The sequence below is a fragment of the Leptosomus discolor genome, chromosome 3 (assembly GCF_034619465.1).
Source record: "Leptosomus discolor isolate bLepDis1 chromosome 3, bLepDis1.hap2, whole genome shotgun sequence".
Classification (NCBI taxonomy): domain Eukaryota; kingdom Metazoa; phylum Chordata; class Aves; order Leptosomiformes; family Leptosomidae; genus Leptosomus; species Leptosomus discolor.
The window spans coordinates 10,325,602-10,385,041 of NC_141393.1; the positions used below are offsets into that span (position 1 = coordinate 10,325,602).

Genomic DNA, 59,440 nt, shown 5'->3' on the forward strand with positions numbered 1-59,440 from the left:
AACAGTACATTTAGTTGTAGATTGCGGGAAAGGGGAAGTGGATGTCTGGATCTATAAACGCCCACAGACAGGTATTTAAAATCTCTAGTTGCTGAGAGTTCACATCTATGAACAGTCTATCAAGAGATAAATCCAACACCTTCCTCCCATCAGAAATGATTGCTGAGTTCCCCTCCTGAAGAGCAGACAAAAATCATCTAACAAAAATCTTTTTTTCAATAAGATTGCTTATATCTGCAGTATAGAGTTAAATATTAAGGCTGCATAAGTAATCCCAAGGTCCTGCTGCTTGCTTACAGCAGCCATTTTCAGCCTACAACTGCTCCATAGATTGTTTTAACCTAGTCCACAGAGGGATTACCTGCTTCACCACAGTGCTCTCTGTCCAGTGTCTTGCAGTTGGTGATTATTGTAACCCCTGACACAGAAGTGCTTGCTTCCAGCAAAAAATCCTACCTGAGCTTCAGATGACTACACTTGGTGACCAAAACAAAGCATATGCCACGCCTTGGTTCAGCAGAAGGCTGCTTAGAGGTCTTTCTTGTTTCTTGAGAGTGTTTTCCACAGCTGCAGCAGTCAGGGAGTGTTCAAAAGAGTGTAAAACTCAAACAGAAATCTAGAAGATACAAGAAACTTGCCACTTTCATCTTTCAGAAATCACATGGAATTTTTTTTCCTGACTAGGCATTAAAGCTGATTTGCATGGTGTTTCTCTCTGCATTCAAATCCCATCAGTGGTTTCCTTCTGATCAAGCTAGGATGGAGGCGGATATTTTAAGATGGAGTTGTGCTCAGGCTGCATTCCCAGTACGATCCTGTAGCTTTAAAGCATCTTCTTTTCTCTACAGAGTTTTGAAACTATATAGTTTCAAAATTATATATTTATGCATTATATTATATTCAAATTTGAAACTATATAGTTTCCAATCCCATTATCTATCTTCTCTGTGTTAGTAAAAATGGTTGGTCTGCTGGGTAATTAAGTGGAGCCATTGCTGCTTTTCCTTTGTATTCTGTGACTCACTTATAGCAGTGACTTCTTCCACTAATTTGTTTATTACTAATGGAAAAAAAAAACAACAACCAACCAACCAACCAACCAACCAAAAATAAACCAGTTCACTGACTTGCTGGGCTAATGGGTCATAATCTATTTTTATCCACAAAGATACCACAATCCTTTTTCCTGCTTTCAAGAACAGCAGAGCAAGTAATCCATGGCAATTTCTTATTTCTATTAAAGTAAACAGACACAAAAGCTAGTGGCTGGAAAGTTTAATGGTTCATAAACTCTAGAGGCAGGTAATGTAGGTTCTGCATGAGAAAGAGATGTCCAGGTTCAGAAGAGCAGTGATATAGCTGGTGATGAGTACTGTAGGTGGCATATCTGTCATATCTGGGAATTGATGTCTTACGATACTAGATTTCAGTGGTCAGACTGACATCATGTTAGCACTCTTGTGTCAAATAGTTACAGTTCCACGTACCACTAAGGAAAGTACACAAAACCCCTCAGGAGAAACTCAGGTCCTGCTTCATTGAAGGTTGATTTATGCTTTAAAACATGCAGGTTGTTACACTTTCCAAATATTTGGGGCAGGAAGGAAGGTGTGAAGGGGTGGTTTGTTTTTATCTTAACCATTATAAGCATGGTGCGCTTTTAAAATTATTCTTAACATCCACAAAAACCCCTCAAACTTTTCAGTTCTTACAATAATCCTTGGCATAGAAGGATGATCAGAAAATTATTAGAAAATTAGAAATATGTGAAACATTGTGCTTTGCTGATCTAATTGTATTCAGGTTATGGATTTCACTGTGTCTTTCTTCTGTTCTGTCCCTCTGTATCTCAGGTGAATTAATCCAAAGGCTTTCAACCAGTGGTCTATTCAACTATTGTCCTTTTTTGACTTCTCCCTTTCTTCCCCGTAACTGTATCTGCAGTTTTCTTTTTTACCTTTTGCCGTGCTTTAACCCCAGTCAGCAACAAAGCACCATGCAGGCGCTGGCTTACTCCTTCCCCCATCCCAGTGGGATGGGGAGGAGAATTGGGGAAAAAAAAAGTAAAACTCATGGGTTGAGATAAGAACAGCTTCACAATTAAAATAAAATAAAACATAATAACAACAATAATAATAGAATATGATAATAGTAATAAATAATAATGGTAATGGTAATAGTAACGGTAGTAGTAATAGTAATAGTAACAGTAATAGTAACAGTAATAGTAGTGAAAAGGAATATAAGAAAAAGTGAGAGAAATAAAACCCAAGAAAAGACACGTGATGCACAATGTAGTTGCTCACCACCCACTGACCGATGCCCGAGCAGCAATCTGTCCCTCCTGGCCAACCTCTCAGTTTACACACTGAGTATGACGTTCTATGATATGAAATATCCCTTTGGCTAGTTCAGGTCAGCTGTCCTGGACATGCTCCCTCCCAGCTTGTTGTGCACCTCCTTGCTGGCAGAACATGGGAAACTGAAAAATCCTTGACTTAGAAAAAGCACTACTTAGCAACAACTGAAACATCAGTGTGTGATCAACATTATTTTCACACTAAATCCAAAACACAGCACTGTACCAGCTACTAGGAAGAAAATTAACTCTATCCTAGCTGAAACCAGAACACTTTCCTTAATAGGGATTATTTTTATCACTCCAACTTCTCTGTTGGAAATTGAAAGGGTTTTACATGAGTAGCTCATAGACAAATAAAGCAAAAAAAGAAAAGCAAAATAAAGACTTTTGCTTTCCCCCTTGTTTTCACTTCCCTCTTCACACCTCAGTGCTAGCAAAAACACTTGAGTCTCTTGAGGGAAGATCAGATATTAGTGCAACTGGCCTGAATGAGCAGCAGGAGCCACTAGTTAGGTCTCTGCACCTCCCAGGACCCTTTTCTGCTTTATTCAGGGACCAGACTCTAATGAAGTTCTTCACATTCACTCCAAAGCGATACAAGCTCTAAGCCGACAGGCTCACAAGAGTCCACACACTTTTCAGAGCTGAGCAGTGGCATTTTCAAGGCAAAGGAAGTGAAGAGAGTGATGCGGATAGTGCTGCTCTCCACCTCCATGTGACCCAAACAGCCAGATGCATTGCTTATCCAAAGCACTCTGCTCAGGACCTGCAGCACCCACAGAGCAGATGCCTGGTTGGGTAACTCGGTTGCAAAGACCCCTAAATAGTCAGCAGAGATGGGCAGTGCCTCTGGAGAGTGATGGAGGGTGCAGCTCACACTACAGCCAAGCTGCTTGTAGTAGAACCCTTCCTCCGCCTGCCTCTGGCTGCTCCACTCCTGGCCATGTGCCAGGCCTGGTGCTGCTTTGGCTCTGGTGACACACTTCAGAAAGGTCAACTGCTGGACAGCTGACCCGGGTAGAAAAAGAAAACAAGTCTTCTGTTAGCTTACCACTCTGTGCGGGTTCACTGCAGGGTTAGGTGGCGTATCAGTCAGGGACAAGGCAGAGAGAAGAAAAGGTGACAGCCAAGCTGTTATTCTGGTGTGGCTGTGACGTGAAACCACATCCTCACAGCTTCCCAGGTTTGTAGTTTCATCTCCCATGAGCTGGGTAGGGCATCCCTGTAGGATAGGTCAATATTCCCTGATGCTGGGTAGGGGAAAGGACAGATGACCATCTCAGAATCGCGGAATGTTAGGGGTTGGAAGGGACCTCGAAAGATCATCTAGTCCAACCCCCCTGCCAGAGCAGGACCACCTAGAGTAGATCACACAAGAACACGTCCAGGAGGAGTGGATCACACAGGCTCTCCTGCAAAACAAAGCAGTGCTTTGGCCCCTGTCCACAAGATGGAAGATCTGATTTCTAGACCAGACACCAGTTTGGTATTTGGAATCTGCCACTTTCTAGGAAAGCCTGAGAAAGAGCACCTCTCCATACCTGCTGGTAAATCCAGGTCTCCTGCCATGAGAAATGCAAGGTGCGCTGGATCAAAGAGACGGTGAGGAAAGGGCAGTCAATCTTGATCTGGTTTCATATCCCTGCTTGGTGGGTCTGCAGCAAGACACTTCTGCTGCTTTCTCACCACACCCCAAAAAACAGGGTTTCACATCCATTGTGCCTCATCCACAACCCTTTTTACTTGGGCATCTCCAGGTGCCCTGCCATTTTCCAGGGTTTTCTCTCCATAAGGTCTCAATACATGAGAGCATGTAGGCACTCCATTTTAGGTGTAAGAAATGTAATTATTTATTTATCTAACAGTGTGAACATAACACAACAACATTAGAAATGCTAGACCTTCCTACCCCAATATTGTGGCTATAATGCAAGTCAAGAGCAGATGTCCAGGGAAGAGTGTAAATATAGAGCAGGCACACAGCAAATCTTCCTTCGTGGACTACCCCATCTTCCAGTGATTTGTGCTCAGGCTTTTCCTGAGCCAGAGCTTGTGTCTTTGTCCTGGAAGACGATCTGTTTTGCGTGTCTTGAAGGTGAGAAATATACACATGCTGACTGCGGTTTGTCGTGCAAGTGGTGAGTCTCACGGAACAAGAAGCCTCAGAGTGCTGCCAAATACACATTGAGCTGTTGAAGCAAAACACAACCAGGACCTTATGTAACACCATTATGTTGGTGAGCCCTAGCGGAACAGGACAGGTCACAGAAAGGTGAGAACAGCTACTTTGGACAGGCTTAGCTCAACTGAAAGCTACAGGGCAGCTAAGAAACCTAATGTGAAACCTAATGCACTGAAACAGCTTGTCTCTCACAAACGCGTTCTTGGACGACGCTCGTCCTTGGCATCACGGCTACGTTTGACCTTTTGTAAATGCTTGGACATTGCTGGATGTGATAAATCTCTTAAGTTCTGCTGTTCCAACCAGTGTTTCTATCAGTAAAATTGCTCATCACAAATATTAGCAGAAAATGAACCCCGGTGTACATTTTTTTCAGCTGTGTAATTATTATTATTTTTTATTTGAACGGATATCTAAGATGCAGCTTAGACTGCTCCAGTCCTGCAGCTGTTTGGGACAACAACAAAGTGCTCACAGGTAACCAGCTGTCTCTTTAGATAAAGCAGGACAGTTCTGAATGCTATATTTCAGAGATGTGGGGATACATCCATCACAGCCCAGCCACCACAGAAGAGGACAGAACTGGGAATCTTCAGGGCTGAGCCAAGTATCAAAACAGCAAACTCTAAAGGCCTGAGAAGAAGACAAAAATGTGCATTCAGTTACAGAGAGGCAATGTCTCAGGGAGAAATTTCATAAATTGCCTGCTGAGTGCTGCTTTCTGATCTTCAGTTTGAGGAAGAAACCTCTCTGCAGAGCTGAGCATAGACAAGTGAAGCTCAGAACTGGGGCTGGATGCAGCGGCCAGGGCCAGAAGACTCTTCCCTGGACAGGGCAGAGACCCAGGAGAAGGTGAGGGAGGGGAGCAAACAGGTGCCCTCCTTTCCTCCTTCTTGATATAGGGCTGGAACATAGACCATTACCACTAGGAAGGATCCAGGCAACTGAGCTGACAGGCCAGACCTTCAGGAGAGGCATTCAGCATCTGCTTTTTCTTTACAAGTGTGAATTCATGCTTGTAGATGCACTTTGTCAGCTGAGGCTTTGCACCTGGCAGCTGATAGTCATTTAAGGGTGAAGGTCTCTTCAGCTCAGCCTCAGCCCCGTGGCTCAGGCCTTACACCAAAAGCAAAGAAAACAAAGCATGCACCATGCAAGCGACTTAAAAACTCACAAGCATCTCTTTCCTGAGGCTAACTCACGGGTGCTAAGCACGGGAAGCAGACCTGGAGCAGAGTGGGAAGGGAGGAGGCAAAGGAAGGAGGCAAGAGAAAGAAACATTTGGAACTATGTGTCTACAGAATAACTCTTCTACCACTTCCTTCCTGCCGAGCACCATCACTGGCTGCTTGATGAGACAGGTACCTTTGGGGGAAACATGCCTTCTCACAACGACCAGCAAGCAGCAGGCGTAGGCAGCGCAGAAAGGAGACTATTCAGACAAACATAGGGTCAAGAGAACTATGCAAAGCCCAGGGGGAGGCGAGGAGAGTGCACCTTCAACCACTCTTGAAGGTTTTTTTGTTAAGGCTGGTGGGGAAGACAGCCGCTGAGTAACCAGGATGGCATGCGACTGTGCTGTGTGTGTGTGTGTGTCCCCCTTCGCCACAGCCTGAGGGCTGTTGCCATCTGCCTCACACACGAGTAGTATTCACCTGCTGTGCTTTACCTTAGGAGGGGAGGTCTCCAAGACTGCTCTGTGGTGTGCAGGTGTACAGCAGCTCTCACGTTGGTCAGACGTGTCTGAGTCGAGGACAAGCTCTCTTATGCCACATCCCAGGTGAGGTCTGGGCAGAGGACTGCTGCTGACCTTGAAATCAAGCACCCTTTTTATCCCCTCTACACAGCAGTTTGGTAGGTGGCCCAGAGAAGACCCCACCTCATTCACCAAGCATGGCAGATGCCTAGAGGCAGCAAAAAACTCAAGTCACCTCCAGCCCTTATCGCAACCATCATTTTTCTAAGTTAACACCAGCTATCAGTACACTTTCACTGCTAGGGAAGAAGGGAAGTAATTTCACAGCCTCTTACGCAGAAACCTTGAGGCAGCCCTTCTGAGTGCTGCGCCGTCTTCCCTATATGGTAGTGAGGATCTTCTTCTCCAGTCATTCTTAAGATGGGACATTTGAAACTAAAGGAAACTTCATATCGCCCTTGAGAGGGCTTCAACATACTCACCGGACTCCAGTCTGACTCTCAAACATAGAGGGATGTGGCCCCTTGGCAAGATGCTTTGGCCCAACTAGCAGCCTGCTAACCCTCGACTGTGTTTCAGCACACGAGCAGAGCATGGTTTGCTGCAGGGGGAAGTGGAAGGTAGTTGCAGAGCACAGTCGCACCCTCCACTGTACCTCTTACACACACACAGCACTTTCTCAGTTCCTCTGTTTGTGGAGGCCCCTTTCAAATGTCCTCACCCCAGGGAACAGCTTACTCTGCTGCTGGTGCTGGGGGCGGCAGGTACCACTTGCTTCTGCCCCATCTGCTCACTTGCCAGGATGTCTTCACTCAGAAGCTGCTGTCATTTAGCAGGCTCTGACTACATGAGGTACTTGATGGAAGTGAACACCTCTGAATACGGGCCAGGAGATCCTCACTTGGTGTTTATGGCTGTGGCTAGCCCTGCGTTGCTGCGAGGGTCTTGCAGCCTAGGGCAACCTGTGTCCACTTTCTCATTCCATTCTTATCATCTGGTAAATAAAGCAAGTCAGGGGACCTGACTGCCCTTCCAGCTCTAGGGATCTTGCATGGCAGGTGCTCTGTTAGGCATTAAGGGTGGAGCTGCTTGTGCCACCCCAGGGACTGCTCTTGCCCACACAGATGGGAATGAATGGCCGCACCAGTTTGTCCACCCTCTCAGAGGTGCAGGAGACAATCCCACCACACTGGGAGCAGACTGCTTCCCCTTGATCTGCTTGAAATGGGCCCAAACAAGCAAGAAATAAATGCTCTGAGGCTACTAAAAGCTACCTTCTCCCCTGCATGAACAGTGTTAAATAAATTGCTCATGCACAGCGTGGACCAAGAAAACTCATGTCCCTCCTAGTATCTATCAACACACCTCCTTGTGGAGTTAGCTGGCTGATCCCTGGAGCCGGTGTCTGCCCCATAAGAGAATGCCCAAAAGATTAGGCCAGACAAGACCTCTTTGTATCAAGGGTGTTATACAGCGGGCATCTTCAACTCATAAATACAGCAAAGTACAATTTTTAAGCGCACACAACATTATTATGGCATACTCCTCTGTTCACTTGAAGAAGACTTCTGCATGGAAATCATCATGTGACTTTGCAAGAAATGCTTCTCCTAGCACTATTTAACAACAACCAAATGCCAGGTTTGCTCTTGTGTGTGGTCATCTTGGAAAGGTGGTGTTTTTTTGTAACCACTCCTGTTCAAAAAGCATTAAATTTCTTTGCCTCCATTTCTTAAACATGTGTATATTCTTCTGTTTGGTTTTGCTTACTTCCTCTAGCTGCCCTTATTTCCTGTTGTTTCCCAGAGACATCAAACAGATGTAGTACGCAGTTTCACTGGCTTACTATGGTGGGTGTTATACTGCATGACATGTTTATGTTCTTCAGCTGCAGTTATTCATTAAGAGGACGGAGAAGAGAAGTATGAATTAGCTAGATCTGAACCACCAAGTTGTAATTCATTGTGGAGGTACTTACCAGTGGCCAGATTCCGGTTCCTGTATGCTAGGTAGTCTCTGACACAACAACTACCACCACCCACTTCAGACAGTTTCCCCATCTGACCAGCCATAAACAATATTTTCTTTTGGAAGTCTGCCTCTGAAAGGTTCGCATTTTTGTTACTCGGTTTGGATTTTTGTTACTCGATTTGGATTAAAATAAAGACCAATTCCCTCAATTTCCTCTGGGAAATGATCTTAGTAATTGATCAGCAGCTTAGTCTTATTTATGAGGCAGCCTGGTTTAGGGAAGGTGCTCAATACCCTGCTTTAGTGAATAGGCATTCTGTAGTCAGGAAATTCCTTGTGAAGAAAGGCACTTCTTCCTGAAAGTAAATCAGATCTGACTCCCAGGGGACACTACAGGAGACCAGCAGGTCTTGGAAAACTTGCCTGTCCTAGATGCTTCCCCAAGACAAGCTTCCTGCTTGTTCCTGTGACATGTCGTGTTGGCATCCATGCCATTTTTAAGTGATGCAAATGCTAACTTCCACCTTGTCTTCTGATTCTCAGGAAACACCAGCCGGAAAAAGAATAATGGAAAATTGTACAGACACAAATAATAGCTCCACTTGCACAGGAATTCCCTACAAAGACAGCAAGACACTTCTTGTTGCTGTTTACAGCATCGTTTTTGCCATAGGCCTTCCAGCAAATTGCTTAACTTCCCTGCTTACATTTGTACAAATCAAAAGGAATAAAGTAGTTGCCATCTACATTTTCAGTTTATCACTGTGTGAGCTGATGTATTTAAGTACCTTGCCTCTCTGGATTATCTACGTGCAAAATGAGCACCAGTGGAATATGGGTGTGAATGCTTGCAGAGTAACAGGATTCATCTTTTTCTGCAACATATACATCAGCATTCTGCTTTTGTGCTGCATTTCTGTGGACCGATATGTGGCACTGGTGTATGCTCTGGAGTCAAGGGGGAGAAGAGGACAGAAAAAGGCAATCATAATAGTGTGTTTTCTCTTTGCTGTGGTTGCAATAATCCACACTCCAGTATTTTACATGGAAGATTATACAGAAGATACGAATAAGAAGACCTGCTTTGAGACTTTGCCCCTTGATATCAAATTGGCTTCTTTTGGCTTTGCCAGATTCCTATTTGGATTTGCCATACCTTTCACAATCCTCATTTTCACAAACTACAAAATTTTCCAAAGCACAAAAACAAGCAGCAGCTTGGCTCGTCACCAAAAAGCCAAAGTGAAGTATCTGGCTGTCGCTATTATTGTCATTTTCCTAATCTGCTTTGCTCCCTACCATGTGGTACTCATAATAAGATCCGTATACTTTGTGTTTCATCAGAATTGCTCATGTCCATTTGAAAAAGAAATATATTCAATTTTTACGGTGTTTCTGTGTTTCGCCACTACAAACAGCATTGCCGATCCAATCATCTATGTGCTGGTTAGTGAAAACGTCAGAAAAGATTTTTATAGGAGTCTCAGAAGATGGAGACTGAACTCAGCCAGGCTGAATTCATCCATTAATCACAAGACTGAGAGTATAAAATTGAAAATGTCAAAAGAATCACAGGAAGGAGGGCTAAGAGAAGAAAACAAAGAAATACCAGATTCATCTGATATTCAACAGATCTGTAATAGTGGCAAAGACCAAGAAGGTAGTAGCTAGCAGTTAGCTGCTGACGCAAATAAGAGGTTCCCAACACCAGCTGTGGGCTGCAGACTGCAGCACACAAGTATTTACATGCCAATGTCCACAGGAAGTTTTGTCATAGTGCATGGGCCAGCAACTCGAGGATGATACAAGAAAGTTTGTCCACCAGTATCATGGGTGAAAATATTGCTGTGCTAAGGACATGTGGAATAAACTAAGAAATTTACTTTGACTCAAATTGAAATCTTAAAAGCTTATTTTTTTGGCCTGGCTCTTTTCCTCTGAGATGAAAAAAAAACCCAATCCCTGCTGAGAAGAACAATGTAGGGCCCATTCTTAATGGTTGGAATTTTTAGTTCTTGAGGAGGTAAATGTTCAGGTTCTCATACACGTACTCTGTTGTTAACGTTTGTGGTTAACCAGTGGAAAATATTAAAAATGAGGAAGTCTTTCAACAAGAGCCTTGAAAATGTTCCTAATACTTCAGTACGCAGCTTTATCTACCTTGTACATTCTGTGGAGAATTAAAGAGCAAAACAGTGGCCTGGTAACACAGACCAACAGTACTTCTGCTGTGTTAGTCAAGATTCTGCACGGTCCTGAAATTCTTAAAAAGTACAATTCTAGTGCTTGATATTTTACGTAAGTAGATTTTACTTATTTTGCAGTTAAATCTGGAATGCACTGAAGTATATAGAAAAATTCTACATTTCCAAGTGGTGTCATGGACTGGTTTTATGCCATCTGCAAATGTTTGTTGAACTTTTGTTTCATTTCTGACTAAGCTAACACTTCCCTTTTGGTATTGATCCAACTTCCAGTGTGTAGGACTCTACACAAGTGTTAGGTGCCTCACTGACAAGGAAGGACTGGCAGCATGGAGAACACAGTCCCTTCTCCCCATAGATGGGAACTCCCTTGGAATGCTGGCGGTGCACACATGAGTCTATGCTGGGGCAGATTTAATCTTTGCTACTGCCACTTTCCCCATGAATAAATTATTGATGGTAGTTTCCTGTGCCTTCAAACCGGAAGTGGGGAAAAAAAAAATTATACAAATCTGGCAAGATTTATCCGAACAGCTTCTTCATATTTTTATGTGACCAAAGTAAACCAGACAAAAATCATGAGTCGGTTGGATGTTTATTTGAGTACAAGTTTGTAAAGTGTTTCAGAGAGTCATTCTGCTTCATCTGTAATGTTGTATTTCTGTAATATTTTTAAATTGTCATTAATGTTGACATTTCTGAATAGAACTAACATAAGCCAATGTTAATGTAAATACTTGTTAAGGTTTTAAAATTGTCATAGGTATTTCTGTATATTATGATTTATTCTTACACATTTTGCAAAGAAGCATTGTGCCAAAATGGCATTTCCTCAAGTTATTGTATTTATGACATATTTAATTTTTGTATTATTTAATGACTTTTCCTATGAAAGGCTTGTGTCCTTAAAAGTAGTTCACATAATATTGAGCTGAACAGGAGACTGTTTCTTGGAAAAGTGTGAAATTCTGTTGTGATGCTAACTAACGAACTGTGGTTTTGCATTTTCACATGCATCCCAGAGGTCAAACTCTCTAAGGTATTAAGGAGAGATCTGCAAAGTACCGGATATCTGTAACTTTGCTGAAAATCAAAGTTTCCATTACTAAAAAAATCAGCAGCAGGCGTTGCTTGTAACAGCCCAGTCAGCCAGAGCATTGGTGATTAATCTCTGAAGACGCATATGCAAACTGCCCCAACCTCAAGATTTTCATTGACTGAAAACTCTGATGAACAATTGCAGTGAATTTAGAAGAAACCAAAGATACGGACTTCTAAACTAATTTAAATGGATGCAAATTAGATATTCACCTTGATGAATTTCAAAATCTCTCTGATGGTTTTCCTCTGATAAAACATGACTGTCTTTAGAGCAACCAGTCTTGGAGCCCAGTGCCACAGGTGCAGGGGACAGGGATTAGCAGGGTCTGATGCAACATCTGTAATTCTTTTGCCTTGCCTAATTTACGTATTGTTCTAAATGATTGTCTCATCATGTATCTTCTCTTAAGGAAAATCCTTGGAGCTTCTTGGCTCAGATGCACTCTTAAATAAAAGCCTTTGGGGTGACAATGACCCATATGTCTTGATCCAACTGTGAAGTTAATTTCTGACTATGAACTACAGCTGGCCAAACTAGTTTTTGCAGACTAGTTTTTGTTTGTTTATTCATCAATTTGAAGTTATTTCTAAAGACTGTATTTTTAAAGAAACTGTTGGGGGAAACTCACTTATAAAACTCTATTCCTGTCTAAGAAATGCTTTCATGTTCAGCATTCAATTTTGCTTCAAGAGGGTAGTTGTATCAAACAGGTAAAAACAGATACAAATGAACTCAAACTCTCTATGTGTGACGAATTTGCAGTTGGTGACTCTGTAGCTGCTCTGATCTAGTCCCTGCTATCATGTACAACCCAATGTCAAATTTCTATTGGCTAGTGAGTGATAAAACCTAACCCAGAACCAGGCTTTCAAAAACTTCCACAATCTAACAGCTTTTCTTCATGAGAATATTGTCATCCTATAGGTCACACTGTGCGATAAGTCTTTTAGGAAACAACTTCTACATAGTGAAATGATGCCAAAGTTGCCTCACAGGTTGGAATACCTGTCGTATTGTCAAACCAGCACAAACTAAAGGTAGCAAACAATGGTGGGGGAATTGCAGCAGACAGATTCAATAATTTTGATCACTCTTTGGTGTGCAGGGGCTGCATACAGGTGGCAGCATCCCCAAAGCTGGATCTCCCAGCATGTATCCTGCTACTAGTGTCTAGAGACGAGGACGTGATACCTCCATCTCTTCTAGTGCCTCCTGGAGTGGATTGTACCCCGCTGCACTTTTACCCCTGCACAATTGACCTTTGCACAGGAGAGGGCGCTTCTGATACTCTGTGTGCACCAGGGATCAGCACGGCCTCACAATGCAGTCTTCAAGTGAAAGGAACGTGAACAATAAAAAGAGAAATCCGTTATCCCAAATTAGACTAATACTAATATCCTGGTGATAGATGTTAGTTGCTGCCATCATGAGCAGCAACTGGTAAGACAGCGTAGGACTCTAAACTCATTATGTCTCATCGCTGTGATTCAGATAACTGATGACTTCTAGGGTTTTACTCTCTTACTCCATCCTGTTAGAAATGCTCAGAGATAATGAAGCAAAAACCAGCCTTGCAGAAAGATGGAAAGTCTGCTCAGGAGAGGTGATAAGCTATGCGGTAAGGATTTCACAAAACATTACATGAATATCACCGACATGAGCAACCTTAAAATACACCTTCTCAGTATGCCATGAAATGATCCATCCTGTTTGGCAGCCTGAGTCTGTGATAGGGCCCATACCTTTCAGCCCATGATCACAGAGCGTGCCCTGTATGTTCACAGGTCTGTCCTGAAATATTTTCTTGAGGGAGGCAAAGAATCAAAGAGAAGAGAAATACTATGGGAAAAGGGTGTTCTACAATATACAAAATCCTGAAAAGCCTTGTAAAAACCTAAAGTCACAGCTGTTCTGAACAAGTATGCAAATACCCGACTGTTCAGAAAGCTACTTAGAAATGCATCAGCCTTTATCACAGTTCCCCATCTGTAAAATGGGACACTTCTTCCCTTGAGCATCGTCTGTCTTGGTTTAAAATACAAGCCCTTGCAGGAGATACTAGAAAGAGTGAGCGGGTGTGGCGTATGCATATTCAGAGTTTACTGCAATGGGGCAGCGAACAGCACAGAGGCAAATATAGGGTACTAAAGCACAAATTCTAATGACTCAGCACTTTCAGGATCAGATTCAAAACACTTTCTTTGCTTCTATTTATGCTAGGGCATCAGGAAAAAAAACACAAGCAAATAAACAAACAACAAAACACACGCAGATTTTCGCTTTAATTTGGGTCTCCTTCTGGTAACATTGGTACTAGACCGTTGGGGACTTCACTGGGATTTTTCCTCACTGGGATATTTTGGTGTTTGGAGGCATTTTGTTGCTTCCAAAAGGTAAGAGTAATATCGATCCACAGAGTTGACTTCCAGACTGGAAACACTCAGGGGCAAGCACTCACAAGGCTCATAGTACCTCTCCAGGTACAGGACTGAAACCAATCAGTAACGCTAATAGCATTTGCTGTTGCAACTTCTGTACACTGTAGGCCACCAGTAATAATCTTTACAATTCTTAGTGCTTTGAGATCTATCCATGTGGATGCTGCCTCTCAAGCTTTTCCCTTCCTGGCATTATTTTTGTAGGTTGAGAAGCATTTTCTTAGCACCAGATTTCTGGAATTGGTCTCTGACCGTGTGAGCTTTGGGGCAACAGCACTATTGCTTACCTATTTGATTAATTTAGGGGGGCTTTTTGCCTTTCTTAAATATAGTTGAGGAGACTAGGTTCACAGTACCCACTACAGGTAGTTTTTATTATTGTATGTTTGACGTTTATACTGACTTGACAATAAAAAAAAAGGACATTTGATAAGGTATTAGAAAAAGCCCTGTCATTTTCCATTTTTCTGCATGCACGGTTCCTGTTTACCTCTAATTCTTTTGCTCAAATATTTCCTAAAATAAGGCTTATGAAAATGAACAGCCTGTAGCCCTCAGTGGAAATGTGCACTTAACTGCACCACTTGCAGTAACAGCTGTGTCCCAAAGACAACACACGCACAAGCCTCAAACTAAACTCGGGACCAGATGCAAAAGGGAAGAAAAATGTACATTAAATAACAAGGGAGCTCAGGAGTATGACTGACTTCTTGCTTTCTTGACTGTTACTGTGGAAATGGCCTGTCAACAAAAGGCAGGAGATTCTAGCCAGGCCAAGTGCAAATCTGAAGTTTCTGTCAGAAACAAGAAAAAGGGGTCGAATGGGGAACTTCCTTTGTACACCGGGTGTGAAGCCAATACAGACAGACTGTAACGTAATAATAGAAAAGATTCAACGGGAAGCGAAAGGTCAGCAGGTAACTTCAGTATCCACAAAAGCAGAATTCAAAGGCATGTGTGACTTTATAACTCAGAAAGGGGCTTTCGCTAATGAGGGGCTGAGTGGACCCTGCCTGCATTATTCAAGGACTAGTTACTCCCTCTTCCGACCAGAAACATTCCCCTCTCATGAGGGGGAAGAAGCTGGAAATTATATTGAATATTTGGGGGGGGTTGTTTTCTTAGCATTCAGTTTCAGATACTACAACCATTTCTCAGTCAAATTCCAAGATGAGAAATAACACTGTACAAGGAAAAATCCCAGAAAATAATCTTTTTTTTTTTTCCCCTCTGGAGATATTGAATACGATTACAAATAAATCAACATGAGTTAAACCAAAGCTGCGAAACCAGCCCTCCTCCCCTGAAGGGTGTGGAAAATTGAATGTGAATCTGAACTTTTTTTGCTGGTCCACAGTTTCAGATCATAGTGACTCCAGAATTTGGAGAAAAATCTACCTTTTTAATGTAGAAATGTAGCTTGGACATATTCTTCCATGACGTAAAGCAATATTAGTGTACAACCCTGACTTGTCCACACTTCAGTATCATGTCTAATTGACTAGCATAAAGAAAAGCCTTTATGAAAGCAACACATTGACATATTCAACACATCAGTCAACTGTGGGCTGTGAGTCTACTGCCTCTTTTCTGAACCACGCAGCAGAAGTTTCATTTCAGAAGCGACACCGAAGATGTAAATTCGCCTTTTCTATACTTCCAGGGTTTGGGTTGGATAAATTTCTTTGTGTTTTCCAGTGTAATTCAAGCCTTGATCGCTTTTAAGTCAGGGGATGAGGTTTTTCCAGGAGTTTAATGTGGTCACAAGAGGGCACCAGACTCTACCTATTTCTCCTGCTGGCCATGGTGGACTTCACAGGGGAAGGAAAAAAAATTAGTATCTCTCACCTCTCTTAAGCTCGCAGCCTGTAATCATAAATTTGTGAGACTTCGTGCTGCTAGGTAAACCAGTCCGTACAGATGAGTGTGTGCGTATGTGTGTGTTCACGCTTACCACACAGATAGCTGTTGAGGCAGACACAAGACTGTGTTATAATGTTTACCCAGCTATGGCAGAAGCACAAAACCTTTTTCAAATGGTGGCTACAAACAGGCAGAAAAACAAGAAGCAAAAAAGCAGAACTGAAAACGCAAGAAAAATCATAAGGAGAAAAAAGGACAGACAATTCCCTTGCATCACACAATAAAAAATGGAGGGTGATGGAACTTGCCAGGATCTGTCCATGATCCTGGGAGAGGAGATGAGTGGCAGGAGGCTAATATACCATCTAAGGCATTCAGATGAGCCAGCCTCTGCGGTATCTAAACACCCAGCAAATTCTATACAACTCTTTCAGGAGCCCCACTTTGCCTCCCTGCCTTAGCAAACCACTCTCCACCTTATCCTGCACCGCCGTTCGCTGCCACTTCGGTGACTTTATCCCAAGTCTATTGGCATTTGGTGCTATTTGTTAGTCAGATTAAGGAAGGCAAATTAAAGATTTATTATTATGTTAACATTAGACATGTTGAAATGATTGCTGGGAAACCACTGGCTACTGACAGAGCACCAGGAGACATGAGTTGACATTCCTTTATTGCTACAAAAGTCAAAGCTGTCATTCCCATCAAGGTACAGCAGCGGAGCAGAGAACAAGACCAGCTCACAGCCTGTTATCTGTGTTCATACTCATGCTTCTAATTGGGTTAACCCTTTAAACAGATAAGGCAGATAGGCATTAGCAATCATTCTCTTAGGAAAAATTAGGGTTAAAAATGACATTTTTAACATGCCTTTTCACACCTTAGTTTACCTACTCCTTATGCTCATTTTTGGATACCCTCATTAAACTATAATTGCTATGTTCCTACTATAATCTATGATACAGTATGTTTTCCAGTTTAACCTAGTCATTCACCAGACCCTAAAACAAAATTCGGAAATAATCCAAACACTCCAACAATCCACCACAGCCTTCATCTACTCTTCCAAGGAGCACAGAGGGTCATTTTAACCTGGAGATAAAGCGTTGACTTCTGTAACCACCATATTTCTCTTACTGATGCTTAATTTTATTCTCCTCGTTATTTATGATGGGCTAAGGAAAATCACATTTCTGTTTTGGAAAATGTGAAACAATTAATGCTGTCAACATCTTGCTACTAAAGTCTCAGCCACCAGAATTAAGTTACTGCATAAGAAAGTCAGTGTCCTCATTTTTCTACTTTTTTTCCCCCAGTTTTCACAGTCCAAATGCTTAACAACTTTAAGGCAAGCTTAAAAATAAACAACTGACCACATTTCTTAAATATTTTGTTAGCTTTAACTGTTAGCTTTTGAATTATAACTCTCCACTTTGCCACTACTGCAGAAATTAGTTTCCCACTGGCACTGTAATTTTCAGGGACATGGCTTCTAGAAACAGCATAGTGCCTTCCAAAAGGCTGGTTTCAAGGGAAAAACACTGTAATATCAAAAGATGCAGAACAGTAAAGGTGTAAACCTCAAATCTGGCCTAAAAGATCTGAAAGCCACACTCTAATATATGTTCAAGGATATATGAAAAAGGAATTATTCATTAACTTCTTCAGCTTGCAACTGCTTCAGGCTATTTTGTTCTTAGAGTAACTGCAGTTTTCAAAGGAAGGTAGAGCTGGTGGGGGAAAAAAGATCTTCACATGCACAGCACAAACACATTCATCAGAAACAGACTAACTCCCGAGATGAAAATACGGTACTTAGCTTGCTGCAAAGAAAGGAATACCTTGTGTAGTGACAGGCTGCACATGTTTTTTGAGCTTGTGGGTGCTATTTAATAGTAGATGCTTAGTTGCTATAGCAACTGTCATACCCTATGGTATTTATGCTTAGATATGGAACACGTATTTTAAGCAGCACCAGACAACATCGCATTCAAGTGTCCAAAACGTATGTTTAAAAGAAAATCCCCGTTATGAAGGAAGCAGGTGTTTTCCTCTAGTTATTAGAAATCTTTATAATGCATCACTTTTGCAACAACAAAACAATCTTGTTCCTCACAAACATAAAACAGAACTACTGTGATGAGTTGCCCAGAGAAGCTGTGGCTGCCCCCTCCCTGGCAGTGTTCAAGGCCAGGCTGGATGGGGCTTGGAGCAACCTGGTCTGGTGGGAGGTGTCCCTGCCAATGGCGGGGGGATTGGATCTTTAAGGTCCCTTCCAACCCAAACCTTTCTATGATTCTGTGATCCAGAAAAGGGCTTAGAAGCCTTAAAATAAAACTCCAAACAACATTCAGCATTTTAAAATCCATCCTTGCTGACTGCTACTGCATAATCTGGAGACTTTTGCTGTCTGGTACACTGCATGGTGCTTTGCCACTAGAGGTTTCTATTGTAGTTTTAGTATCTCACTAGATACTTCTTTGAAAGTCTCAACTTTGCATCATCTGGGCTTTGTTCCTACCACAGATGTCCACTACCAACACAAAGCCACATACTGGCTGTTGGCCTCTGTCTGCCAGTAAGCATATGCATTAGTTGTGGTTTCATGACTGGAATTTCTCAAGCGTGCTTTGCAGCCCCTTTGGCTTTTGTAGTTTTATATATCACCCACCATGGAGAACACTTTCTCTGAATTAGCCGGCAACTGTAAACCTTTCTGAAAACACTTCTTTTGTTTTTGTTTTGTCACATCCTAGTGGTTAAGGAGCATAAATAAATATTGTAATATGAGGGCATTCTTTCTTTCAGGTCCTTTCTACCATAAGAGGATAGTCGGTAACTTCCACAGCTGCCTGCGAAGGCTCCTTAACTCCAACACGACCACTTTAGCCAGGCAGGCTGAAAGAGTTTGCAGACTAGTAAAAAGCCTAACAGCTTTCCTGTGTCTTGTTTCCACTGCATTTCCTGCAGTTGAAACACCTTAATACCTCTTCTTATCAATTTATTATCAGTTCCATAGTTAGTAGCTGACTTGGATAAAAACAGTGGTGCTGGTTTTAGCTCACAGAGTTTCTTAGTCTATACAAGTTCTTAAACGAACACATTTCTTAGCTCATGTCACTCCTAATCCCCCTGGCCTCCTAGTAGATAGATCAGATACCCACAGCCATAAAACCTAAGGCCTGAGGCTGGTGGCCTGAGGCAGACAGATTTCTGCCTAAGAAAGGATTTGCTTTGCCACTGTTGTACTGACAGCCACATACCCTCCCTCCCATCACCTGTCTACTACTGCTCTTCAGCTTTTCGCCAGCACAAACACCCAGCTGAGCCAATACAGCCAGCCAACTGTTGTCGTATTCAGTCAGACGTGTACTAGCTGGTGCATGGATTAGTTGGTGTGATGAGCACTCTGACGGTGCTACTCTCATTTTGTAAAGCACTAACATTTGATGCCAGCATCAGCATCATCCAACATCAAGCTACAGTTACCCACAAATGCTCACTCACTCACGATGAACGCTTTGGTTTATTTTACAGGCACCAGAAGCCTGCTGTTCCTTGTCCAACCCCCTCCTACAGGTAAAGCGACAGCCTTTCAAGGCTCACAGTAGTGGAGGAGTAGCTTACGCTCACTGAAGGCTGAGCAGAACTTCCAGGTGGTCCACACATTAACACGCTGTAACAATACGGAAACGCTTTCTCTTAAATTCAGTGTGCTGTGACTGCAGACCGCACACAATGAAGTTGCATCCTGTACCTGGGTTACGGGGCCCAGCTGAGCTGCTGCAACAGGCTTACGTCGTAGGGAACAGCCACATTTAATTACCCTCCTTAGCCTTTCTTCCATCTGCTCCTGGATTTTTTAGGCTAGCTCTGCTGCAGGAATGTGCTTGTCTGCAGAAGCACTCAGGACTGTTTCATAATGCTGCCTATCTCAGAGGTAATCAGAATTTGCCAGGTTGGTCTTAAATGAAATGGTACATTATGAGTGGGCCTCCTGCCCTACTCTGGAGCCAAATTAAAAAGACAAACACATCTTAAACGCTTTAATCAAACAGTAATTATGAGAGAAACAATACAGGCTCAGAGCAAGTCCACGTTGTCTTTAGCAGGCAGAGGCAAGCAAGCTCTGTCCCCGCTCTGAACCGGTGGGATCACAGCCAAAACTCTTCCAAACCTCACGCCGTCGTGCTGGTACAGCACAGAGCTTGAGCTAACACACCTTGTCTCTCAACAAGACTTGCTAGCCAGAGCACAGCAGTGCACTGACGACAGCTCATGGCTTCCAGTTCAGGGCTGAGTCATGTCTGGTTGGCTCCAAGCACCGCCGGTGCAAGCACACTTTTTTTTCCTGCCTCCGTCTGCACAGCTGTACTCTGAACTATTCGCCCAGCTACAGAAACCCAGGGCCCTTGGACCAGAGACAGAAAACACTGCAGCCACACAGGAGTGCAGAGTGGAAAACACTTCATTGTCAGCTCGGTATTGGTATTGAGAGAGGACTCCGTCCTATCTTGCTGAAACTATTTGTTTCGAAGCTTAAGCAACCTCCCGACTAATTTTCCCACCCCATTTATCTGAGGGCTTGCAAGCCACCAGTTGTGAAACACTGCGCTAAGCCTCACACAAACACCGAGTAAGAGACAGTGCCTGTCAGAGCCCAAGAAAGACTCCCTCCAAGAGACCTTTCCACAGGCTAGAAATAGCATCAGTGCAGGGATCCAGTGGAAAGTGAGAAACTTCACTCTGAATGTTATTTCTGTTTCTTACTTACCTACATAAAGATCATCTGCATTAGCCCTTTAAAACTATTAAACCCTACTATTACTATAATCATTTGTAATGTGAAAATATCATGGACTGAGATCCTTTGTGCAGCTTGAAATTGCACAAATGAGCTGCAAATTCCATCTTCTCTTGTCTTTTCAAAGCGCAGTTGCAGCCCTGCTCCTGGCCATTCAGTTCCTATTAATTTCTGCGGTTTTATAAACACTGTCCAACTCTAAAGCAGCCTTCCCGTCACCGCCAACGTGCGAAAGTCTGGCCAGCTCAGCAGGGGCTGAGCAGCTCCAAGAAAGGAGCAGCAAAGCTCCCGAGGCATCAAGCGCAGCCCAGCACAGGCTTGCTCCAGAAGGGAAGGAAGGGGGCTGGGAGGGAGGGTTAGTGGCTGCTTTCCAACAAGCATGGCACGCAGGTCACACCACCCGGTACCAGCCGCCGCCGGAGGAAGAGGCAGGCCAGGGTTCCCGGCAGAGCAGCTCTCTGTCGGAGCAGGCGGGCTGTGGGATGGGGAGAGCCAGAGCTGGCTGCCAGCACAGCTCCCTGCAGCTGCTGCGGCTCAGCCACGGCCGGAGCCCACAGGCAGGCACACACAGCTCTCACGGAGTGAAACCGGGCCCGTCCTTCATCCCCGCCGAGCACAAGCTAACCGCTGCCCGGCCAAGGGAAGGGGCTCCGGGTAGCAGCTCCACTTGACTCAGCCCTCCTGCTCTGGGCAGGGGCTCCAACTCAAATTAGCCCCACCAAGCCCTAAGGATCCACTCGGAGAGGACAAGGCAATGCCTGCTGCTGTTGAACCAGCCCTGCACCTCCTGTTCTCACGCAGAAAGGGCATTCCATTCACCCCTTTGGCGATCACACTTGTATAAAGGCTGCCAGTGCTTTCAAATCCCCTCAAGACTGTCACTCACTCTGAAGATTTTGCTGGGTGCCAGTGGCGACCCATCTTCCCAGGAGAGATCTGCTGAGCTGGTTTGCATCATTTTCTTCCCTGTCACCCACGTTAGTCATTTCATCAGCAAGCAGGTTGCTCTGCAACATCTCACTAGGTGCAATGCCTCCAATTGTCTAGAAGCTTTGAGTACATATTCTGAATCACCTTTTGATTTAAAAGCCTCCTGCCATTTCTGACCGGTGGTTTCCACCCCCCTTTTCCTTTTTTTTTTAATACATTTATAATTTTAATTTCAGTTTCCCCAATCAAGTTTCTTTGCAGATGTTTGCAGTTCTGCTCCACGCTTTGTCTCTACAACTTCAACTTTAACTCAGCCATTAGTTCTGCTTTTGCTTGCAGATTATCTTAGCTGTAAAAGTTTCATGAGCTGAGATAATTTTCTCAATATATAAATGTCTGTTTAGGAAATTACCAGGTTTTCACCTGTTCTTTATAAATCTGGTGTTAAAATGTCATTTAGTGAAACCAGCAGGAGGATGAAAAACTTTACTGTGTAGCCAAAATGTGATCATTCTCTTTATTGCATTGTGGTTACAATTCAATTAAATTCTTTATAACGCTATTTTAGTCCTATCAGAGATCGTTTGCTTTCTAGTAAATACTTTGGGCTGTATTGTTTTGCATAGGTCTGTCCAGATTTTTCCATTTTGACTTTTCAAGTTTTGTTTCTCACATATGTGAGATGCAAGAGTTTTTTCTCTTGAGAATAATCAAATTTTGTCATACCTCAACAAGATGCAGTTTCTCAGCTTTTCAAAGACATTGGAGTGCTAAGAACCTTTCACAATTTTTTTCAGTGGCTTTATCAGAAACATAGATGGTGTAGTTTTTAAGCCATCAGACATCCTGTCGTTTCACTGGAGAATTTATTGGGGTGAAAAAAACCCCACAAACAGAAATGTCAAGACCTTCTTGTTGTATGTAAAAGGAAAAAAGATGAGAGAGGACATATGTGCCTTACTATATAGATGATGCTATGACTAGAAAGAGCAACACCAGTGAACAGTGATCCCCCAGGGAACAGCACCCACACTGCCTCGAAAGGGAAGTCCAGGGGCTCAGAGGTTCTCGCAGGATTTGTTGTAGGATTACCTATTTGAATCTTTGCAGTGAAACTAGAAGCCAATGCCGAGCTGAATAGAGCACGAGAACATCGCTCTCTGTGGTATTGTTCTTTCAAAGTTTCGACTTGTATTTTTGCACCATGATGCCGTAAGCACAGTGCAAGAAACTGTAAAAAAACAAGGGGAAATACTGCACTTCGTAAGCTGACTTGTCCCAAAACCAGATCTTGCTTTGCTATGGAAATGTTATTTCCTCCTGCTTTCTTGCATCAAGCTACAGCTCTGTCGTTTTACAGCCCTTCCTACCGAACCTCAACCCCAAGCCCAGCTGATGCCCTCCGCTCCTGCCGCCCGGTCCACCCTTTCTCCATTTTCTTTCTCTCCTCGCTCCCCGCCCCACTGCGCCTCCGGGGGGGCAGATCCTCCCCCTGCCCGAGCCGCAGGCCGGCGGCAGCAGCTGCCGTTCCTCTGCGGCTCTCTGCCGGCAGCCGCAGCCAGGACAAGCCCGGCTTCCCTCCCCCGCGCTCCTCCTGGCTCCTTTGGAGACAGCCGGCACGGAGCTGCAAGAGCGGGGAGGCGACAGAGAAACGCTCGGCCGGCCTGAGTGCTTGCAGATGTGCAGCAGCATCGGGCTGGAAGTCACAGCCGCGTTCAAAGCTTTCGTTTTGTTTTGTTTTTTCCGCTCAGAAGGGCGGTCGGAGCTTTTGGGACGGCGGCTTCCTGAGGGGTGCGAAGCTTCACCCCTTCCCTTCGCCCCAGGGAAGCGGCTTCCCCGTCCTCTGACTCCGAGGCCCGGGGCCGGGAGGCCAGGCCCAAACAGGAAATGCCACAAGCCTTGCTAATGGAGTCATGAGGCTTGGCACCCCCCGCCGGCCGGCAGCACCGGGGCGGGAGGGGGGAAGCAGCTGCGGGGGCGGGCCGGCAGCGGTTGGCGCCGCGGGCTCCCCGGCCCGGAGGGAAGCGGCGCCTGACGGCGGAGAGAGGCCCGGGGGGGGGGGGGAGGGGGGGGGGGGAGGCGGCGCGGCGGGGCCTCGGGGGGGGGGAGGGGGGGGCCGCCCCCCTCCCCTCCTTGCGGCTCCCTGGGCGCCCCGAGGGCTGCAGCGGAGCCAGGTCTGAACCTGTTCCCGCCGGAGCCCATGGCCAGGAGCCCAGACACGCCGCGGGCCTTTGGCTGCCGTTTGAAATCGGGACGGCTCCGCCTCGCCCCCCGCCTCCGCCTCCCGCCAGCCTCTCACGGCCGAGGGGAAGGGCTCGGGCGCCATGGCAACCCCGCAGCCTCCCGTGGGCGGTGCCTGGGGGCGGGAGAGGCCGGGCTCCATGGCAACGCCGCTGCCAATCGCAGCGGTGAGCGGCGCCTGCATGGTTCGTCGACAGCCAATAACTTGCGCCGTTCCCCGATAGGCGTGGCTGCCGGGAAGGCCCGCCCCCCAGCGGGAAGACGGGGGCGGGGAGGAGGAAGGCAGCTCCTTTGTGGGCTTTGACAATAAGATGGCGGGCGGGGGGAGGCGGGGCCGGTCTCTACGGTTAGCCCCGCCCCCTCCCCCAAGCGCAGAGCGGTCGGTGAGGCGGGAGCCGGGGCTCCTATGCTGGCAGGCGGCGGCGACAGCAGCAGCGAGGTGGTGAGTAGGGCGGGCTGGGCTGGGTCGCGGGCGGCACGAGGCCCCCGGGCCTGCCCGCCTCCCCCGTGGCTCCGCGTGGGGCGGGCGCGGGCGGGGAGCCGGTACCGGCGGAGCCCGCGGAGGAGGGAGCCGATTCAAAATGGCGGCGGGCCGTTTGCTGGAGCGCGGGACGATGAGTAACCGCCGCGCGGGGCCGTTCGCCGCCACGCGCACGCCGCTGGAGCAGTGAGGGGGACCGGGGCGGGCGGGCGAAGGGAGCCCGTTTCCCAGCCGGCGCCGGCCGCCCCCTTCCTCCGTTCGGTCCCTTCCCCAGCCGCGCACCCTCATCGCCGGCGTCGCCACCCCCGGGCACCCATCCGGCGCCGCAGCACGCCGCGGCGCCGCTGCCCTCCCACCGCCGGCGTGCCGTGCCTGGGGACCTCCCCCGGCTCCCCAAGCGCACGCATCGCGGCTCAACCCCGCCTCGGCCCCCGCCGCACTCCCTCCCCTGCCTGCCTGCGCTGGGGCTCACTCCCCGCCCTGGCCGCGCCCGCCGGTCACGCCTCCTCGCCGGCTCCGGCGGGCCTGCTCCCCCTCTCTCAGCCGCCCCGGCCCTCAAGCCTCCGCCGTCTGCGTTTCCACGAGCTTTCTGCTCCTCCTGCCGTCGCCCCTGCCCTGGGCGTGCCACCCCAGCTTCCCAGCCTGCCCCTTCCTAAAGCCCTCGTGTGCTGGAGGGGCGCCTACCAGCACCCTGCACCCGGGGTGTGGACCAAACCCCAGTGTTTTATAGTAGGTGCCTTTGTGCCGATCTGAACAGGGACGTTTCTGGTCCTACCAGCCCTCTGCTGTGTCTGCAGCCCACCTTATAACTCAACACCACCACATGCACACACTCCTGAAGAGGAGTACCTGGCTTTCCATCTTCATTTCACCATTACACATAGCTTTGATTTCTTCCCACAGTTGTTATAAAGGCCAGTTTTGGAGCGGGGAGGATTCAATACCTTCTTACCTTGCCATGCTAACCATCGTCACTATACTTAATGGCTGTACAAAAAGAAAAACCATCCTGCTTAAGTGAACTTCCAGAACTGGTCTAGGTAGTTCTTGTCTGCTTTCTCCTAAAGATGGATAGTGCTAAAATTTCCTATCTTCTCTGTTACCCCAACTCTTATGAAGCGACTTTTCCCCTTAAGTACTTGGCAGCATATTACTACATGAATCTGACTTGAGTGTGAATCTGGAATGTTTAAGTTGATGCTGTAGTAAGAATTGGATCAAATTTCAAGCACCTTATTTGTAAAGCAGACCGGGAATTTCTCAGTCCCAAAAGCCAAACTGTTAATGAATTACATAATACTGTGCTCCCTATGCTACTATCAAAAACAATCAAACAAAAACCTCAGAACTCCCAAACCGTCTTTTTTCCTACTGCAGATAGCTGTTGTCTCTCTGGCAGCTTTTTTTTTTTTTTTTTGTACAGCTGTTTCAAACAGTGGTTAAGTTTAACAGCCAAAGTTTGGGCTCTTGACACTCTGATAGTGGTGGAAGAAGGGAGGTGATATAACTAGTCTAGATGTTGCCTCTTGGACAGAGGCAGATGCTGCTTGAAATTATCGGGGGATTTTGAACACCTTGACTCTAAAGCACCGGCAATCTTGCTGTCATGTACCAAGAGGTTTTACACAATGGCTAATGCCTTTTTGAGTATGTTAATATGTAAATCAATAGAGAAACATACTTACATTTTAATTAATTAGGTTTGAAATTTAGCATTCTCTTGAGTGCTTGTTGGAGGTAGTGCAGAGAAGTCTGGGGGAGGTCATTTATTTGCAAGGTTTTAATAGCATCTGATAATGGCTATGAAGTTAGTATTTTTTTACTGAGAAATCAGGTTCTGAGCAACACTTGTGTGCCAGGTAATAGAATCTGAAGAAATAATTGCTGTGATGGGCATACTGTTTTAAGTTTATACTAACAGAATTCCACGTGGTTTGTTTATTACTCTAGGGAAGAACCTGGAATCCCATGCAGCAGGTCTTATGCGTTATTGTATTGCATGGGGAAACTGCTTCCTTCTTTAGAATGTTAATAGATTACAAACTGGACTGGTCTGGCAACATCCCCTGTGTCTTTCAGTTTGTGGACGTGATAATGGCTCTTTTACCAAGAACTCATGTATTCCCATCAATGGTCCCCTCCTGTATCAGTCTGCTGTTTTGGGAGGCAAACGGCCAAAGCCGCTTCCTCTAAAATTGTCAGATATACCAAATAGCAACAGAAGATATTTTAATTTATTTTTATTGTGACTGCATCATCTTTACCTGTAGTGGTTGGGTTTTTTAAACAAAGTTTATGCCCTTGTCACCTACCCTAAACTAAAGTAGGAATTTGGGGATTCAAATAGTTACTGTATACAGGCTCTCAAAGAGATTGGTCTTTGTTTATAGAATGTTTTGAAAATATGCCTGGGGAGCGAAATTTCTGAACTTTTATAGCATCATAAGGTGTTTGACAGAAATTAGAAATACTTTATTAACTTGATAGTATGGTGTCTCACTAGACCTGTAGTTCAGAGGCCTCGTGACCCTTGAATGTTGCTGTGAGCTCAGTCTGTAAAATAGAATGAGACTATGAAGTGGTTGAAATACAAATTCTATGATACAACAGCATTTTAGTCTGAATATTTTGGGATCAAGTCAAAAGATTTTGGCTTGAGAGTGTTTAAGGTGTTTTTTTTTGATGTGGATGGCTTCTTGAGAAAAATGTTTTCTGTTCCCCCACCCCTCAAGTCCTTTGTCAACCATCTCCTTCCCCCTCAATTTTGAGAGCAAACACTCTTCAAAAACTGTTTATTATGAGCCACAACAGAAAACAAAAATAGATGTCCATATGCATCCTCTTTAGTTGTTTATTTTCTAGGTATGTACTTCAGTTGCAGACACTGAACTGTCTTGTACTGTACAGACATGTCTGGAAAAGTATCTGAATTGTTCTCATATTTTATCGTGTAAGTTTTTGTAGCCTGTTGAAACAGAACGTTCTTTTCAGTTTCAGTAATTAAAGGAATTGTTGCTTGTGTTGTTTAGTTGTTGTATATGGTATATCAAATCTTATTTTGCCTTAAATGTGTTTTAAAAACTCAGCTTTTATAGTTAGACGAATCTAGTTACTGTCATTACTTTCATTATTGTCATCTTGCAAAGTAAATCTTAGTCATAACGTTTCTGTGCTGGTAAAGGAAAATTCTCCCCGGTTTCGCTATGTTTCAGTTCTGTATCTGTGCATGCTTGCTTTTTTTATCTAGATGTTGGAGACATACGTGGTTTTGTACAGCAAAGGTGAAAACTGTATATAGTTTTGTGATAAAAGTAATGAAGACTTGCTTTCAGTATGCTTTTGTGTGTTTAAATTTTTCAGATGATCACTGAAGATTTTGTTTGCTCTTTACATGGCAAAGGCGTAGGGATAAGGGAGAGGCTGGTCGAAGGTCAGGGTCGTAGCCTGGGACTTGGACAAACTGGCAGTTTCCTTCTCCTGCCGCAGATTTTGGGTGTACTGTTGGGCAAGTCACCTTTATGCTCTAGCTGTAAATTTGGTTTAATAGTAGTGTTCAGCTTTGTGAGGCTAGAGATACTGAAGCAATTGACAAAATAATAGAGGTGTATAAGTTTCTGAAGTGGGAAACTATTTTGTTCTGCATCTCCTGGATTTGCCTGACATCTTGCTTCCCGGTATTTGGTAGGTGGTGCTTTAACTTTTACTGTATGGACTCTTGCTCAGTAGCATGGGAGAAGAAGAAGGACTACATCAAACACAATTACTGGTATGTAATTTTTTGCTTCTTAAATGAAACCATAATCTGGTATTTTGTGCAGCCTCAGGAACAGAATGACAAAACTGTTTTCATGATGTAAGATACTAATTGGAAGTAAGTGTATAGAAAAAAATCCAGTGAATGCTCTGAAAGGTTTACCTGTAAGAATACATAAACATTTTTCCTCTGCTTCTATGCACCCACCTGTGTGTGATGTTGTTGTTATTGAGGTTTTCAGGTTTTCTGCTGTGTTCTGTTCTTCTGTTGGTGTGCCTTAGAAGGCATTTAAATGCCAAATAGTAGCTGTATGGAAACCAGGTTAACATTCAATTGAAGTTTTAGTTATTCTTAACAAGAATATAAGTTGAAATACAAGAAGCTTCAGACTCTGCATGGAGCGTTTAATGTTTGATGACATAATCATACATGGTTGATTAGTAGTCCCAAAAGATGTCTCTAGAGATCAAGTTTTACATGGGGGTCATGTGTTTAGAAATTACTGTACATACAACTTTTTAGGAAATATTAAATGGGATATGCTCCAACAGGAAGTTTGCAAGACTATCTAAAAACCTGGAAAGGGCACTATCAAGCAAAAACTGGGTTGTATTTAATGGGAATAATGGAAATATGTTAGGTTACAGGAGAAAACTTTAAAAGAAACTTCCAAAGCATTTAATATATTGGTAATCCATGGATAGCTCTTAAGAAGTCTATGAAAAATGACCATAATAGCAAGTTCATATATTCTGTATTGTAGTTCCTGCATATTGTGATTTCTAAAGAGTTTTGTAGCTTCCGTGAAAATCTTTAAGAGTTGGCAAATCCAAAAAAAAGGTTATTTCATGGATATATACAGCAACGTAAGAACTGTGGTACAGAGCCAGACCAAATGTTTATCTAGCTACTGTGCTATCCCCAGGTTTTCAGAGTAGATAAGTATGTAATGCATTTTGAAAGGAGCAATGTTTTGCAGTTTGGTGGATTTTTTAATGACTCTGAAAAAGCTGTGAGAGCTCTCTGAAAATTTGTGAAACATACTGTAGCAACCAGAAGAGCAAGGCAGGGGTTAGGGCTTACCAAGGGTAAGGGAAAATGATACAGGAAGGCGCTGCAATAGTATTTTGGTTTTATCAGCTTTTAGTTGAAAACCTTCGTTGTGTTTGGGGTCACTGCATTAAAAAAAACATGCAAATATTTGGCACACAGGAATTCTAAGGATGGAAGACTTAGAAGGGACGTAACAAAGGTGCATAAATGTAAAGATCAGGTACTACCTTTCATTTGCAGCCTAATTTTTATAAGACTAAAAGAAGTGAGATCTTCTGCATTTAAAAACCCAAAAAGTTACTTTGTGTTTCAAGAGATGAGCTGCACTGTTGTCAAAATTAGTGCAATTCAGAAGCAGATCTGCAGGCTAGTGCTTGAAAGTCATACCTTGGAAAATTCAGCAAGTGATTTTTAGATGTAAATAATGAGAAGCCTGCATCCACCCTGCTTATTTTTAGCTGGTGAACCTAAGATAGGAATACAGGAATTTTGCTTTCTTAGTCAACTGGGGTAATAAGTACAGAAGCTCATGCAGAGGGTGACTGTGCCTGTCCTCGCTGAACTTGCGCAATTCGTGTTGGAATTACATAGTTAATTTACTCACCTGAGTAAGGGAACCGGAAGGACTGCTTTAGGCACCTGAGTTGAATGTCTCAAGTTATATGGAACAAATCTAGATCTTGCTCTCCCTGTAGCCGAAATAAGCTAACCTTTCCATAAGCTGCTTGTGTTATTTTTTTCATGTTACTGTTAGGTATGTTGATGTTCTGGAGGGGTCAAATCTTTTAAAGATGGTGTGCCAGGTTGTATTTTTATTTCCAAAATTAGAGGTTAAGCATGCCAGTAGAAACTCGGGAGGAGCGAGGAGAAACTGCCTCTCCAATAGGTGAAATACAGCCGTTGAGATGTTTGCTTCTGTGCGAAGCAGCGGCTCCTGACTTCCATCAAGTGTGGAACTTAATGGGAGCCAGGAGCTGGGAGCCCCTGCCTCTCTCCGATGCCATGACTTGTGGACCTGCTCACCCCTGGTTCCCGAGTGCCGTCTTTGGGACCCAGTCCGTATGTTCCTGACCCTTGTTGTACCACACTGGCCATTCTATAACCTGGTATGACAATTCTGCTGTTTCTATCTTAAAAGAATTTTCTGTTTAAAGTTTTCTGTTTTGTTTTTTAGTCTTTTTTTTTTTCACCTCCCTCTTGAGCTGTTTACATTGTACAAGAATTTTTTATTTTATTTTTCTTTAACAGGACACAATGTTTGTGCGAGGATTAAAGAGAAAATGTTTTGATGGTGAAGAAGATATTGAAGGAACTCTGGCTGGTATTAAAGCTATTCCTTCCTATAATCTTCAGCGGCAGTCACTTTTAGACATGTCCTTGGTTAAACTTCAGCTGTGTCATATGCTGGTTGAACCTAACCTTTGTCGTTCGGTACTTATAGCCAACACGGTACGGCAGATCCAAGAGGAAATGACTCAAGATGGGACTTGGCAGATGATAAATACACAGAGTACAGGGCAGGCATCCCTGGATCGTCTTGTTTCAACAGATATCCTCTGTCGTTCATCTAGGGAACAAGCTGAGGGAAAGCCTGTTCCAGGCTATAGTACTTTCAATAAAGACTTTGAGGGTAACCAGGCACAAGATAGTTCAGAAACTATGTCAACAGCCTCTTCAGTGCAAGCTCCAAGAAACCTGCAGAGCAATGTGTGGGAAATGGAGAATCCACAGGAAAATAAAGGAAATTTTCAAAAATCACTAGATCAAATATTTGAGACACTGGAGAATAAAAGTCCTAATTCTGTTGAAGATCTGTTTTCAGAAGTTGACAATTCCTACTATGATCTTGATACTATGTTAACAGGCATGATGAGCAACACAAAAATGGGACACTGTGATGGGCTTGAAACGTTTTCTTCTCCAACAACTACAGCTTCTAACTCTAATTGTAAATCTGATCTTAATGAGCTCGATCATATTGTAGAAATCCTTGTTGAATCCTGAAACTCCTCATGTAGGAGATAAAGATCTGTTAATAGGAAGAAAAGACTCGAGAAAGCTATTTCCACAGTTTGTTCTATCAAATCTGCACGTGTATTTTACAAATATCTATATATTATATAGATATATATATTAAAAAGCACTTCATATTGCAAAAGAGTGTTAACTCTTAAAGTTAACCTGCAACTTGTAGTGTAATAATCCAATTTATTGTCCATTGAACTGTAAGTACATACGGTAAATGTTTCTAAGTTTGGGGTCCAAGGCTCTTGAAATTGGGTTCCTTTTACCAAATTTGTTCTAGCCTTGGATGGAGGATATACTCATTGAGAGGGATTATCTAATCTTTCTTATACTTCTCCCAGTAAAAATGGTAATAAACATAGAGAGAGGTTGGATAACTGGTTTCCTATTTTCCTCCGATTTCCACTTTGTTACACCACAAAACTCCTACCACTTCTGCTGCTTCTGTTCTAAGTCGCTACATGGCTCTTAAAGAGCAGTATGCAATAGTTCCTGTTATCCTAGCTAGCTTATTCTGGGTTTTGCTACAATTTTTACTTCAAAAATAGTTTAAAAGTGTTTATTGGTGTTTAGATTTTTCCAGGTATTTTCCTAAAATATATTTTTACTACAGATGTTATGTCAGCTGCTAACTTAGTAACTTTTGATTATATCTGCAGTTGATGTATTTTTTGAAAGATTTTCAAAAAGGGATGGTTTTTTACTGTGAGCTACCCAATGTAGTTCAGCAAAGTGTATGTAAATGTAAATATACAATTTTATACTTTACATTAAAATGTAAGAGCTGTTTTCATGATTCTGTTTTATAGAGTAGTACTTTACTAAGTTGAGAATTGTACAATTACACTTTCATGCCCCGTATAGCGTCATTAGAGGAAGAGCTTTGATCCAGCTAGATACAATTACATTTAATTCATTTGAGACCATATTTTTTTTTAACTACATTATGTAGGTTTTTATTTATATGTATTTATATGTAAATGTCATCAAGTGAATTGTTTATCACTGAAGTCTACCATCAAATATTTGTTTATATGGGATAACTATCTTGCACTAATTACTACAAAAAGTGTTACTAGCGGCCTTTAAATCTCTACTGGTATGTCACGATGTCATAATTAATATGCTCCACTCTTACCAAGGGTTTCCTCTTGGCTTTTTTAATAACAAAAGATAATGCAACATTGGATGGTGTTCTTTTCTTCAAGTACTCACATTCATTTTAGAGTGTATATAATTAAGCTTATTCCTATGCGACGTTTTTGAGGGAGAGGGATAGGTCAGGTACAGTGTATGATTTTGTGGTAAAATGACAGATGTTTACCTTCACAAGCTGGTAGGGGGGAAAAGCCCCAAACTAGCAGGGAAATAGAGAAGGTGGAAAAGATGGATTGGTTTCTAGAACATGCTAACACTGGTTGTGCTGGGGGAAGACATCTGCCAGTAACTGAGTTTTCTGTAGACCCGAACCAAGCAAGTTGCTGAACGTGAAGAGAGTTACCTTTCTGCGTCTGACAGACCCTGCCTTCCCACAAGCGACTGTACCTACTGCACACTATCCTTTTCCAATTCTCAAACCCCTAAAAAGGGGAGGGTGGGGGCAGGGTGGTGGTAAGGACATTCCAGTGTCACCTCCACAAAAGGACGTTCCAGTGTCACCTCCACAAAAGGACGCCACTGAGCTTACAGTTTCCACAGTTGCTTTAGAAGCATCTGGTTTTGGCCAAAATGCTATCACTTTGTGAAATTTTTCAAACTCGATAGTTGAATGCATGTTAGCTTGGGCGCATGAAACCATGCAGTTGGTGCGAGTCATTAGTGAATTTGCGAATGCTTCTTGTATTAAACTTGGTATGATATAGTCTGTGGTTGCTGCAGTAGTTAAGCATTGCTTCCTCAATTAAAGCTTGATTATTAACTTCAGATTAAAGGATGAAATACCATATAGACACTTGCAAGTTCAGCTCATATGATATAGCTGGACCAAACAAACAAGCCGCTACTACATGTCTTAATCCATAGAGATACCACTTGTAACTGAAGGGTGTTGCAGTAGTACATCCTGCTTCAGGAGGATACAAGTATTGGTGTGAACTGTCATATCTCACAGTGAACTAACAGTCTGTTTTATTTGGCAGTGTTTGTTGTAGTATTAGAGATTGCTTCAAAATTATAAATCCAGATATTTCTGTGTGTAAATAGGTCCACTGAGTCGGACAGCAGATGCCTTGGGGTAAAGCAGAAAGCCAGGCAGTTTGGAAGTTTTATAAAAGGAACATGAGCATAGAGTTGAATAACAAAATACGTTCTGTCCCTCTGGGCAAGTTCCCCAAAACGGCTCTCCAACCAACTGCTGGTTGAAAACCGACAGATCTGAACAACTGTGGGTCCCCTCTGCCCCCCCGCCCCCATTTTCATTAAATGAGCAATTGCACATTAAGATATTTAAAAAGGTGCTCTCCCCTGCCTCCTTAGTGTGCACCAGTCTCCATGTTACAGGTGGGAATTAGTACAATTTGCTCATAACTCTTAAACTGTGTATGTCACATGCATGTGTGTGTGTATAACTGCGTACCTGTATCTCGCTGTACGAAGCATCTAGCTGGGTGCACTCCGCTGTTGAGGAAGCAGCGCCTACTTAGAGCAATTTGTAGAGACTACGTGGCTTAACGGGAAAGGATTTAGGTATGTATGCGTCTATGTAGTTAAGCATTTAAACAGAAATATATATCCTGTTTTATGATGTTCTTAAAACTTATGCCAAATCTATGTGCTTTTACATGCCTGGTATCTTGGCCCAAGTCTTCAGCAGGTTTATAAGAGTCTGTATTGCTGAAACTTGCACAGTCACTGAACCGAGCTGGCGTGTGCCTAGAACCGGTCTGACTTTGCAAGGACCAGTCAGTGTAAAATCAGCTTGTCTCCCTACTGCTTTGTTGGGGTGTCTCAGTCTGATTCAGCTGCTCATGCTGGGTAGCTTCACTTCTCCTGTTTTAAAACAAACAAACCCAAACAAAAAACCCTTTCTTTTCTAACATGTATTGTCATTTCTTTGCTAGCCCAAAGAGGCTATATGAGTTAAATATGCATCACTTAAAGGTTGATAGACTGTATTTCCCCTCTGTGTATTCCTATAAGACACTGAGAGACATCAGAAATGATGAGGTGCCTGTAAGATGGTGACTTTTAAATTACTTATTTGGTGAATTGTTACCACAAATGGCAAGAGATGGTAGTTGCTGATGGTGATTTTCTTGATTTCTACATATAGATGGGAAATAATTTAACCTGTTAAATTAGGAAAGGCTTCTGTCAGATTTTGCTACCACTTCTAGCAGGCTTTTTTCTTTTATGTGCTTCTAGGGAAAAGATTCGTGACACATGACAGTCAGCACCATGTCTGAGACGAGGCTGTTGGTCTGAATGACCTAACTCAGTGGCAGACTTGCACAGAAGTACGTTCAAGCAAATAGCTAACATCAGATCTGCTTCCTTCTCAGGTAACCTTGAGTATCTGTCCCCTTCTGCCTCTGTGCCTGCGGTTTTATTTCTCCTTCTCCTTTGCCGGAAAATCCAGAATTCATGGAGCTTCTGCAGCTGGGGCATTGAGCAAAGGCAACAAGCGCGAGGGTCCAGGTCGCGCTAACAATGGCTTGTGCGCGTGAGCGCCTGCCTGCTGATCGCTTCCCTGCTCGTTGGGTGTTCAGGTTTCTTTAATCCGCTCTCTCTTGCGCAGCGCTGTGAGTTGATCGAGCGAAATACGTTGCCTGTCTCTGTGAAGGTAGCCATATTTGCTTAAAGGACAAATTTGGTAAAGGAAGAGGGAATCGTTTCTTTGGATGAAAAGCACCTTCCCAGACAGCCTCAGAGGCGCGAGCAGTGAGGGGTTTCAGCCTTGAGCAGTTCAGGGATTCACACGTGAGTCCTCACACTCACCAGGAATTGCCTGTTCCCAAAGCTGTCCTTAGGCTGGTTTTGAAGTCTCGGGTATGCCTGGGCTGCTTTAGCAGGCATTTTAAAAAGCATTATTGTAAATTGACTGATAGTATAGTTTTACATTGCAATTATCAGACCATTACAGATGTCTTGTGCCTCAGGATATTGATTTGAGTGTGACTGCTCTACAGTTCTCCAACTTACTCCATATTCCCATATAACTAAACAAGCTCTGTCAAAAGCTAGGGTGAAAAAAATCCATTTATTTGCTGACATCTAGGACAAGACCAATAAAAATGCTTTCAAAAGTGACTTCTGTTCAAAGTGAAAGTATGCCTATGCCTCGTGCCTAGGATGTATAGTCCCTTATGCAAAAAAAACATGACTGATGACAAATTTTGATTGCTCACAAACTCTTAAATGAGTGTGATTTCACACTATGTGACTAATACTAAAGGTACAAAACCATCAAGTTCCAAAGAAATGAAATACACATCTTAGAAAAATACATATTTTTGTCAATTTGGCTCGTTCAACTACAAGCTTTCTCAAGGATTGTCTAAGCTGCTTTTGGTGTCTCTTGCAAAGTTGACAGTTAAGAAAAATTTTCCTGTTTTTTCAAGGAAGTTCCACAGAGAGATGAAAACCTGCTGAATAATTCAAGTTGTTAGGAAAGAGATTTACTTCAGATGTCTGTAGTAGTCGACTTTTTTTTTAAGCCCATGAAAAATACTAAAATTTCCTTACCTGACATGATTTTCATAGGTTTGTATGGTAGCTTTGTTTTAAAAACAATTACTCCTTTGCCTTAACCAAGATTCTTCCCAAATGAGTGTTTTATGACCTGAAGAATTATTGTGGTAAAATGTTGATGTGCGACCAACACATCAACAGGAAAATACAAAGCTAGAGGCAACTTTCCATTACAGGGAAAACGTGCAGTAATTTCAACTGTCAACTTTTTAGGGAAGAATAATTGAAGATACAGGTGATTACATGACTTCTTGCAAAAACAGAATTAAAAAGAAATTGTATCCACATGTCTGCTGAATTTGGAAGTCCCCTAGGAGCATGTGGGAAGTACGTACTGCAACGGTCAAGTGCTACAACAAAGGAACAGTATATCATATTTTTCATGTGCCAATTACAGACAAGTTTTGGAGATCAAGAAAATTTAATGTAACTTCAACCTCGGGTTGTGCAAGCTTCCAAAACGGGACTTCTAAGGGGAAAAGCAGGTACGTTGCTAAAAAAAAAAAACAACAAAAAAACAAACAAAAAAAACCCAAAACGAAACACCGAAAGGAGAAAACAGCACTTGCAACAAATTCACTTTTCTGTGTTTGAGGTCATTACTGAGAGAAATGGTAGGTATGGAAAGTACAGGGTGTTGGGATTTTTCTTTGTCCAGTGAGCTGACTGAAGTTTTAAGATAAAATTTTATATGGTTATTTGTTTTAATTGAAGCCTAGTAACATGATTTGCTTTACTGTCTCTGCTCTGTTTGAAAGGTATTGGGAGCAAGTGCTTTTTCGTGTAAATGGTGGTTCTTTTGACAAAATAGAACAATGGCTTCTTTAGTACTCTGACAAATACTCAACAATGTGGGGTTTTTTTAAAAAATTACCATCTTGAGTCATGGCTTTTTTTTTTTTTTAACTTGAGTAAGTGTAGGATTAGTTGGTAGTTCACAGAGGCTTTGCCATCAAAAGGAGGTGGTAAAACTGACCAGGCTGTAGTGCAGTAGGCACTACCCTTTCTCGCTTTCATACGGAAGTATGGCATACGTGATCGTGGTGTCATTCGGCTTCAGAATACCTAATTAATTTCAACCAAATCTGGCAGACCTCACAGTCACTACATTTTTGGAATATTTTCTTTTAAATGTGGAGGTGAAAGAGAGATCAGAAGAAAACTGCATTCTGTACTGATATCCAGTAATGCAGATAAGGCAGAGACATTTATGAGTTTCCAGGCATGAGACCAGCTTCAATTAGAGCTTGTACCTTAGACACAGAGGCAATTAATCACAGACATAAATCCATAGGAAAGCAGTCTTTGTTAGTTCCTGTGTTCCTGGAACAGTGTTTTTGAATAGATGCCTGGTACAAAGGTAGGTAGAAGTAGCAGACCTCCAGTCATCCCTTCAGATGAGTTATATAGAGAGCTTGACTGGTTTTGGGGTTGGGGTTTTTCCTGGTTCATGTGAAATTTGCTGCAAAAGCAAAAATGCTGCTCACAAGACTGGTATCCTGGCTTGCTGCAATGAGTGCAGTCATACTGAAAGGCCACGTTTAAGTCATAAAAAAATCATATTGTTAAGTCCTCTGTTTGCCTCGAGGTTAGTTTAAGGCAAAGTGGCAGAGCATTAAAGATTCCTAGAACATGGCCTCATTTGAGAAAGTAAGGGCCTTTTAAAGAAAGTTTTCATCAAGAAAGACCTGATAAGTGAGCTCAGACCTCTGAATTCTTAAGCCTGTGAGACTAGCTCAGCTCCTCTAGCCTAAGATGTGAGTTGCACAGGACATAAACATCACTAAGCTGACCTAGGCTCCAGTTCTCTTCATATGAATCCCACTGTTGACACAAGCAAAAAAGGGACAAAAACCTTTGCAAATAATCTATGTATTTTGTGTATTTTCTATTAACTTCTCCAAATGTTGGGCCATAAATCCAAAGTTCTGATGCATGTATTTAAACAACTCCATGTTAATTTTTTTCCGTAGGTCTTGTCAGAGCATGTATGAAACAGAACTGACCTTTCTAGAAACACCTGTTGTAGAAGGCACGCGCACCCTTTTCTATGAAACAAAACAAAAATCGGTTACAGAACAGCTGACCACGTTAGGTTAACAACTTAAAAAACAGTGGGGAAAGCGGAGTGACGGGTGTTGGCGTCCCTCTGAGAGCTCTGCTGAATGGGAGGAGAAAGGCAGGGTGGCTCAGGCATTGCATTAGCTCGCTGTAGCTGTAGAGAGGAATGAATTGTCCACGAGTGCTACGGAGTTGCCCGGAGAACATACAGTGTTGTCCAACAGGGGTCAAGCCTAGAAAACCTATTTTTTGCTCAAGTTATTAAAACGTTTGGATGGTGCTGCTGGTTAAATTAGTCCTTTGTATGCTGCGTTAGACATACTTCCAGATTGTCCCTTCTGCACCAGCTACCTTTGTACACCTATCCTGTATCTGTTCCTTGGAGCTAATCCCCAGCATATGGCACAGGTCGGTCCTGCTGCGATACTCCTGGTTGTCCCTGGTTGACTTGAGCAGACAGAAGAATCCTGAACATCTTAGACTTACTCTTCCACTTAAGCCACAGTGTGTGGTGGGAAGGGAAGGGGTACGGGGGGGATATTTGGTCCACTCCTCCCCCTTAGCGCTGCCCCTGGTTCCCTGCTTATACTTGGTGCAGCAGATGGACTGTGGGGGTAGGGGTTGTCACCCCTTAGCCGTTCAGGGAGGCATCCTCCTCTCTGACACAGCCCCAGCAGCACGTCAAAAAGGATTCATTAATGCTTCTTGCGGCAGCACTCGCTCCCCTTCTGTGCTCCATGACCCCCGGCAGCGAGGTCAGAGCACAGCTGTGGCCCAGAAATCGGTGGCAGTACGCTGCAGGAGAGAGGTGGCCTGGAGAGATGGTCCCCTTGCCTCCAGCCGTGGATCCTGCGGGGGTCAGCTTGGGCTTTCTGTGCCTCCCTGCCCTTTGGCCCTTCCCTCGGTCACAGGCCCTGTGTGCTCCTGCCCCTCCACAAACGCCCGTCAGGAGACACAGGGGTTAAAGTCTGTTGGGCCTGAGGGGTTTCAGAAAACCATTGGTTTCTCTATCTGAATAATCACAAAAAGCAACTCATCTTTCATCAAAGTTGTGGTTTATCTCCACCAGATAACTGTTTCTGTTGTGTTTATTAGACCAACATATAATCTGTGTGTGAATTTGGCCTGCCCTCATATTTGATGTAGGAAGAACCTGTCTGTGTAAACGTGCTTCGTTCTTGTGTTTTCACTGTCCTATGGATGACTCTAAACCCATCCCAGAGAGCTGAGCAGCTTTTTGGGGAGTCATCAGGTAACCCACGGTGGGGTTCGACAAAGGCTCAAAATCAATCTGCACAAACACTTGAATGTCGGGTTTTGAAATCTGGTTTGCACAAACACTTGTGCCAATATAATTTGATTACGCAAATGCCCACAGAAAGCAAATACAAGGGGCCCGAGCACGGCCAAAACCACCTCATCTTTAAAGAAAAAAAAAAAAAAAATCAAGTGAATACGAGGAATTGTGCAATGTTTGATGTAGCTTTATCGCCGGTTGAGAGACGTGCGCGCCTTGTTTCCCGACTGCCCCGGAAACGGGAGTTGTAGGAACGCTGCCTGGGGAGGCCCTTGCGGTCCCTCTTACTTAAATTTTCCAATTTCGGCCAGACACCGACTGCGCGTTTAAACCAAAAAAAAAACCCGGCGGCGCGGCCGAGGTGCGCAGCGCTCGGGTGCGGACTGGCCGGTGCCTCCGCAGAGGGGGGATCCCCACCCCCGAGGCGCGGCAGCACCGCCCGGGGCCCCGCCCGCCGCGGACGCGGGGCCCGGGGCCAGGCCGCGCCCGGCCCTGCCCGCCTGTGGCACCGCCGCGTGCCGCCCCGTGCCTGCCCGTGCGCTCCGCCCGCCCTGCCGCCCGCGTCAGCGGCACTCTCGCCGCGCGGGCGGGGCCGCCTCCTGGAGCGCCGCGCCGGGGGACGGAGGACTCGTCGGCGCCCGTCTTCTCATTGGGCGAAGCCGGCGCGAGGCCCCGCCCACCTTAGCTCTCCTAGCTTTTTCATTGGGCCGTACCGCGGAGCCCAGCCGAAGCCCAACCTCCCGGCTCACCGGCCAGTGAGAAAATGGTTGCTGGGCTGGTTGAAAGGGCCGCTGGCCAATGGAAAGGCGACCAGCTGGCGGGCGCCGTGCACGCAGCTCCCCCCTCCCCCCCCGCCGCCGCTGTGGGTGCCGCGGGCGGAGGGAAGGGCGGAGCGGAGGCTGCCGGGGCCCGGCGGGGGTGGCGCTCGCCTCCGCCTCCTCCGGTCGGAGTCCCAGCCCCGCCGAAGGGAGCCCGGCCGGCTGGCTAGGGAGGGCACGGCAGGCTGCGAAGGAACGGGGGGGATCCTCCGCTCCCAGGTGGGGCGCCGGGCAGGGTCGGGTCGAGGCGGGTCGTGCTGGGCCGGGCGGCGGCTCTGAGGGAGGCGCCATGAAGGGGCAGGGGCGGGAGGGCAGCCCCCACCCTCCGCGGGCTGAGGCTGGCGATCCTGGGGGCAGGGAGACGACACGGCGTGGGGGGAGGGCAGTAGCGGCCGCAGAGGGACGGGTGGGCACGGCGGCCGGCCGAGGCGGGGGCAGTCGGAAGCCCCCCAAGGATGCAGGGGGCCCTGCGGGGGGGGGGGGGGGGGCAGGACACGGAGGCCCAGCGAGGGGGGGTGGGGGCCCGGCAGAGCGGGGGGACGGGCTGGCGGAGACAGGTGGGGAAGGATGGCGGGTGGGGGGAGCGTGGGCAGGGGGGCCCTGAGGAGTTACGGGGGGGGGGGGGGGGCGGGGGGGCGCTGCTGGAGCTGGGGAGGCCGGCGACCGGGGCGCCAGGAGCGAGGACTGCGGTGGAAGTTGTTAGCGCAGTTATAATTAGCTTGGCCGGGGTCTCTCTTTAGCTGGGGAGGAGGAAGGGGGAGGAGTGTAACTTTTCGCAGCTCGGGAAGCCCAAGGTTGTCTCTGGTTACTGCTGCCCACTGCCGCGGGGGGGGGCGCGGGCGGCCGCCTGCAGGAAGTACCAACTAGTCGCCTTCCACAAAGGCCAAATGGTGGCAGGCTCCCCTGGGCTTCGTTAGTACTTGTGCGCTCGGGAGTGGCTGCAGGGAGGGTGGCAGGAAAGAGGCTTTCCCTGAATCGCAGCTTTTTAATTCTGCTACTTGCGATCGCTGCCTCTTGAGAGTTACGACTTGTATATGTGCTGCAGTTACGTTTTTGATACCAGGTTTCGTTTGTCTCAGTAAACGTGTATGTGAGTCTGAACTACAAGTAGGTGGGTAAGGCTGGAGGAGCATAAGCCTCATCTCATCTCTGCGTATCGTAAATTCGTGTCACTAATAGATGCAGTTAGTAATTTCTGCCCTAGGTAGGCCTGGAATTTTTTCAAACTATGTTGGAACAATTCATTTCCAAAAAACATAGGTAGGAGCTGCAGTAGTTTTCTGCTTCGTTTTCATTCAGCTGAGATTCTTTAGGCCAGGCAGTTAACTGCAATATGGAAAACACCATTAACATTGAAAATGAATGCTCTAATCTCAGGTTTCTGAAGTGATCTGTAAACAGGCACTAGGAAACTGCAAGGGAAACCAGTGAAAGAAAATGAAAGAAAGAAAAAAGTCTACTATAAATCTACAGATTTACAGCTGCTGTGCGTCTTCTATACTTTTTTTTTTTTTTAAAACAGATTGTAAAAACTAAACGTGGTAACCTTACCTCTGTACTTCTTCCTGATACTTGTGCCAGTGTGAAATCACGTAGGGGAAAAATCATAACCTCAACAGTTTGTAGGAGTCCTTTAAAGTATATAATAAAGGAATTAAATTTGTTGACTTGGACTTCAGCTCCTTCTAGCAAATGGTCGGACTAGTAAAATACCATTAAGGTTATAAACTTTTTTTTTTATCAATGTTTTAAACTTTTTTTTTTTAAATAAGATGCTGAACTCAAACTTTTCAACAGGCAGTACACTTGTTTGCATTTTTAGAATTCTGTAATGCTAAAAAGACATCACATTCTAAAACATTTGTTCTTCTATATTCATTATATAGAAGATGCCATAAATGTACACCTCCCCCTGTGACCTAGCAAGTACATTTTGATAAACCTCAGTAGTCACCTTCTGAAGTCCTGCTGTTTCGAAGCAAACAGGCTATGAATCTTCACTTGTCTATTTGTTTTTATTCTTTTATTTCCAAGTAGCACGGATCTCTATGATGGGAAGGAAGTCAGCTTCTAGAAGGAGGAGGGAGATATTAATGTGTTCATTGCTGTGGTTTAGCCTTGGTGTTCTTAGGTGATGGGCGTTTTACTGCTCTTTTACTACATCCTTACAGTTCCGAGATTCTGTTAAGTGGAGGAGCCCTTTTCTAGCATCAGGCTATGAGTTGCTGTGTAAGATGAACTGTGTTCATTTACTTGCTCACCTGTCTAAATGTAAGACTGCCTTTCACTATGTATTATTTTAAGATTTGTAAAATAACGTATGAACTCTTGATCATGAAGGACTGTGTTTATCTGGATAAGTACTGATCCTTGCTCTTGTGGTGAACTTGTGAAGTAATTGGTTTGCTGTAGTCAGGGGGCAGGTGTCTATATGTGTGTATGTCGAACACAAACAAACATGTTAATACAATCCAGATGGTAGGCTGTTAGCCTGTGTAAGGGCTTTAATTCTTGGAATTAAGAAACTTCGATTCTTCAGGTGGAGTTGAGACCTTGAGAGAATGGATCATGGAATTCCCTCCACATCTCCTAGTCTAGTGCATAGTTTACTGTCACTTCCTCCTTTTCACATTTCCCAGAGTTTCTAGTGCCTTGATCTAATCCATGATTTAATCCATGTGGTCTCTAGCCAAAATGCAGATGTTGCTTTAACAGGGTTTTGATAAAAATGATGCCATGCTGAATATTATGTGCAATCCTGCCTATGCTACCTTTCCAGATTGTTTTTGTGTGTGCTGAAAATGAGGAAAGTTAGGGAATTTAATAAAAATCTTAACTCCTTTTGCACCCTGTAAGCGTTAGGGGATAATTCTGAAATGTACTTCTTTACAGTCCATGGTATTGTCTCTCCTAATACATGATTTCTGAGATGATTACAACTGTAAATCAGTGTTTGGTAACCTGAAGAAGTATCAATGCAAGTTCTTATTCTAAAGTCTCAGACTTAGAGGGTCAGCATTCTCTTTTGTAGTTTTCATTTATGAAGGATAATTTCCACATTCTGTGTGTTCGTACGTGAAATTGTTAGGTCCGCTTATTTCAGTGTATTCATGAACTTCAGTTTTTCTAACTCAGTTTAACTGTTTTAGTAGGATTTAGCAAAAATTGTTTAAAAAGTTGTATTGAATTTTGGTGTTAAAAAAAAAAAAAATTCACATGGTAATGAAATACTCTGGTTTTGTTTTGTTTCCCCCCTTAAGTCACATCATCCTACCTCGGTGGATGGCTTGGCCTCTTGAATAGTTCGAGACTCTTGGATAACCACACTTTATGCAACATCTGGAATCTTCCTGCCTGGACTCCTTTCTGTTTTCTAAGGGTAACTACTTGTATGTTTTTATGAAATTATATTTTATGTGCATAGCGCTTGTTCTGATAATCAGCCGTAGGTGTTATTTTTGTGGGTTAGAATGGTAAACTGAAAAATAATGGTGTGCCGATTTTATACAGTTAATAAGCCGTAACTTTTGTTATTGCTGGATCTTTATTTAGATCGCTGTACCCTAAAATACATGTCAGTGTTAATGTAGGTGAATACATCCAGTATTTCTGTATTTGAAGTAAATAGATACTGTAAAGAAAACAGATTGAGAACTGTTCAGTTGTTCAGAACAAGCTGTGAAAAGGTGTGTCATCACATTTGCAGTTCTAAAGATCATTCGTCTCTCCAGTGAGATACTTTGATGGAACCCTAGTGGTTTGGTTCTTGTTTGGATTCTTTTATGTTCTCATTTAATTACAGTTTAGTCTTACTATGGGAGTTTTTCTAGATTTAGTAACTCTTGATCATGTGTTAGCTTTTGCTAACTACTATTGATCCTTAGTTTAAATGACCCTGGGCCCTTCTGCTGAAAAAAAAAATCCACTCAAAACTCCTGAAAAAAAAAACCTGCTAAACACACTCTCATTAAAAATATACACCTGTGAGCTTTATTTGTAAATGTGGAACTAAATACACAAGTGTAGAGGGGGAGAGGAAGGAGAAGTGACAGTTGTTTAGTTTGTTTTCTTTTAAGGGTGGAAGTTTTTCTCTGCCTCACTGGTAGGGCCTCAGCAGCTTTCTGTATTAGCCTACAGTGATAGATACCAGCTGCTGAGAATACAGTTCATTTGCTGTTGTGAACAGCCCAGATCTACTTGTTTTAGCTTATGGAAGGTACACATCCTGACAGAGGAGTTTGTTCTCTGGAGTGAAGTGTTGTGCTCTGAAGCTTAGTGTGGTAGTTTGTAAAGCAGAGCTCTTACCAGTGCTTTATGAAATAAAATGGGAGTAAGGAACTTAGGAAAATGTCCTTAAGTGCAGGAATTTTTCAAATCCCGTTAGAGGTAACATAAACAGGTTGTATATGTGGGGTTCAAACTAACTTTTAAAGCAGGTAAAACTTACTTCCAAGTGCTTTGTAAACATAATTTCAACTCCTAAAATATCAGTGCATGATACATATTTATTCTCTGCTTCTGCAAATAGTGAAGTGACAGTGTGAAGGTTATGAATTCCAGACTAATTCTGTGCTACGCTCAGTTGTCTCCGTGATCCTTTCCTCTACTTAAGGAATACTGTTCAGCCTACTCTTATTTTCAAAATGTGGGAAAGGATGTTACCTACATCCATAGGTGTGGGGTTTTTTTCTGTGTGGTTTTGGGGTTTGGTTTTTGGGGGTGGGGTTGGGTGGTGTTTGGTTGGGGGTTTTTAAGTCTGAACAGTAGCATATCTTTGTTCTGTGTTCCAGTTGCTTTAGTAGTAATGGACTTAAGTGTATTATAGGCCAGGATTTGGTGACCAAAATGCTGATGTTAATTCTCCCTTCTTTGAGCAGCTGTTTTCTGCTCATTTCTGACTCTTTACAGAAGTTGTTACATAGGAATTCAGGTATGGGAGTAAGCTGGTAGGACTGCACTCCTCCCTGGATGCACACTTTTAGCCACTTGTGCCTTCTCCAGCAATTACTCATCTTGGCTAAACTGGGGCAGGGCTGGAGGGGCAGGGGGGAAGGCAATGTATATTTTAAAGTGTCTTCAAGTCCAAACTACTTTTTACTGGTGTTTTCTAATGTGTTTAATCCTCCTTCCCTTGCTTCCTCTTAATTTTTGCTAACAGCCGAGATCTCCAGCACTTGCTGGCTGAGGACACCAGATCAGATACACTGTTCTGTGTAGTCTGACAGCTTACTGTGTTACGCAAGTCATGTTTAAGTGATCAGTGTTAAGTATAGGAGAAAGGATTTACACTGTGTCTGTTAACTGTACCTCCAGCTTTACCTTTTTCCTGTGCAGCTTCTTACACATGGAATATTAGTCAAGAACCAGTCTACCACTGAATTAAAACTATTAATGAAGTTGTGTTGCCTAAGCTAAAATCTGTGTTGGGTAGGAGAAGGATTATCATTAAATATAGTATGCAGCATACATCAAATAATTCTGGGAAATAACCTTAACTCTAGGGATGTTTGTCTTCCTTTGCACTTCCTGCAGATAGATGTGTGCTTGTGGAATGTGTGTCCATGGAAGAGAGGGGAGAGCAGGAAATCAGGTTATCAATCAGCTTTGGCCCATCACTGACACAAGTTTACTATCCAGAGAGCTCTGTCTGTTTTTGTGGCATGCTTTCTACAGTTGTGGGCCAAAAGAGACTTTGAAAGGGAATTACCCAAATTACAATAGCAAGGAGTCTCTAATTTTGATTTTAATACTTAAGTTGCATTACTGAAAACTAGAGAGGCAGCTTTCACTTATGAGGTGCTTACAGCTATTCAAATCTGCTATTTCTGTCCTATAAGAAAAAAGTAATTTTTCACTTTGGGACAGTTTCAGGCTGAAAAATGCAACACAGTGGCTGTATGAAAAGGACCAAGCAAGTATGAATTCAGTAACATCCTAAAAAGAAAAGTCAGAAGGGACTGATATCAATGAAATGATTTAGTCCTGCATAGTGCAGGCCAAGTACTTTCAAGACAATTGATGGTCTTGCTATTTAAACGTATTATTTGATGGTAGATGAATAACATTTCTGTAGTGACTATAGCACTTGTTTTGTGCATGAAAAATTTGTGTTCAGACAATACTAACTGTGGCAGTTGTGTTTTATGTACTCATGTTTTCTGAGGCTTTTCTCTGCTGAAAATTGTGCAGTTCTGAGTTCTAAACGTGGTTTAGCTTGTTCTTCAAACCTTTTTTGGAAGGTGAGGAAGAGGAAGTTAAGAAGTAGTTTGCCCAGACAGAAGTAATTGTGTTTTCACATGCTGCGTTCTTCTTTGTGGCTGTTTCCAGCTGTACTTTTAACCATGTGTCCATGGCAGCTGCACTGCACTATCAGACCCTGTGACAGATGGAGCTGTGTTTTTCCTCTGAAATGATGGCATGAGCCCTGTATTGTCCACAACGCATTGCAATGTGAATTTTTCTTGGTAGCCTGGAATGTTTCTTCTGAGTAGCTGCACACTCTGACCAGGCCTGTTTGTTTGGTGTTCTGTTTGGATTTGCCAACCAGGGATGTGACTCTTCCCTCTCAAGTTTTTTTAAACCTCGGTATGGTGTAGGATTACAGTGCATGGATGCTTCTTCCGTCTTAGCAGGGAGAAGTTTCTGTGAAATGTCCTTCATGGCACTGGAAGGAACTGAGGAAGTGCTGTCAGGGGGAGAATTCTACGTACAGACGCCTTTGTTAGTTCAGTGACATGGATGGGGAGTTTGGCACTCCGAAGCATTGAGTTCACTTTGCTTCCTTTTCTCTATATCTGCAAAATAATTTTAATTTAAAAAGCATTCTGACATAGATGGCCTGTGGCTCAGTTTGCGTTACTAAAATGAGAGAAGATGAGAAAATGCTAGAAAAAATTATTGAGATGTGGTGTTCCTCATTGTTCTTGGGCTGTTTCATGACAAAAGATGCTAAAATAGACCATCTGAACTCAAAAAAAAATGCAGTTGTTGAATGTTTTCTTAAAGTTCAAAGAAGGGTGACTTACAGCTTGTGTATTTTATCATTGAACAGCTACATATAGACCTCACACTTGAAGTTGGCATAAACTTTAATTTTTGTTAGGTTTATTTACTTATAAATTACAGAGTTATCAGATCGGCACATTCCAAAATCCTGTTACTTGATCCAGTTTTTTGAAATCAGCGTAGGTTCCTGGAATTAGACTGGAGTAAGGGGAGTGCAATTTCCAGACACTCTTTGTGTTTTAGTACGCCCAACTTGTGCGTCTTTGAACTGGCTGTGCCGTTCTGTCATCTGACTGAAAGGGCTGACAACTGTCCAGCAGTCACTCGGTAATACAGGATTGTCTGGGCATGGTAGCATGGATTTTGTGGGGGCTTCTGTTTCCTAGTACCAAAAATTGAAGTGGGGGGAGCACTGCATAATTAATAATGTGACCAACATCTTATATTGCCAAGTAATGCTATTGAGAGAGAGGATTTGACGGGTGTGTGAATTTTAGGTTTGGGATGTGTGTGTTAATACGCAATGCTACATACAAAAGGACAACTTAGAAAATATGGAGTAGTTTGTTAAGGATATGACCCTGTCAGTAGTCTTGTGCTAGAAAGTAAAGCAAAAGGCCTGATAAAATGTAGATTAGCTGGTAACAAAGGGGCTTTGTGTCTTTTGTAGGTCAGCAGCTGAGTGTGTTTGACAAGAACTGAAATTTAATGTCTTCTGTAGCAAGCATGACACTAGTCATTTTTAAATCCACTGTACTGGTGGTACTCTGGTTTTCGTTAGCCTTTTCCAAATTTTTATGTAACCTCTGAATTCAGCTAGCTCCTGGAGGGAGACCTGGGGATCCTTGCAATTAGGCGGAAATCGTACTAAACAGGCAGAATGGCTAGAACATAAGATAGGACTATGTTTGTGTATTTAAAAAAAAAAAAAAAAATCTTTGATATCCAGAGAGTGGAGAGTCTGTTAAGTAGAAACATTTGAAGTTGGAGCAAATTGTTTCTTGCACTTCATTTTTATAGTTCAGAGTGCTGTCATGTTCCAGCTTTGTTACATATTTCTAGACTGCTCTGGGACAAATTTTATGAAGTAAATTTGAGGAATGAAAAAGAGGATGTCTACGTGTATGAGCATGAAATATTTAGTCTAATTAGACTACTGTACGAATTTAAAAGTTAAACATTTAATTTTAAGTTATTTTTGTAAAATTATGTCTCTGCATATGATAGTTTGCTTTTTCTTCAAGCTTGCTTACAGAATTTAAATACTAGCCCATTTTTGAGATGTTAGAAATTAACATTATTTATATAATTCTAATAGATAAGTCTAGTATTTCCTGTGTGTCTAACAAAGTGTAAATATATATTTTAAAATACATTAAAAGCAGTAAATTGGCAAAACCAAGCATTCTGAATGTATAAAATGTCAGAATTACTGTTCCCTGAATGGTCTTAATTTAATTCCCTTGTGAGTGTGAATTTTAGTCTGCTTTAATTAGTTAGTAGAGAGAAAAAACCTAAACACTAGTGTGCAGTGTATGGGAAGGATGGTGCTTAGGGAGCAAATAGCCATTTTGATGTATATTTTAGTTCTTCATAGTAGTGGTATGGGGTAATGCGTTAGGTAGTACACAACATTTAAATGTACTTAAACCGGAGAGTTAATACTTTTATTGTGAGTTTTCTCTGATTTGCAGACACTCATGATAGGAGTTGGTATATTTAGCACAGTTCACTGTAAAGTCCTGCATAATCATGGTTGTTCCATAGGTTGTATCTAAAATTACTGGTCGCTGACAGTGTGGTCAATAGTTTGACTGAGGATGCCTGACACACACACACACTGCCCCCCAGAATACTTTCTATTGTATTTGGTGCCTTAACTTTGTATCCAGATATCTTCTGATTTTGTTTGTAATTGAATGCTCAGTACTGTCTGGCTCCGTTTGCTCTAAATGGGGTGTTGTAACGGGGGAGTGATAGCTGGTAAGTGTGGGAAGATCACCTAGGTGAATAGACACACCACATCCAGACACCTTATGTTCTTTAAAGAGATTCAGCTGGTGCTGTGGCAGTTCAGCAGAAAACTTTGGAGTAAAACAGACTTCTGAAGTTAAAAAATTGCAGCACGGGTAAAATTACAATTAAAGTTTATTGTTGTTTTAATAGTGAACATGTTAGTAAACTGAAATATAGGCCGAACTACTACCTGTTGTGTAAAAATGCATTCTTATGACAAATTTCATCCAGATATGTCCCTAAAAAACCAAAAAGCGGGTATGATCGAGAAGTCTTAAACCTAAACTTCTCTAGCAACTGTCTGTGTTTTCTTGTGTGTCCCACTGAGAAGCGAGCCCTGCTTGCTTACTTTCTGTTCCGCCGGAGGAGCTGAGTTCTCCAACGGTCTGTCTAGGCAGATGGATGTAGCCATGGAGCCCCACAGTGCTTCCTGCGAATCTGGAGAAATCCCAAAAGTAAAAGAGGTTTTATCCTGTTGCCTTCTCCTTGTCCCCAAAAGTCTAGCAACAGGCTAGCAGCTGGCAGCTGCGGCAATCAGCTGAGCTGTTGCTGGCAGTATCCAGTGCTCACATGAAGAGGAAGTTGGGAGGCCCTCTGCAGCACGCAGGGTCTGGATCATTGTGTCTGAAGGGTCTGCCCTTAATCTGCCTCTGGGTCTCTTAATTTCTGATTGCTTATTTCTTTTAATTGTTTGGAGTGAGGTGTCTGTATTCTGGGGACTCATAAAGATGCGTGTAATCAAGATTTTACCAGTGTTTCCTGTGCATGATACACATCTTTTCTGTGTTTATACAAGTGATTGCACAGTGCTTGTCATCCCTAGTAAAACACTTTGTATTTTGTCTGTTAATTGCAAAGTATCTGAGCATGTATTTATTTGGATCACGTGTGTATTAGGTGTGCATGCGTACAGGTTTTTGTACCACGGTGTTCTAGGCCTGCTGTATTTCAATGCAAAAAGCACACAAAGCAGAGTAAAAGCAACTAAATTCCATTTATTTTCTTTTAGCTGTTTACCAAAATCAGTCACTTCTAAAATGCTATTTGGTAGCCTCCTGCTGTATGTCCTTAGCGTTAAGTCAGTAGCATGTTGTGAACCAGAAGCCATGAGCACCGATCGTCATTCTCTGAGCTCTGTGGCCCAGGCAAATTTCCTCTCACCATTCAGCTAAACTGCTAAGCTGTGGAATCAATATAAAGATCGCATGGGAGGCCCGGTTGTTGGTCTTGCTGGGTGGTTCAACTGTAGTAAAACAACTTAAAAGTCTCCAAAGAAGAGGGAGAGAAACAAGTTCTGTAGAGAGTTCTCAGAGAGACTGAGTGAGACATGAAGAACATCTTAATGAGATAAAAATGGCTCTTAAAACTAGCTTTAAAATCTTACCTACTGTACCTAGGAAAGAGTGTTAGAATGAAAATGTTGAAATACTCTGTATAGGTATTATAATTCTTAGTATAAGCGTCTGTTTTATTTACGTGGACGTTCAGATATATCTCATTAATGACTTTTGTATGCTAATTCAAATGGATAAGAGACTAAAAAGCACACTTGTCAAAGATTTTAAATAATTAAATACATATTCTCATAGTAGAGTTAGTAGTAAACCTTAAATCCAAAACTTAGAAGTATACAGCTTTTTAAAAAATGGTTACTGTATTTCCTTCGTGTTTTCTGTTTAAAGAAATTGTTGTGAGACAATAGAGCTGGAAAGTGCATCTTCTCAATGAAAGTAGTATCTTGTGTAGGAATTTATTCTGTCTTTCATTTCATGGCATTAGAGTCTTAAGTTAACCAGTACCTTGTATGCTACAGACTTTTCAAAAGTGTCTGTTGAGATCTTGCAGAAGTAGTGATAGTCTTTCCCAAGGTTAATTAGTAATTTCTTTCTTTCAGGTTCATGTTGGGGAGAGGTCTAAAACGCAAGCTGAGTGACTATGAGGAGAACATGGCTGGTCTCTCGAGTGCCTTTGATTCCAGTCGAAATCTGCCATATCCGCTTAAGAGGCAGTTGGTGCTTAATATGTGCCTCACCAAGTTACAGACGTACAAAATGCTGGTGGAACCGAACTTGCACCGCTCTGTCCTCATAGCCAACACAGTACGGCAAATTCAAGAGGAAATGAGACAAGAGAGTAATCAGCAACCAATTAATGTCTGCCCTGGCATTACTCCTAGTTCTCATAGCTACCCAGGGATGGAGTCATCTGGGATTTCTCTTCAGTTGCCTTCAGGTATTAGTCAGCAAGAGTCTAACTGTTGCGACCTGCGGTCTGTAGAAGACCCAATTGAAAATAGCCTGCTGATAGTTTCCGATGATGATATGTCATCTGCTATTTCGTCTATTCTGAAGGATTTAGACTTTGTAGAAGATATAAGCCCGCCTACTTGTCTGGTTCCTACTGGAGATGACCAGCCAAAGTTTCCAGAAAATACCGCTCTAAAACTAGAAGATGATAGACAGGATTTGAAGGGAGCTGAATGTGTGTTTGGTTCCTTTGAGATTTCAAATTCAACCAGTTACCTGAAGGATTTGGCAATAGATGACATTTTTGAAGATATTGACACGTCGATGTACGATTCAGACTTTTGTTGCCCTCCACTAATGCCGCCCAGACCACCATCTCTTGCTACAGAAGAACCATTGAAAACCTTTCCGTCTTGTAATTCTTCTTCAGCAAGCAACATTCAGATATGTAGAACAGATCTGAGTGAGTTGGACCACATCATGGAAATTCTGGTTGGATCCTGATACTTGTTTTACCCAAAGATACTTTTTTAACTGCCACTTTCACTTGGTTTCAGGATAAAAGCCACTGGAAAAGTTGTAAAGAATTCTTTAAAACACAAACTAAAAATAATTTGTCTGTAGTGGAATTTTCTAAATAATTCCAAAACTTATAAACCAAAAAAGTGGCAGATTTTTTTTAAAAAAAGAAATATTTATTTATCAGAACTGTGCAATCATCTTTTTCCTTCCAGGGTGTATGTGGAACAATAGGCACATACCCTTATCACCCCTCATGCCTCTTTCAATAAACTTTTTTATGTGCAATTTTTAATTTGTCAGAAGAATTTACATGCAAAACAAATTTCATATGAGATGATCTTTTACAAAGTCTCCACTTTATTTTTAATATCAGAGTCTATGCCAGGTTGGCATATGTCAAGTTGCATAGTTGGATTGCGTGGATTGCAGACGCATTACTAGAGATGGGTATATTTTAAAAATGAGACACGCTTTGCTTTCTTTTGGTCAGAAAAGCAGATCAAGACACTTATCAACGAAGTCTCTTGCATTTTTCTAAAGCATTCAGAACTATTTATTTTTGTAAATTTTATAGTCTTTCTACATTTTACTACGTTATTTCATCATAGTTCAAATATAATGGACTTCTAGTTGGATGTGTTTAGCACTACCTCTGAGCTGAAATGCTTTAACTCTTTCCAGTGCTTCGTCTAAGACTGCAGATCTTTTTGTGTCTATTTTTTTCTGGGGGAAAGTACTTCTAACTCATTAAGCTGATCCTTTGACAGTGACCTAGCTGATTTGTGAAATCAAGGGTATTCAATGTTTAATAACTTTTAAGTATTTACAAATGTAATTTATATGTAGATTGTGCAATTTAACATTTTTCTGTCAGTATTACGTGCTTAGATTTTGAATAATCTTGGCGTTCTTTAAATTAAAACTTACTATGTACAGGTAGCTTTTTAATCTGTTTTGGAAAACACTGTCCTTCAACTCTGCTTTCACTACAAAGTTTAAGATGATTTTTATGTGCAATATTATTTAAAAAGATACACATTTGTATACCTGGCATTGTGGAAAGAAACGCTTCAAACTTAAAACTTCTAGCACCTTTGGAGGATGCTCAAGAGAGTCAACATTTCTGTATCCTTTAAGAAACAAAGTTGACAACACTTCTTGCTACACCAGTGCTTACTGCTTTGAATACGTCTGAAATACTCACTGGTAGGTGGTGAGTCAGTGCTGGTGACCAGGTACCATCGTGCAGCTGTCCGAGAGCTCAGGGGTCTGACCGCGCAGGTGCAGCGCCAGGGCTGGGGCCTGCGTGGGCTTTGGAAGCGTCGTGCTGGTGGCTGCTGCTGCTGCAGGGTGTGCGGGGGAGGTGGGGGTGCGTGTGTCTGGCCGGTGTGTATATAAGTAGATACAGAAGCACACTCATTAACTGCAGGTGAGATTTGCAGTGAGAACTCTTCTCCGTAAGACAGTGTGGGTACTGTGTTTCAGCTTGAACCGAGGTCTGTTTGATCCTTGCTATTGTCTTCTGAACTACACACTTGCACATTAGTTTTTGGTTTGTGGGTTTTTTTTTTTTTAATTTTTTAATTAGAAAACTCTTGCTTCTTGAAAGCTGCAGCACCTGTCTTGTAAGAAAATTTGCAGTTGTAAAAACTTTGCTTTGGTTTGTTGTTTTTCGGGTTTTTTTGTTGTTGTTGTTCTGCTGAGACTTTTCATGAACAGGGCATCGGCAGAGGAAAGAACTGTTGCCTGCGTGTTGCATCTCACAGAAGCTGAAATCCTGGTCCTATTGCAGGGGCCAGGGTGTCACCTAGTATTTCTGGTCTTAACTGATGCTGTGGCACACCTACCTTGTGCAAAGATCTCCATTTTTTACTGTGACTATTTTGGTTAACAGTTAGCTGCCGATGCAATTGGGTGTCCCAAACCAATGGAGAACCAGTTCAGGTCACATCCTTGCAGCCATCTGGGTTGTTTAGCAACCGAAGGGTATAAATGTATTTATATGCATATAATGTATTGATTCTAATATAAAACTTCTGATCTAAAGTATTTTGAATTGCTGGATAAAGGGATTTGTTTGAAGAGTGTATAAATAGCTCTTGAAGAGGTACAGCTTCAGAATGTACACAGATTGTGCATTGTGTATAGACTACTCTGGCTTTTCCTCAGCCTCTACTTTTGTATTAAAGATATGACTGAATAAATCCTTGAAATACTAAGGGCCTTCTGCACTGTGATGAAGCAGAGTTGTGGTTAAAAATGTCTTTAAATTCAGTGATGAGGGATAAAATAAAAAGACTGCATCTAATTTCTTTTTGCATTTGAAAATATGGGATGTTACTATGCAGTAAAGGTATTTTGGTATGAAAATTGTCTCATGTAGCAAATAGCGAACACATAATAAATCCACTTACTCACTTTGCAGCCGCTACAGGAACATAAGAGAAGACAACTTGCTTTTCAGTGTTTATATGCTAAAGTTTTTTTTTGTATACTTCAGAAAAAGATTAAATTGTTGGTAGATGTTTTATCAACAATTCAAAATGCAATTTTTGTTCAAATGCTTGCTACAGAGCTCCGTTTCTAATTGGTTGCTTGCATCGCAGTGCCAAGACCATAAGCTGGTATTGATGCAGTTCGGTTATGTATGGAATTATGTGCAAAGGGAAGTTTAATTTTTAAATATGCACAAACTAATTTTAAAATCCTTCCATGTAAAATGAAGTTAGAGGCTAGTTGTGGTGGACCTATTTATTGTATGTTTGGAAATAAAAGCCACAGTTTTTGCAGTTTAACCATTTATATTTTGAAGCCTTCAGTATTTTACTGTGTTAAAACCAAAACAAAAAAACATGTTACCTTGCCGCCCTTCACATGGTCTTTTACTCATAAAGATGCAACGTTTCCCCTACGTGGTTGCGCTTTTTTTTCCTTCTTTTTTTTCTTTTTTTTCCTTTTTTTTTTTCTTTTTTTTTCCTTTTTTTTTTTCTTTTCCTTTTTACCTTCCTTTCTCCCCCAAAATACTACATGCCTTACACAGCTTTGCTGTTATGGAAGCTATGTGTGCCAGCCACCGTAACAGGGTTTGACTCTAGGTTTCCACATAACCTAAAAGATAGATTCCTTTATGAAAGGGATTTTAATTAATAGTGCTACAGCTGGAGCTGGGTGCCTCTGAAGAGGGACCCTGAACAAAGAAACCCCTGGGCAATTACTCCCTTACAATCTAAGTTCCCCACCCCTCATGCGATAACTCGGACCAATGGTAATATTAAGGTCTGGGATCTTCTTGCTTTTTATTGGTTTGATTTGTTTGCTGTTCTGTTACTAAGTGGTTGCTATGTGTCATCTTCTTACACAATATCACATCCTCCCAGGTTGGTTTTGGCCGACTCCGTAGTTAGCGATGTTGTAACACAGTTGTTACAGTTCATATACCACGATCTATAGGCTTTGTCTACTTTAGCTATTAATATTTAAGCTGCTAGTTTTGTCTGCTCTAGCTATTATTAATGTTTAAGCTGTTAGCTCCAAGTTTCCACTGACTTTTTCTGCAAGATCGCATCCCCTTTGTGCGTCCTGTCCCCACAGAGCAATTTTTCCAGCCGTGGGGTAGAGAGATTCCTGTTGTGAAGAGGTGACATGGGTTTGTTAGAGCTTGGCTGTCCTGATTTCTGTCTCGACTGCCTTAAGTAGTCTTCCTGGTCCGTGCAGTTCTTAGTGTAGCTTCAGGGGTTGTTGTGCTTGAAAGCAAGGGGCACATAGAAGCATCCTTGGTGCGCACACTCTTGACGCTTCAGACTTGTACACTTGTCAGTCTGGGATGAAAATACTGCTGCTCGGTGCTAGTGGAGGGTTGTTTGCTAGTCTGTGCTAATACAAATTACACCACCGACTTCAGGTTTAAAGATTTCCATCCTCTTCTTGTGGACCTTTAAAATGAGATCCTGACTCCTCTGCAGTGAACTTCATTTATTGATGAGACCGTGTTGGTTGCTGCTTGCAGACCAGGAGTTCTTCCTGCCTTTTGTCCTGAAGCCTGCTGACTGCAGTGTGAAAAGCGTAGCTAGGGCTAGAAGTAACTTCTTCGCAGGAATCTGGTTTTGGCTGTGAGGTGGTTGCCACCGTGGCATTAGCCCTGTGACGGCATTACTGAGCAGGACACTACTGATACTGCAGTACAGACCTGCTCCTGCACCCAGCGGTCTTGAAGTTTGGCAATAGAAAATGCCGCCCGATGGAGGTGTGCTGCAGTTCAGTCTTTTAAGAAAGTATTTTTAAAGTATTGCTTTCAGATCACGTTGAGACTCTCTGTAAAGGTGGTGTAGGGTCTCACCTACTTTCAACCATTAGAGCCACGCTGAAAGATCTGAACTAACAGTGTGCTGAGCAGCGCAGCTCGGTGCAGTGCTGGTTTAAAACATGGCTAGTGGGGAGGTGCAGGTACTGCCTGGAGTGCTCTGCATAGCTCGGTATTCTGTGTACTGGGAGTGAAACTGAAAAAGACTAACTTCACTGCTCAAGCAAGAGTAAAATACGCAAAAGAAAATAACCTTTCCATTAGTTCTGTGAGGAAGATTAGTTATAATTAGTTGCAAAACTAATTTTGAACTATTGAAAACCAACATTAGAAGTGAAGACTTAAGCTACTGAGATGCCAAAGTGTGTCTATAAAAGTAGGTATTATTAACGCAGCTGTTCAGGGAAGCTGGAAGATTTTGGGCATTTCAGTATTTGCCCAGCATTCACAAACATCTTGCCTTGATTGAAACAGAAAAAAATGTTGCAACTTCATTCCATGCGTCTTTCCCTCATTAGGACCCATTTATCCCAGCATAGCGCTCAGCCAGGCTGGCTGTGCTGTGGGGTGACAATTTGGGAGGCTCTCCTCTGTAGATTTCAGTAGAAGGAATGGAGACCTTCTGCTCGACCTGACTGGTGAGCCTGTTGCATCTGCTGGCTGGGGGCATTGCTTTGGTTTTCTGTGAAGCCTCCAGAGTGGATCTGGCAAGTTAAACTCAGATCCACAGAGAAGTTTAGGGTTTAACAATTTGAATGCAGCTCGTTTTTAGCCAAATTCCCCCTGCCATCTTAAATTGGAGTAGTACTACTATTAAAGCAGATCTTCACTATTAAAAAGATCAGAGAGCTTTTAAATCCTGTAATGACACTGCACTTTGAAAAGAACTTTTAAGTTTTACAAGATTTTTTCGTTGGTTGTTTTTTTACTCCAAGTCTTCTGCATATGTCCAACTAATGGTGGGTTTATGGTACACTTAGAAATCATCCTAGGGTCTGGAATGTCCCCCCTTTTTTTTGGGGGGGGGGTGTGTGTAATAAAATTCTACATGTTATTTGGACTTTTAAAAATAAGTCTATAAATACTAGCAATACGCTGTTTCTAAAACAAAACTTCCCAAAACTTTGCCTTCCCACTCCGCTCAATATTAAGGATTGTTTGTTGAAATAAGTTCCCTAAAATTCTGCTTACGTTTTACCTTTGAACAGAATATGCATTGAAGCATTTTCAGTCTTTCACAATGTAGTTGTTTGTTTGGTGGTTGGTTTTGGTTGTTTTGGTTTCTTTTTTGCAAAGCTGTTTATGGTGTTCCTTCTACAAAGGAAACATTTCAGTAATTTACATTGCTGATTTGAACTTTTTAAAACTTTCTTCCATGGGTGTATTTTCCCCTCTAATCTTAGTGGAAGAAAAAGGCATTTCTGTCTAGCTCTGCTGTCTAAAACTCTTACCTTGCTTTAGTTTTCACCTTTTTGAAATCCAAAGCAAATGTCAAAAGTCTGTGGTATTTGCTTTCCGCCAACACAGAGTACAGTAACATATTTAGTTCATCAAAACTCAGTATTTCACAGTCGAGAGCGCACAACTAAGGTGAGAAATGATGAAATTTGTAGCTTAAAACATGCCAAGATAGAAGGTTTTATTTCCTCCGTGCACCATTTTCACAGAACAACCACCTGCTGAGCGTGGCCGTGTGTTGGGGGAGCGGGTGCGCAGCAGTGTTGGCACGGGTGGCTGGGCACCAGGAAGGGCAGGAACGAGGAAATGACTAGAGGAAACGAACACCCCATATTTGTGCAAAACACCCCGGAGGGGTTTCCGGCACCCCTCGTTTCCCAGGGTAACAACAGAAGGCAAGGCTACTTCATACGATGCAATACGCCTGAAAACGGTCGGCTAAAATTTGATTTGTCTCCCCAGGGATGCTGTCTGGTCAGTTAGGAGACACAGTGCCATTTTCTTTGTGAGACCCCCCCAAACACACAGACTGTGTCCAAATTCCTATGAGGGCTGGACTCCACAGCCTTGAAGCTGAACTGAATTACTTTGTAATCTCAAATCTGCTAGTCCTTTTCTTGGAAGAGATGAACGTGTTCATGTTGGACTGAAGAGAGGAGTCAAAGGTCCCTCAGTTGTCTGGGCAGACAGTGTTTACAGGCAGTAGGGGCTAAGGTGGCCCAAAGCATCTGTCCAAAAAAGAAAGACCTGAAGTGTGGAGCCCTTCCCCTTTGGAAGTATTTTTTTTTTCCCCAATCTGTACCTTGGACAGGGCTGTGAAACTGCTACTGAGGGAAAGATGATGCATTCGCCCTTCTCCTGGGGTAACAGCACAGACCATTCTGCAACACGTTCATCGGATGTTGGCAAAGGCAAAGTTGAAAGCCCAGAAGAGAAGAGGGCCTCTGGGGTCTGGTGCATCAGCCAGTGCTACAGACTGCCCCCGCAGGGCCCTCGTGTCTGAAAGCATAAAGATGGGGTTTGTTCTTTCAGTTGATTTCTATAGTGTTTGTTTATTACTAACCTCAACTATCCATTTGTCATTCATCGGCAATTTACTATTTTGTGAGTTTATGACAACAACCTATTTAATGCGTGTTTAAGTTTTCTGAAAGACTGACAAGGGGAATTGAAAATTAATTCAAATCCAGCGTTAAGTGAAAAAGTGAAACCCGGCTCTTGCATCCACATGGAGTTTTCAGCCTGGCACTGCCGAACTCGCTCTAGGGCCAGGGAAGCTGCTGAGCCACTTTCAAATAGCACTTTTCCAAATGGCCTGTTACCACGTACTGAGTAACCAAGACACAGTTCATCCTACGCTAATAGCACTGAGGTATCATAAACATTACTGAAGTTGTAAGTTATTATAGCAATTGTAATTTCACTGCTGAACAGTTTACTAGATTAAGGGTTGGAGTCTGCCAGCACTTTACAGTATTTTTAAGAACAGAATAGGGACATCATTAAATTAACTGACTTAGTTTTGGAATCTCCAAGTTTGTTCCCTGCTTTTAACACAGAGCATCAGTCGCAGTGCTTAGCAACTCTTTAAAATAAAAAGCCATATAAAGTTCTCATATTCAGAATGGCCAAAGCAGTAAATAGATTAGTAACTCGCCTAGAAGTGATTACCACTGAGCAAATAAAGCTGTTGCAGGTGGCAAGGAAGCGCCATGGATTATCTGAATGATAGTGAAGTGCATCCCCTCTGACACTCAAGCACGCAGGAAGATGGGCAGCATAGTCAGCAGTTACTATAAAATTTTAAAAGGGCAGCAGTTCACAGCGTTGTGCAGTGTAAGTGCTGAACTACACCGCTGTTAAGCTTTAACGAGCGTGGTTACATGTGGTGTGTCGGTAGCTGAATGAATCCAAGATGTCCT

General features: G+C 43.1%; 3 protein-coding genes across 4 annotated transcripts; all 3 read left to right on the plus strand.

Moving 5' to 3' along the window:
- Positions 1–8,757: 8,757 nt before the first annotated feature.
- GPR132 (G protein-coupled receptor 132) lies at positions 8,758–9,882 on the plus strand. The gene has a single exon (XM_009957251.2). It carries the CDS (start codon positions 8,779–8,781, stop codon positions 9,880–9,882), a length of 1,104 nt encoding a protein of 367 aa, XP_009955553.1. The 5' UTR covers positions 8,758–8,778.
- Positions 9,883–24,195: 14,313 nt separating this feature from the next.
- Positions 24,196–31,902, plus strand: CDCA4 (cell division cycle associated 4). 2 transcript variants are annotated; one of them, XM_086462543.1, is made up of 3 exons: positions 24,196–24,235; positions 27,960–28,040; positions 30,330–31,902. In XM_086462543.1, exons 2-3 carry the CDS (start codon positions 28,002–28,004, stop codon positions 31,083–31,085), a joined length of 795 nt encoding a protein of 264 aa, XP_086318669.1. In that variant the 5' UTR covers positions 24,196–24,235; positions 27,960–28,001; the 3' UTR covers positions 31,086–31,902. The 2 variants fall into 2 exon arrangements, with proteins under 2 accessions (XP_086318669.1, XP_086318668.1); XM_086462542.1 differs by lacking the exon at positions 24,196–24,235 and adding an exon at positions 29,910–30,187 and having other exon boundaries at positions 28,026–28,040.
- An 8,234-nt stretch (positions 31,903–40,136) lies between these two features.
- On the plus strand, positions 40,137–53,099 carry LOC104351298 (SERTA domain-containing protein 2-like). Its single transcript, XM_086462705.1, has 3 exons — positions 40,137–40,190; positions 43,232–43,350; positions 50,887–53,099. Exon 3 carries the CDS (start codon positions 50,891–50,893, stop codon positions 51,740–51,742), a length of 852 nt encoding a protein of 283 aa, XP_086318831.1. The 5' UTR covers positions 40,137–40,190; positions 43,232–43,350; positions 50,887–50,890; the 3' UTR covers positions 51,743–53,099.
- The last annotated feature ends 6,341 nt before the right edge of the window (positions 53,100–59,440 follow it).

Bases quoted from the DNA above. Each gene is read 5' to 3' on its own strand.
- CDCA4 (XM_086462542.1), top strand. From the start codon at position 30,143: ATGTTCCTGACCCTTGTTGTACCACACTGGCCATTCTATAACCTG. The intron at 30,188-30,329 runs GTATGACAATTC...TTTCTTTAACAG, and splicing joins ACTGGCCATTCTATAACCTG to GACACAATGTTTGTGCGAGG.
- GPR132 (XM_009957251.2), top strand. From the start codon at position 8,779: ATGGAAAATTGTACAGACACAAATAATAGCTCCACTTGCACAGGAATT.
- LOC104351298 (XM_086462705.1), top strand. From the start codon at position 50,891: ATGTTGGGGAGAGGTCTAAAACGCAAGCTGAGTGACTATGAGGAGAAC.